The sequence below is a fragment of the Corythoichthys intestinalis genome, chromosome 16, assembly GCF_030265065.1.
Source record: "Corythoichthys intestinalis isolate RoL2023-P3 chromosome 16, ASM3026506v1, whole genome shotgun sequence".
NCBI lineage: Eukaryota > Metazoa > Chordata > Actinopteri > Syngnathiformes > Syngnathidae > Corythoichthys > Corythoichthys intestinalis.
In genome coordinates, this window is record NC_080410.1 from 8980179 (window position 1) to 9052267 (window position 72089).

The following is a 72089-nucleotide window of genomic DNA, read 5'->3' on the forward strand; positions in this document are numbered from 1 at the left end:
TCACAGTGTAATGTGAAACCCATACATACAAACCAACCCATACATCCATATTTTGTATATTAATCAGATTTTGTTGCACTGCATACTTCGAACTGCTCACCCCAAATGATTGTCAGTACTTACAGTAGATGGCGCCAAACCTTTTTCTAAAAGAGGAAAAGAAAGAAGTTATGGAAGAACTTTATTTTTTAAGCTTGTAATCAAGTATCAAAACTCACTTAAGTCAAATAAAGCAAACTGTAGTAAACAGATGTTTGCATAGATAAACTGCAATGGTCGCCACATTATTCACGATGCTCTATTAACAACTTATAAAATGAGGTTGCCAGATTGGGGGCCCCCTAGTGGTCAGGGACACTAAGCAGCTGCATAGTCTGCGTATAGGCTGGGCCGGCCTTGCACAATGCCAATATCCTGACAGGAATCCTCTTCAACAGCTCTCAGTCGCTCTCCGTTTTTATTTTCTATTGCAGTTAGGCTTGAAAAGCTAAAAATGATCAGACAGGGGGACTTTAACAATGTCTTTAACCACGTCAGCACCGAGCATCTCGCTGACAATGGCTTTGCAGACAGGTAGTATTAATGTCCCTGTCACAGTGTGGGACTTTTTGAATTTAGCAACAAGTTCAGCAACAAGCTAACTGTCTATGAGGGATTTCTCATTTATCTTTGTAGTTTATCTGAAAAAGTTGCCTGTTTCTCTGTGTTTTGACAAAGGCGAACAAAATAGTCCATCGACATGTTTTGAAGCAACAGGTGTTTCGTTTGGTGATGACGTTTAAGCTTGCTTGGCACCATGGCGCTGTTTGGATAGCTGCTCGTGCCACATGAACTGCTTAGATTTCTAGCCATCAGCCTCCTTTCATTCCTCCACAATGTGTTGGAATAAAAGAGGTTGACTGTTGTCACATATGGATGGTCAAATATGGATAAAATGGAAAGGACATTTTTGTGTATATTGACACTCAACAAATCTAATCAGATGATGTAAAGTAGATGTGCTGGGGTCCACACTGTCGCAAGGTGGCTGATGGCTAGAAATCCGAGCCGTTTTCGAACACGACATAAGCAATACCTCGCTTATTTGCACACGACCTAGAACTTTTTACCTACGCCTTCCTTCCTACTGCAAAAAAATGCGTTATTCGTTAATTTCTCGCGGCACACCTGACGATCTCTCACGGCACACTGATGCGCCGCGGCACACGGGTTGAAAAACACTGGTCTAGCGTCCCCAACAGAAGGATGACGTCGGCAGGGTCATGGTTTCATCTGATTTAGAATTCAACCCAATGAGGGGGAATTATTCAGAACGAGGAAAATGTGATGAAGAGAGCCGCAAAATGTCATTGTTTCAGTCTCTCTTCTCCAATATTTTTACAGGATATTCTTTTTATCGAGGTATTTTCCCCCAATTGCTACATAAATGGTATGGTCATGACAAATAACAGTCTTGTGCTGAATGGAATATGAAATCATAAAAATGCATTTTATCAGTACGCCATGGCAAAATTACTCCATAATGGTCAAAACTGTCGACTTCACCTTTACTGTCGCACCTCCCGAACGATATTTTATGCCACCGTAGTGAGTCAGGTTTTAGTCATTTCCCTTCCCCGGCGACAAGCCGCCGGTCGTTGGCCAAGTGGCATTTTCGGTGGACAATCAGCCACAAAATGCAATCCACCTCCAATACAAAATAGCTGTTTACTCACGTCATCTTAAGTCCAATGGTCCCACAGTAGTAGGGTTAGTTTTGGCCAATTTCCGCGGTGAAGGGGAACCTTTTGAAACCCAAAAAGGCTCTCGCTTCTCTCCCTGGTGCAGCAACAATTTTCTGCAGAATGGCGTGTTGCAAAAAATAAACAAATTAATTTGCAAAATCAGCTGAATCCGCAGGTCCATCTGCATGCTATTAAGCAATGCTGTATTGGGAGATGCTGACCCGGGTGATGTCACATTCGCATCCATCCTAAACCCGAGACTGAAGCCGTAAGTCACTCATTTTCATGGCGCAGGATTAAAAAATTGAATATACAAAACGATCGCTTCCACACACATCGAAGCAGTCCATTTCATTCAGGAGCATAAAACACTGCGTGAAATATGAAATAATCCTGCTTTTTGGTGTAATATGAACTTTAAATGCTGAATCAGTTTTTAATGTACATGTGTAGAACATAAACCAAGCTGTTCTCATATATGCAAAAATAGGACTCTGAACCCTATGTACATTTTCACAACAACACTGTTTCTTCTCAAAGATCATATCCAAGACTTACTAAAAAGAATGGTTAATCTATAAATATTTGTAAAACCTTTTGAGAAACATTGTGGGTCATTTTTCTTATAGGGTGACATTTTTGTCCCCAGTATGAATTAAGTTGGACCAATACTCATTGAACTTATTATTTTGTGTATTATCAATTGCCATCTATTATAAAATCATGGGTACAGGCTCCTAAATTCTTTTTTTATTTTATTTTATTTACTTGTGGTAAGTGGTTGTTGTGGAATTTTGTAAAACATGAATGGTAGTCACTGAAATATGATTTCATATTATTTGCCTCAAAAAGAGTGACACACCAAAAATAAGAAAGTGGTGGCTCCTGTGCCATGGTTAATGGAGAGGCTCACCATAGAAGGGTATGCTGATTTTTGAATACTCGGCTATTGACTCTTGGATTGATATTTATTGAGATTTTTGTGTTTTAAAATTAAATGTAATTCCATGACACAGACATAGGCAGCAGATTGCCTTGCACAGAGGAGACTTTAAAGGCCACTGTACACTCTCCTGAAGCGTGTCCACACCAAACCCTTACAAACAGAACAGCCTGGATACGGTCCCATAACCTCTTGCAGCAAATGCACCTGCAGTTACATGACTCTGCCAAAAGACAGCATATTTAATTTTACAGGATTTTATGAACCTTATTAACTATGTTACACTAATAATTGAAACAAATATGCAAAAACATTCCTAATTCAAGTTTATGTTGTCATTTAAATCCAAAACATTACAGCATATCATTGGTTTGAGTGGTTCACCATTTCACCAACAGATGCAAAAGCATAGCAAAGACAACATGTTCAAATTCCATCACATCACTACACTTCTTATATGTTATGGTTAACATAATATCTTCTACTTTTTTTGTATTATTAGTATAGACATTAGTATATAGTCAGCAATTGTCTCGACTATACATACACAGCAAATACAGTGTATCACAAAAGTGAGTACACCCCTCGCATTTTTGCAGATATTTAAGTATATTTTTTTCATGGGAAAACACTGACAAAATGACACTTTGACTCAATGAAAAGTAGTCTGTGTGCAGTTTATATAATAGAGTTAATTTATTTTCCCCTCAAAATAACTAAAAATATAGCCATTAATATCTGAACCCCTGGCAACAAAAGTGAGTACACCCCTTAGAAACTACGTACATCCCTAAATGTCCAAATTGAGTACTGCTTGTCATTTTCCCTCCAAAATGTCATGTGACTCGTTACAGGAGTGCTGTCAGCATTGCTACAGAGAATGAAGAGGTGGGGGGTCAGCCTGTTAGTGCTCAGACCATACGCCGCACTCTACATCAAATTGGTGTGCATGGCTGTCACCCCAGGAGGAAGCCTCTTCTAAAGACGGTACACAAGAAAACCCAGACTATAGGACATGGTTCCAGTAATCCATGTGCTTTGTTGACATGTCTTCAGCAAACTGTTTGCGAGCAAACTGTTGGAAGATATACTGGTACTTAAATATCTGCAGAAATGCGAGGGGTGTACTCACTTTTGTGATACACTCTATGTACAACTTTTATTTGTTAATAATCTTTAAAAAAAAAAAAAAAAAAAGTGTGGTCCCAGCAAGACAAAGCCCCCCACCCCTTTTATTTTGTATTTAATCATGTTTCACACAAAGTGTTGCTCATGACAAACATATACACAAGGCATTAAAAAAGAAAAGAGGTAACGCAGATGTGGGGAGCCATCTGCCATTGGTTCAAGCATAAAAGGGTAAATAATGGCAAGTACTTCCTTGTATTTTAAAAGTTGGAAAATTTTCAACAACAAAAATTTCTAGTCATTTGTTTTTCAGATTTTAATAGCTTTGATGACCAGGATACAGTACACAAATTAAAGATATCTTCTCATGAACACAAGGGGGCATCGGTTACTAAAGATTTTCTTCCTCTGCTATAGTTGTGTAAAACAGATCATGATCATTTTCATGGAGATGCTCACCCAGATTTGATGCAAATAAACCTTTGTCGGAGCTGTAGGCAAATCGGGTAATACTTGTCCAACTTGAAATGCAAATTGAACAAATATGACTCTGCCTCACCACCATTAGTTTATGCTTCAAAATGTTTGCAGAATGTAATTCATCAGACAATCCAGTGAGATTTACTCCAGAAACAAATATTGCATTCCGAGAGGACGTTATAGCAATATTTTAATCTGCATGTGTGTTGAAGTGGTGGGGGATAATGGCATTTAAATTGCCTGTACATTGTATTTTTATATGAGTGTACAGCGCAATTGTCTTCTCGGGTATTAGTTGTACATCCAAGGATTTATGCTGATATACTGTATGCCCATTAGTTAACATCTACTTGCGTTTTCTAAGCACCAGATACATGAGGCCACTGATTAGAGTCATTGGGAAGCTGACCCAGGCCAAAATATAGGAGGATCCGTACGAGCCCTCGTGGAGACTGATATGGTGGAAGGACTTGTTCTGAGCTGTGTAAATGGAGGCTGCTATCATCACGCACACAGCTGGAGGGAGAAAAAAAATAAAGAGTGGGAATTAGTTTATATCACATTTGTTATGTCAATGTCAACATCATCATGTATCGGTTTTAGCCGTAATTGTGAGTATGCTTTACAACAACAAAATCAAGAAGCACAAACGTTTTTAGAAAAACGTTTTTCAAAAACCTCTCCATACATTTTGAGTGGCCCATTTCATTTTCAATTGCACATTAATCGCCCAGAAAAACATTTTATTCACTACTATTGATTTTCAACTCTGGCCTGCAAATAATTTCCATTGGTGGTCATTATTTTTGAAACAAAACAAAAAAAAAAATCTTCCACTAGCAGCCCCAAAATCGTCAGAAAGTGACGCAAAATCTACAGAAAGTACTCATTAGTGTTGAAAAGTTGTGCTTTGCCACATTTTTGGTATGTTGTGCTGTGTTAACCCTCTAAGGTCTGGGGATGCGCTGGCGGGTCCTGTGAGTACGCCGTCGTAAAAGCCTTGTAAATTGGTGATTACATCACCCACGCGCTTGCGGTACTCCTCATTCGAAAGTGCAGAAGTGGAGATTCACCCTCGTTTTTACTTGAAGTCAATAGACCACGTAAAACGGGATATAATGCCCTTTGAGTTTTATTGCCCTGATAAAGAAGCATTAAAACACTACATGGACCAGACTTGTAATTTTTAAAAGATAAATGTGAGTTTGTATATTGTGACTAAATATGGCCATCTAGTGTATTTGTTGAGCTAAACATAATGTTTGAATAGTTTGACCAAAGTCTGAGTATTATTTTGTATAGCTATTTTGATTGGGAATGCCAGTTCTCTTTGCATTGAGCGCTTTTCTTTTTGTGAACATTATTTTTTTTTAGTAAAAGGAATATTATTTTTGTTGTGCTTTCAGTAAATCACAGGTGTCAAACCGATTCCAGAAAGGGCCAAGTCGGTGCAGGTTTGCTTTCCAACCAATGAAGAGGACACCTTTTCACCAATCAGATCTTTTACATGTGAAATCAGTAACTTTGTCAGGTGCTGCTAGTTTCAGCAGGAAGTTCATTGGTTAAACTCTCTGTGCGGTATCAGTTGGAACAAAATCCAGCACCCACTTGGCCCTTTCTGGAATCGGTTTGACACCTGTGCAGTAAATGATACTGTAGCGACTTAACTGTTCGGCCCAAATGCATGATGGGAAGTTGGGTAACCATGACTGTCAGTGGTGACTGCAAATTGTATATCTTCTCTGTTTTGTGTTCAATACAGGGTGTTAAGAAAAAGATCATCTGTCACTTTTCCCCACGGCGTTCGCTACAATAGATATAATTGTTGTGGAAGAGATGCCAAAGCTTTTGCCAATAAATAACGCGGCCACAATGAATGCCTGTTTCCACTCCACTCGCTTGTCTCTGCCTCTTAGCTCTCAATATACATAAAACGGCGCCATTGTAGTCTATTTGCGGCAATGCGTGAGTGGGTCGTTCCGCGCATGCGTTAAATATTTTAACGTGATTAATTAAAAAAATTAATTACTGCCCGTTAACGCAATAAATTTGACAGCCCTAGTTTATTTCCATATTTTTGTCATTTCTTGTCCTTTTTCCTACCAGAAAGCACTGGGGAGAACTACATATCCCATGATTATATTCTGACGTCACACCGAAAATGATGACTGTTACAAATGAAGTCGATGGCGTGTGTTGAGAGAGAAGGAAGAGAAGAAGGCTTGCGTATAAATGACCGTGATTAGGAGTAATGCGCGTTTGCACGAGCGACTTTAAATTTTGCTTCATTTTAACAACTTGATGACTCAGATGTGTCATCTTCTTTGGATAAGCCGGAGAGTGACAACGGTTAAAAAAATATGTGTGTTCGAGAAGCTTGGATATCATTTTGAGGCCCAGAATAGAATAGGTGAGGGGAAAAAAAACAAACCTCACCAGAAAATTACCTCCACACATTTTTTGTGTTGGATGGCATAATTTTATATTATATTTTCACTATTTTCCATGGAGTCTATAGCAGCAAAAAAAAAAAAAAACGCCTCTGACCATACCTGGTGTTTCTGTTGAATCATCAAATATCACATTATTTGGTCTCATTTTTTTCTGTTGAATGTTCATCCTAACAAGTTGAATAAATATGATCAAGCTTCAAAACAGTTCGTTGAGCATGTTCGGTTGTCAATAAGACATCAATATATCAAATTTTGCCAAGCAAATTTCAGATTCTTTTGTCTCCATGAGCCCAAAATAATGATATAATTGGTCATCAGAGTGAAGAAAACAACCGTTTTGGAAGGTTATGTTGTCCTGAAAAAAAGGGACCCAGCTAGGCCATTGTGATCAATTATTTCCTTGAAATATAAAGGCACATCAAAGGCACGCAAAACTGATCGTATGTTACAATTTTCTAACAATGTCTTTGTTTTTTTGTTCACTTACAAGCTAACAGCTGAATAATGGCTGTAAAGACAAATCTCTCTCCTTGCTTGAGCCTGAAGAGCTGGAGAATGAAGACGAAGAAACTGATGCAGCACAAAATGGTGGCCAGGATCATGGTGGCCTGGACCGTCTGCAGGTAGGCTAAGGGCAGTAAGGAACCAAAAACGGTTTGTAAATTTCTCATTACATACACACGCACTAAATGCATACAGAGCAGTTTTCAACCTGCATCAGGAGTGTGGCTCCTTGCAATAGGAAAGCAAGTGTTGTTGCAAGTGTACCAGAGGTCCGAGTAGAGTACATCCCGTCCTGGTGGTGACACCAACCACCACGCCTGTAACACAGCAGTGAGTGTCAAATCAAAACAATCATTTATGCAATGATTTTTTCAAATTATGGTTTCTAAATCACTTATAGTGAAGTGGACATCCCTTCAATTTGGTGCAGGCAATGTGGGTTGACTTCCCATTCGGTATCAGTGTGAATGTGATTGTGATTGGTTGTTTGTCGCCATGTGCGTTATTATTGACTAGCGAGCAGTCAAAAGTTTCAAAGAGTACTGAAGTATCGATACTGAAATGTTACTTTCAGATATGATATTGCAAAAGTATCAATATTCTGTTATTGATTTGTTTTTGTACAAAAACAGGTCACCAGAAATTTCTTGTAAAAAAAAAATAGGAAAGAAAGAAATTTCTTGTCATAGGGTAAATTTAATTTTGCAAAACTCTTGATAGTAATTAGGGTTGCCGACTCCCTGGGAAAAAAATCAGAGAGACGTCATTGGTAGAGCCGGCTGGCCTGATAACCGTCACCCTTCAATTATTATTTTGTATGTTAAAAGTTTTTTTTAATTATTATTATTATAATTACAATATTATAATAATTTTACTCAAAGCTGAATTAATTGTGGACGTATTTGAGTGATATAAGCACGTGAAAAACAATAATTATCAGCAATGTATTTTTAATACAAAAAAATACTAGAATAAAATTAACCAATAGTATATGTCATTCTAAATTTCTCTATAATTTAACCTTATAGGTCATGGGTCTGCAAGTGAGGTCCTCGAGAGCTGCTATCCAGCTTGTTTTCCATGTCTCCCTTCTTGAACACACCTGAATCAAATGATCAGCTCATCAGCAAGCTCTGCAGGAGCCTGATAACGATCTTGATTATTTGATTCAGGTTTGTTAAGGGAGGGAGACATGGAAAAAGAGCTGGAAACCGGCTCTCGAGGGCCGGACTTGCAGACCCCTGATATAGGTTCTGAGTCTTTTCTGTGTGTGTGTAAGCGTTTTTGGCTGTCTTTAAGTACTTTCCTAAATGTGCAAACAAGCTCCAATGTTTTTTTTCTTTCTTTTTTTCTTTCTTTTAATCAATTTAGATGCGTTTGAAGTTCCCTCAGAAATAACGCTTTCGCAAATGATCACGCCAAATATAATGTGGAAATGCAAACGAAATTGCCAGAATACAAAAATCTAATTTGAATAGTCAAAATAAAGTACACAGAGAAGAACAAGAAAACAAATTTTGACCATACTTTTTAATCGCGCTTCACTCAAACCTCTTTTCTCCCACCCTGTCATGTTTTCTTCAGTTTTCCTCATGGCAGTTGCAGTACCTCCTCGACCAATGAGATGAGCGGGATTGTCATTGTTCTGTCAGCTCATTGGTCAGAAAGCAGGATAGGCGGGGGAATGCGTTCCCCTACATATTCTTGTAAAGCGCCATAACAGTATTTGTTCGTTCTACAAATAAAACACTATTTTCAATAATATGGGACAAAGCGTGTCCCTTGTAGGCTTAATATGGGATGCGTACTTTTGTTTTGAATACAGGATGATTCCGTTTTTAAAGGGATGGTTGGCAACCCTAATAGTAATAGCTAACCCTCTTCGTAACACTAACATCAACCACGCCCCTGTCCTCCTGGCAAGTGGTCTACAGCGTTCTATATTCACAACACTGACTGACCTTAAAGGGATCCTCTGTTTTTAAGCCAAGTAATTCTTAAAAGATACATGTTAGTATGAGTTATAATAAATTGATATTAAAACCCCTCTTAAAGTTTTTGTTTTAATAAAGTTTGTAAAATTATTTTAAGTGATAGGTCGCCATTCTTGTTACGTCGCAGTGCGTGACGTCACTGGTCCCGTTGCAGAAATCCCAGCGCGTCACTCGTTAGCTTTCCCAACATATCGTCAGTTCTAATCTTCCTATTTGAACCAGATCTGAAAAGTGAAGAGCAGGACAGCACTGTTGGTCGTTCACAAGACGAGCTTCAGCGAAAAATGCGTGCAGCAAATACCTGGTAAGACAAAAGCTGGGCAAAACTGGTGATGCGAGAGAGTCCTGTTGGGAAGTCCGGTTGGGAGCGAGAGTGTATGCTGTCCGGTTTTATTAGCAGATATTCAAGGTAAGCATATTGCGTTTTCAAACTTATCCCAATATAATTATATAGATTGTTAGCATCCAGAGCTGTCGTGTGCTTACAGTACAGGCCAAAGAGCACACCTTGTGTAATCCATGTCTTATACATTGTAACGCGTGGTAGCTAGGATACATGTATAAAAGTACCAAAAAGGGGAGAAGCTTCCACTTATGCACATTTATTCACAAAAAATAATATTTCCACCTTGACCACTTTTCACTCGGGAGCTCAGCAGTACGCAAACACGCGTTCTCTGACTAACTCTTAACATTGTTGTAAGGTCCACGTCAGAGTCACTGTCGTCACTGTAGCGTGCCATAGTGCTTTAATTATTTAGTATGATTTGGGGAAAACTCCCACGAAGAATAGTCAACAAAAAAGATAGCAATAGTAATCCAAATCTGCGTTTTTTTTTTTTACTCACTCGAAGATCCAGGAATTAGACCGATACCATGGCAATGTCGCAGCCGCGATCAGGCCGTCGATTCCACAAAATAGACTGATCCGAAAAGCCGCTGTGGGACCGACGAATCAAAAAAATGGACAGATCCGAAACCAATATTGCAGACGCGTCGGATCCAGAAAATAGACGGATCCCTTACCTGACTGAGGATCCAGGAAAAATGTTCGGGCGCTAGTTGTAACGCGTGGTGGGTAGGATGCGTGCATACAGGGACCAAAAAGGGGGAGAAGCTTCCACTTGTGCACATTTATTCAGTAAAAATAATATTTCCACCTTGACCACTCACTTCACTCCCCTTGTTTCCATTTGATTGGAAATTGCATCCAAAAGCAGCACATCGTGGCATTTTACTTTGCGAGTTTAGGCAGCAATAAGCAATAGTTGAACACGCAAGATACCAATGACGTCATCACTGCGAGCCCGCAAACCATGGCGCCAACTAACGGTCAAAATATGGACTAAATATTATAAAATATTGCCATTGAGTTAACATTTTATGTGTTTCTAACAACATATTTTAGTACAAGAGAACAATTGTGGTTTATTAGAGCCTACATTTAAGTTAGAGGATCACTTTAACAACGCCTCCGTTAACAAGGCGTCAAAATAAAGTTATTCAGCAAATGGTTTTTGAGCACCAGAATATAGTGGATATTGGGAAAGTGCAAATCTGCGAGATGTTTATGAAAATTATTACTCGTGTGTTATCATTTACAGTTTGTTGTAATATTTTTTAGGAACATGATCGTTAGCGCTTTGTTGTTACATATGTACACGCCCCTCACACACCCCGGTCTTGCAAGCCGCAGAGATTGGATATATTTGCATTTTCCTCGTTGAACATTTAGCGGCATCAATGACAGCTAGACTTCAAACTGATTGGACGTTTACTCGTAATGAACTCAGTTAGAGAGGTTTTGATTTCATATTTAAGATTCACATGATTGGACGTCTATCATCGTCAAAGGCACCGAAAAAGTTCATTTAAAAAATAACACTTAATTTTTTTTTTTTTAATGCGGTATTGAAAATGGTATCAAGTTATGCGTTTATTTGTTTTTTCAGTATCGTGACAGCAGTAGTCCAGAGTGGATGGATGGGTGTTTTGGAATTGTAGTTTGTGTTATTAAGCCAATAATAAAGAATAACATATCGTATATATAATAACATGTGTACATGTCTTCTGCTAGCACCTTGAATAAATGGCCCTGAGCTCTACAATGGAGTGGTACTTACGTTGTGTATGGTTGCAACAAAGAGGAGAACGGCTGCAGCCAAATGGAAAAGGATGATGAGGACTAAGATGATCAACATGTCTGCCCCCTCTCTTTGGCTAACTAGGTGATAGTGGCAGATAGTTGGCGGGACGCTTTTGTAACACTCGGTCCGACTGGTGGCGTTTTCCTCCGTTTATGCTGGAGGTCAAGTTTGTAGACTGGCAGTCAAGCTCGATCGAACCCTTACATTAAAGAAGTCTGGAACAACAAACATGCAACACAAACAAAACATGGTTAATCTTTTGATTGCATCACAGGTGACATAGAATATTATGTTCACATGAGTTCAGAATACAAGTTGATAATAATAATAATAATTAGTGTTGTCTAGATCACATATTTTTGCACCCGAATTCGACCCCATTAGAGCAAGAGAGAGGGAGTTTGCTGCTAGAATGAACCAATAACTTTACAAAGCGTCGAGAGTTAGATTGTTGTTGTTTTTTTTGTTAGATCCAGTGTGCCTCCATCAGAGGTTAGTAAATGAAGCAGACTGTATTGTTTGTTGATGAGACGTTACTACTTAGCAAAGAGCGCGAAGCTAGTTAGTGATTGTGCCAATCGGTTAATCAGGTTCTTAAGTGTCTGTTTGTATTGTGTTTTGGAGAAGCATATTAGCACTTGTGTTATTGTTAGATATTAAATTTGTCTCATTTCTTTTTATTACGAAACCACACACATAAACCCATTCATATAACAGTATTGCGCCTCCTTTCGACACAAGCTCCCATTTAAACTGTAAATTGTCATACAAGAGAGAGCGCTTTGAAATTGGATTTGAATTTTATTTATGAACAACTGTTTGATAAAGAAAACTGATTCATTACAGTCTGCCTCCTCCTTACTGGATTTTGTTATTTAATTTGTTCCAAGAAAATAAATAAGTCATTGACACAATTTATATCAGCGCTTTGCCCACAAGATAAAAAATTTCAATCAGCAGTACTTTTTTAAAAATTTGAATGCAGAGGACTTTTGTCTTATTTTTTCTACTGAGATTTTTTTTTAATGTTTTATACTCAGAACCTTTATTAAAAACAGTACAGTCTTAGACTACAGTTAGGTCAGGAAGCAATAATAAAACATTATTTTTGATGGAAATGGTCATCCATTTTGTCTTCATTGGTACTTACAACATGCCTAAAACAACTTCAATTTAAATTCTGAAGGTAATATAAAAAAGTTTATCCGACTAATCATTTAATTAATTGGCCACTTAATCGATTATAAAAATAATCGTTAGTTGCAGCCCCACTGTGACCGAGTATACAAGTGCAGAGGTACAAAAAGTATGTGCCTATTTTCTCATCTATTTTTTACCTGTTTTGAGAGCATCCGCTTTTATGTGGTCTGCGTGAGTGGAGTGACTGATGTCATATCAATCACATGACAGCTGCGCTTGTTTTTTGTGTTTAATTATTTTCCCCATTATCAGAGGTTTAACAAATATGTGATTTGCATACTTAATTACTTTGTGCAACCATCTTTCACATGATTCGTTTATACTATGTGTTGACTATTGCTTTAATTTTGATATACAAAACAATTGAAATAAAAGAAACACAAATGTTCACCTCCTGAAGGTTTAATGGCTTGGTGAAAAATTCTCAGTATATTCAACCCCTGTATGGTGTTCTGTGAGACCTGTTTTTCCCATTACAGACAACAGAGGTCAGGGCCCGAACACCCTACAAGGGTTAATAATTTTGTACATGCAGGAAATCGTATTTATACGCACATCTATCTTCCAATAAGCTATGTGAAAGTATTTACCGAATTTTTTTATGTGAGTTAAACACGCCCACCTCCATACTAATCTAGCTTCCACCTTTAAAGTAATTAAGTCTTAAAGTCTGGCGTTGAAGATCTATTCAAAATGCACAGTTGAAGTGTTTAAACGTCTGTGAACAATTACAAACGCAGCTTTCTATATAGAACTCTAGGAATTACAGGGTTGATGAGGAACTGAGTGAAATATGTGCAGGGGCCTGAGTCTCTCTTCAATGCATATAAATTATAATTTGAGTAAGCCTGTTGTGTTATTGTGAACGACTTTACACAAAGGCATTAGGATTTCAGTGTTTAAAAAAAAACAAGAGGGTACCTTTCATTCAAACCATAAAATAATGTAACAGGATACTAGCAAATAACACATTAAGGTAAATGGTTGTAAAGCTTGGTTGGATTGTGACTAATGGTGTTTTGGCCATCTGAAATTCGACAGCCATACCAGCCGATCTACCATTTGTCCCCTGCAGCTGACATGTTTTCAACTGACTCACATGAATTTGAGCATATTTCCCCTATTTTGTTCTCTCTGTAATGCCTGCCTCTACTCAGGTTACACTCTAAGGTGGCTTTATATGCTTTGAAAATTAAATGCTAAAACTCCTCACTGAACCTAAAACCAGCCTGAAGCCTTTGTTGCTGCTTAAATGTTTCCAATAACCCGCCTCAGGAAATCTGTCAAGCCAAATCTTTCCTGACCTATTTTCAATAATTTCTTATAACACATTTCATTTTCTTGGCCTTTTGACATATTGTGAGATGCTGACTTACAGTGCTGGCCCATAGTATTGGCACCCCTGCAAATCTGTCAGATCATGCTCAATTTCTCCCAGAAAATGATTGTGATTACAAATGTTTTGGTAGTAATATCTTCATTTATTTTGCTTGCAATGAAAAAAAAAAAAATCATTTCAGACAAAACTCCAATAATGGGCCGGACAAATATATTGGCACCTTCAGACTAATACTTGCTAGCACAACCTTTAGACAAAACAACTGGTAACAACAGCTTCCGGTATCCATCAATTAGTTTCTTATAATGCTCTGCTGGAATTTTAGACCATTCTTCTTTGGCCAACTGCTCCAGGTCTCTGAGATTTGAAGGGTGCCTTATCCAAACTGCCATTTTCAGATCTCTCCACAGGTGGTCTATGGGATTCAGGTGTGGACTCAGTGCTGCCCACTTTAGAAGTCTCTAGTGCTTTCTCTCAAACCATTTTCTAGTGCTTTTGGAAGTGTGTTGTGGGTCATTGTCCTGCTGGAAGACCCATGACCTCCAAGGGAGACCCAGCTTTCTCACACTGGGCCCAACATTATGCTGCAAAATTTGTTGGTAGTCTTCAGACTTCATATGCCATGCACACGGTCAAGCAGTCCAGTGCCAGAGGCAGCAAAGCAACCCCAAAACATCAGGGAATCTCCACCATGTTTGACTGTGGGGACCGTGTTTTCTTCAAAGGCCTGTTTATTTATTTTTTTTTTTTTGTAAACTCTATATTGATGCCTTTTCCCAAAAAGCTCTACTTTTGTCTCACCTGACCAAAGAACATTTTTCCAAAACGTTTTTGGCTTTCTCCGGTAAGTTTTGGCAAACTCCAGCCTAGCTTTTTTATGTCTCTGGGTCAGAAGTGGGGGTCTTCCTGGGTATCTTCCTGAGTCCCTTTTCATTCAGACGCCAACGGATAGTACAGGTTGACACTTTTGTAGCCTTGAAGTGCAGGACAGCTTGAACTTGCTTGGATGCTACTCGAGGTTCTTTATCCACCATCCGCACAATCTTTCGTTGATATCTCTCGTCAATTTTTCTTTTCTGTCCATGTTCAGGGAGGTTAGACACAGCCACGGGCTTTACACTTATTGATGACACTACGCACGATAGACCCAGGAACATTCATGTCTTTGGAGATGGACTTGTAGCTTTGAAATTGCCCATGCTTCCTCACAATTTTGGTTCTCAAGTCCTCAGACAGTTTTTTGGTCTTTTTTTGGTTTTTTTTTTTTGGGGGGGGGGTCTTTCTTTTACCCATGCTCAATGTGGTACACACAAGGACACAGGACAATGGTTGAGTCAACTTTAATCCATTTTAACTGGCTGCAAGTGTTATTTATTATTTTAGTTATTGCCACCACGTGTTATGTGTCACAGGTAAGTAACAGGTGCTGTTAATTACACAAATTGAGAAGAATCACGTGATTTTTCAAAGGGTGCCAATACTTTTGCCTGGCCCATTTTTGGAGTTTTGTGTGAAATGAAAAATTTTTTTTTTCCATTTTCTTTTGTCTTTTTTCGTTGCAAGCGGAAAAAATGAAGATATTACGACCAGAGCATTTGTAATTGCAATCATTTTCTGGGAGAAATTGAGCATTATCTGACAGAATTGCAGGGGTGCCAAGACATTTGGTTAGCGCTGTATTTTACTTTCTCATGTAATTTTGATTATTTCATTCTTACAGGTTTTATTGCTACTTTTGTGACCATCATTTGTTTTTTGTTAGTCTTTACTACTTTTGTCACGATACTAAAATTTTCTATACCACACAAATAAAAAACACAGAACTATTATCATTATTTTAATAAACTCTTTCAGTGCAATTTAATTAATTTAATTTAATTTAATAAAATAATCATGTGGCTCTTAAAAATTAAAACTTTTTAAATGAGTTTATCACTAGTTGATATCCAATCCATTTGAACTGGGATAGTTGCAGAGAGTAAACTGTTGTGCTACTCCCAACCCACTCACTTCAAATGAATGGGACGTCTAGCGCTGTGACTAGCAGCCAATGTGTTAAAAAGTAAAATGTGTTCTTTCACTGGCCAAAATGCACCGTGCCACTAATTAGCTTATCACTAGTATATATCCAATCCATATGAACTAACATTCGCTGTCAGCCTTCCTACTTCAAACTGACTGGACGTCTAGCGCCTTCAATGGTAGTCAATCAGTTAACAAAGAAACATTACTATCAATAGCAATATCAAATTTGCCCACGGACAAAAAATATCTGGTGTCTTGTGGTCATGCAAAAACAAAAAAAAAGTACTTTGGCAATAAAATATTGTGTCTAGATACAATGCTCCAGTGTCATTACTTTGATACTTTTGACAACCCAAGTAATTACTGACTTTGTGAGCTCCATGTAAACCGCTCTGCCTTTGCTTTTTTTTTTTTTTTTTAATACATCGCTTTGAACAGTCCTCTGTCTGTACTGTGGTTTAAAGTTAAAGTTAAAAAAATGTATTAGCTGGGAATCACAATTAACAAAACACAAGACTATAATACACGCACACATGATTTAAATTTTGGTAGCTGCCACCCAAAGCGAACATTAAAAGAAGCCGAGTTGGCAGAAACACAGTTCTACACACACACGCATATACGCACACACACAAGCAAGCCAGGCAGACAGCAAAGGAATTGGCCCATTCTGCCAAAATGGAATTGTAGTAAAAACAGACTCCTTCTGCCGACAGGAAACAGGCCGCAATTTGTGGGAGCACATGTGGCTGTGAAAGTGCTGCCAGGAGATGGACTGACCCTGTTTGAGGTGGCAAGGGCAGGAAAACAGAGGGTTTATCATGAAATGTTGGTGCTATTCGGCTCTGAATTACGTGACTCCAGGTTCAGGGTTTAGACAGGAATGTAAACACCAACAGCTTTTTCTGAATGCAACATGATCACACAATAAACTGAGACAAAATCTTCATAAATAACCACTAAAATTGTTTGCGGGAACTTAGTGTATAGACCCTACCCACCGACGTCACAAAATCAGGTGCTCGCTGTATGGTTCCGCCCACTTGTCCGTCATTTTGTGTCTGTATTATCAATGGTCTCAATTGATCGAGCAATTTATAATGCATTTCATGGAAGACCCGGTGCTTTCGGATGCCGTAAACTCACTTGATGCGTTGCATAAAAGGCGTTATGTGGAAAAGCTTCAGTTTATCCATTCGCCAGATCCATATTTGATGCCTAAATCGATGTTTTTCGACCCACTGTCTCCGCCGTATTTGCCTGACATCTGCTAGCTACCCTGAACTGTACAACTATCTTGTCCACACAAAATCAGCCTATTCTCATGAAAGTTGTAAAACTTTAAGAGCTTGGAGGCTTATAAATACTTCGTTGCTGGTTGGGTGAAACAGGTCCTCGTCCACGAAAATTCGGCAGGAATCTATGTTGTGCTTGGAAAGGTGAGTTACGAAATTATCAATTCAAAATCTTTTGTTATTGCTAACATCCACTGTCAAGTCTAATGTATTTCATGTCGTTTGTCAATGGAGTTAGGGCTTTTAATGTTTATATGGTTTAGCGATAGCACTCTCACTACATACATACGTGTATGTTGTCGGCGATTAGCCTAGCAATGATCTTAATTGTGGTTGTCAGCCCAAAACCCTCTAAATATATATTAAATGCATCTTACCAGATATAAAATGACTACTACATAATCTGTGGTAATCGTTTGGAGCCCAGTTTTCTCGTCGAATTGCAGCAGCCCATCTCGATCTCTTCTCTCCGGGTCTCTCGGAATCCGGTAGAACTTCAAGTCTCTCCGTCTTCTCCGTCTATCTTCTCTGTTATTGCAACCGACCGCCACACACGCCTTCACCATTTTGATTATTAATGTTAACGAGCAGAAAAACACGTCGTAAATAGGAGGAATGTACGTAGCCGTAACAGGGAAACATGATGTGTTGACGGACAATTGGGCGGCACCAGTCAGGAGGAAGGAGTTGTGACGTCACGTGGGTAGGGTCTATACGTATGTACTGTCGGGGTGTGACACTATGGTGATATATCACAATACTTTGTATCCCAATAAGGGTATTTACATGCTACCACCAAGAATCGATATACTGTATCATTTTAAAAAGACATCACTGTTTAATAAATGAACCAACAGGTTGCTCCCAAAATGTTCCACTACACCAGGGGTCAGGAACCTACGGCTCGCGAGCCAGATCTGGCTCTTTTGACGGCTGCATCTGGCTCACAGACAAATCTTTAATTATTTAAAAAAAAAAAAAAAGTTATACTCGCTATACTCCTTTGCGCACTGCGCGAAACAGCGACGGTCACTGGTCATATACTGGTGTTGCGCAGTTAGACGTGATTTTTGCGGCGTAACTTTTTTAATGCGCCGACAACACTCCCGCACTATGCACTAGATATCATTAAATAGCAACCTAGATGTGCTACGTTAGATCCCCCCAAGTCCCATGCCATTGGCTGCGTGAGCCCAGGGTGATCATGGGACACGTAGTCCAAATACTACAACCGACGAGTAAAAAGCCGGTTCGCAGTAATTTTAGTGGGAAAGTGGCAAAAATACATGTCGTTGTGTCTATCTATCTATTTTAGGGCTGTCAAACGATTAAAAATTTTAATAGAGTTAATTACAGCTTAAAAATTAATTAATCGGAATTAATCAGAACTCAAACCAGCTATAAAACATGCCATATTTTTCTGTAAATTATTGTTGGAATGGAAAGACACAAGACGGATATATACATTCAACATACTGTACATAAGTACTGTATTTGTTTATAAATCAACAAGTAGGCATTAACATTAACACTCTATTAAAGCGATCCATGGATAGAAAGACTTGTATTTCTTAAAAGATAAATGTTAGTACAAATTATAGAAATTTTAAATTAAAACCCCTCTGAATGTTTTCGTTTTAATAAAATTTTTACAATTTTCAATCAAAAATGAACTAGTAGCTCGCCATTGTTGATGTCAACAATTACACAATGATAAAGGTGCATAAAATTAGTCGCACCCAAGTGCCAGCAGAGGGCGACAAAACACAAAAAAACACAAGTAACAAGTGGCCATGGCACTGTGCTGTCATTTTAATATGTTTGAGCGGGGTGTGTGCGTTAATTGCGTCAAATATTTTAACTTAATTTAAAAAATTAATTACCGCCCGTTAACGCCATAATTTTGACAGCCCTAATCTATTTATTTATCTATCAATCACATAGGCAATGCAGATGAGGCAGAGACAGTGTTCAAGTGGGGTTGCCGTATTTCGCTGTCGAAAATAGCGGCCGATGTGCGCATAAGCGTGAGATCAGGAAGTAAACTTTCCTCGTTTTCAGTTGCGTTTTCTAATTTTAAAAATCCTTTTTAGAAGACGGCAAAAAGAAAAAAAGACGAGTATCGTACTTTTCAGCAGGATATAAGGACATAAATGCAGCATGTAAGCTATTTATCGCAGTTCAACGTGAATGCAAGGTTTTGACTATGAAAGGGACAACAAGAGGGGAGCATTTACTCAAGTCCTTCACTATGTTCGATAAAGAAAAAAACTCTACCGATGGATAAACTTGTTTCGGTGTGCACTGATGATGGTCTGTGCATAAGTTTCTCAACGCCTGCATGAAGCTTAACCCCACCAAGTATCAACCAGACTACAAAGCCATCAGCAAAACCATGCAGCACCAGAAGTCACATTACAGTAATGGTAAGAAATACTCACCATTGATTAGCAACAGCATAACTATGTTATTCAAAAGAATTCAGAGACCTATTGTACCGTATTTTTCAGACTATAAGTCGCAGTTTTTTTTTCATAGTTTGGCATGGGGTGCGACTTATGGCGGAAAACACAGACAAGACTGAAAAAGCAGTTTCTGCTCTTGCACTCCTCTTTAAAAGAAACTGCAGTATTTTAAGCCAAAACAACTGTTGTGTTTGAAAGAACAATATGTCTATATGCTGCCATAGTAGATTCGTGGCTCTATAAGCCCAAAAACTATTTTTAATTTGTCCGTTTTACCCTGAAAACCCCCGTTTACAGACATCGCGCAACCGCTTTTGTTTCAACCTAGCCATAATAAGAAGGTAAGTAATTATAATTATATTTATTATTCAAAATGTCTGTCATTTTTAGCTTAGAATAGTTAATTGATGTCTAATATTTAGTTAAAAAAAAAAGAAACGACTAAGAAAAATTATTCACTCGCATATTTTTAACTTTTAAACAAATTATGTCACAATGAAAAATTTGGCGTCTGTAAAAAAGTCAAGGCTATCTACCTCATAACCATCGCTTAATTGTATTTTTTTGTTGTTGTCACTTATACATTTTCCCCGTATGTTATATAATAAATAATCGATCCAAACAAAAAAAAAAAAAAAAAGAAAAAGGACGTTTAAAAGGGTAACTATATGAAAAACAAAATCTCAACCACTCCTTGTCGTCTGTGATTTCTGCATCGCGACCATGGTTATATCACCATGTTTCACCCGTAAAATCAATAAAAAATCTGGCTGTGGCCATTCACAGCTGTGTCTTGACCCTCGGTGATACATGCTACAAGTAGTTTTTGGATCGAAACAAGGTAAGTACGCGATAATGTCTCGTTAAAATCGTGGCGTCTTTAATTCTGCTCTCGCGTGCTCTCGCCTTCAGTGAGGGTTTTGCTGTTTAATTTTTTTTTATTTTTTTATTTTTTAAATGCCCTCCAGTTCAAAATTTTTCTTCCTTCAGAAAATTGAGATTTTAAGCTTTCCAATGATGCATCACACATACATATAGGACAATTTTGAAATTTAGCCAAATTGGGGGGTCTCAGAGCGGAACTTCAAGTCGCCTGAGAGTTTTCCGCCTTATAGTCTGAAGCGACTAATGTGTGAAATTATTAACACATTATTATATCATTTCACATGTTATTTTGGTGTTTTGGAGTGACACTGATGGTTTGGTAAATTTGTTAGCATGTTCTTTATGCTATAGTTATCTGAATAACTCTTAATAGCTATGTCACATTAACATACCGGCGACGTTCACATTTCTTTGTTCATGCATCATGTAACGTTATCATACTGTACACTTATTCAGCATGTTGTCCTCGATTGTATTTTTATTTTAAATTGCCTTTCAAGATGACATTAGATTTTATCAAGTAAATTTCCCCCAAAAATGCGACTTATAGTCCGGTTTCGACTCATATGTTTTTTTTCCCTCTCCTCTGAGCATTTTTGAGCTGGTACGACTTATTCTCAGGTGCGACTTATAGTCCAAAAATACGGTACTTTAAAGGTGTTGAAATTACACAAAATGCCCACATTACTTGTATTTTTAGTTTCAAACATATTGTATGACTCTCACGGAATTACATTTAAAAATATGTGGTGTTCTTGGCGCTCTCAGCCAAAAAGGTTCCCGACCCCTGCACTAGACATTTTCCATTTGAATAGTTTCGATGTAAACTAAGTAGCTGCCATTGACAGCGATAGACGATCAATTCATGTTGACTGGGAGGGGGTGAATTAACATTCATTCATTCCTATTTTTTGCACATAGTACAGTCGATCCATGTTCTCCTTTGCATTGCTAACTACAAGCACGATAATACATTTTAAAATAGTTAATTCCGCTCTTGTGTGAGCAGATTTACTACTGAACAGTGGGATAATTCCCATATGTTAAGTCGGTGGAACGGAATCATGGCAACTGATAACATAATATTGTGTTTTCTTAAAGATGTAAACAAAATTGGGCAATGTTGAAATGGAAATGCTGTATCTTCGCATTCAGCACATAAAAACATCGTAGCCACTAAAAGCTTTGTAAACTATGCATGTAAAATCTTATTCCAGGGCTGTCAACAGACTTGCAGGGGCCCGAGGACAAGAGACCATTTTAGGGCAACCCCCACCCAACCCCACCCCTGCCACCTGCTTGTCACGACAACATACGGAGTACTTTTAACGCTTAACACAGTTTAATTTAACATATCGTAATTTGATGTGACACAATATAAACAAACAATTTCCATCTCTTGTTCCATGTAGGCTACAATACAATACAACTGAGACTGACGGGGGTTATCAAGCCCTCAAACAGTGATGGGCCTAGATTTTTTGACAGCAAAGTCATTTATAACATCAGTGAAATCCAATTTTTGAACAAGCTAACGCTCAATGGAGAGCATGGCTAGGTTGTTAAGCCTGCCCTGTAATATGGTGGAGCGTAAGTAGTTTTTTTATTAATTTCATTTTACTGAGGGCTCGCTCTCCTCCAGCTACAGTCATTGGCAAAGACAAGAAAATGTGAAGCGGTGTGCAGAGATCAATATAAATACTTTGTAGACCCATGCTATAGATGTAAAACCCAAGATAAAATCTAGCCGCCGGACCAGAGTCTGTTCAGCCTCGCGCACCTGCTCCCCACAGACTAACATATATCCCTGATCTCCCATCACCTTCTCTTCCTCGGCTCAACGCGAGCAGCATGTCTTGTCATACCGTAGCTCAATAGGCTACAAGCGGCCGGTGACAGACTCGAATTGGGCTTTGGTCATGGTGATCGTGAATGTAAACATTCAATGTTAGCAGCTGTTGTTCACTTACTGACATCACCGTCCACAGCCAACTCTAGCCCTAATTCTCTGGCTTCTTGTCCCCCTTTCAAAAACTTTATCATTTTTTTCTCGTTCACCTCTATGATATTCATCTCTTTTTCTTTTTTCTTTTCTTTTCTGCGCACTGGATTTATGACGACTCGCCATGTTTAGAGTTTATAACAATGACAGATTTTAATTTCCCGCTTCAAGGCACGTACGTAGTGCAGCCTTGAGTGCGGCAGATCGGGGTCAAACCATTCTCTGCTAAGACAGAGGGGGTGGGAGGGGCGTTCTGCAAAAAAAGAGAATCATTTATATTTGAAATATTTAATATGTTAAAGTTTTTAAGTATATATCGAGGAGAACATAATATTTAATCAGACAATGATTTAAATAAAAAAGAAATACAGTATGTGAATGTAAAATAAAAATAAATTAAGGGTCATTCAGGGGCCTCTATGGTCCTGAGGCCCGGGACAACATACCCGGTGCCCCCATCCAAAGCCCTACACCCCCCGCTGTCAATGGGCTTGCTACAAACCCTCACCTCTCGACAATGTATGTCAAAACCAATGGCAGCAAGAAAATATATTGCTCATTTGTCCCTCCCAGTCGATATGGAATGGACATCTAGTGCTGTTATTGGCAGCCAAATCCAGATAAATATTTATACTAGTTGGCCCTCCGAAGGAAACCATAACTAAAATTGGGCCAACGACAAAGACGAGTTTGACACCCCTGCCATAGCATCTGCTTCCGTTGTGGGATGATGGCAGCCACCTCAACTGACACACAGACAAAGAGAAACTAAATACAACCATTCCTCCTTTCCACTCACCCTTATAATAGGAAGCTGGAGGACTCTACGCAAGTGTGTGTATGTGTGTGCGTGCGTATTTGTCGAGGGGATGAGAGATTGAGAGAGAAAGAAAGAGAGAGTGAGAGAGACTGTTGGAAAATGCTGACATTTAATGTCCTTTTCTTTCATAAAACACAAAGCCACAGACTTAACTGGGCCTCTGGATCTCACTCCCCTGTCTCCCTCTCACTGTTCCGCTCTCCAAACTCTTCTCTTGCTGGCTTTGAAAAAAAGCCTGAAAACTGATGAAGAGAAGAGGAAGTGGTCATGAACTCTCCAATGGAGCCCTGTGGTTGCAAATTAAGTTATACAAAATCTTCCCGCGAAACCACATACTAGAAAAACTACTTGTAGAAGCAAGCATTTTGTTTGCCACGCAATTTTTTCAATTATTTGGTGAAAAATTCTACAAAAATTACAACACTTTTTCCACTCACTTTATTTTTCAAGTGACATTGAACTGACCTGTCACTAATGTTAAATGTATCAAGTAGTGCTGCAACCTAAATCTATGCAAACAGATGGCTGCCAGGAGTAGGGGTGTGACAAAATATCAAAATGGTGATGTATCCCGATATTTTGTATCCCAAATGGTTATCGATATGCACCCACCAAGAATGGATATATCGTTTTAAAAAGGTGTCATTGTTTGAAAATACGGAAACAACAAGTGGCTACCAAAATCCATTACAACTGGGAGGGGCGAATGAATGTTCATTCATCCAAAAGCAGAGCAGTCGCAGCCCGTCTTTTCGATTTTTGGGGCGTTTACTGGTCACTTTTTGTTCATTTTAGGGTATTTACGGATCACTTCCTGTTGAGTTTGAGTCACTGCCTATTCATTTGGGGAGATGCCTGGTTCACTTCCTGTTCTGTAACCCAAAATCAACAGGAAGCGACCCATGAATGCCCCAAACTCAACCTGAAGAGACCCTGAAATGCTCCATAATCAACAGGGAATGACTGAAAATCACAAATTACCTGAAATGCCCCCAAATTAAACTCATTGGTTGCCACTGACCTCCATAGACGTCCAATCCATTTGAACTGGGAGGGTGGCAATCCTCCCACTTCAAACGGACCCACTTCAAACGGATTGGACGTTTATTAGTGATAAACTCATTCCAATTCACAGCAGAAGCTTGTTTTTCTGTTTGTTAGTTGTTTTGTAGAATATCGTAGAATGATTTCCTAACCAATGTATCGATAATTGTTGTATCACCCATACTATCTGCCCTTTTTTTTTTTTTTTTTTAGCTTTTAACCAAGAATCGAGACTGTTTTACGTCCATATCTATAAAGAATTCAGGGATTTAAGCATTTATTCACAATTTTCAACGAAAAAATTTCTTTGTCTGTGATTCCACTCGGTCAGCTTTGACGGCCTCGCCAACAATGCAGGCCCCGCGCTCCGCGTCCCGTCAATTATATTATGAAGTCTATGGTATCGCCATGTCGTGAGATCATCGTTATCGTGAGCTTTGTATTGTAAATTGTATCGTATGGTGAGGTACCACGAGGTCCTCACCCCTAGTCAGGAGCATACATATTTTTCTATCTAATTATCTACTAATACATTACTAGTGAGTAGTGGTTTTGACTTTTAAATAGGGCTGTCCCAAACGAAATTTTCTCCTGATTAGTCAGCCGACTATTTTTACAATTAGTCGACTAATCTACAATTTTATCGCCATTGTTGATGTCAATAATTACACAATGCTCATGGTGCTGAAACCCACAAAATCAGTCGCACCCAAGCACCAGCAGAGGGCAACAAAACACCAAAAAATACAAGTAACAAGTGGACATTACACTGTGCTGTTTGAGCGGGGCATGTGCGTTAAATGTGTCAAATATTTCAACGTGATTAATTTTAAAAATTAATTACCGCCCGTTAACGAGATCATTTTGATAGCCCTAATAAAAATCTAATACTGACACCAGATGCAATGACAGAAAGTGCTTTTTTTGCAGAGTGTAAAGCTTACGGTTAGTGGTTTAGCGAACATACTTCGGGTGATCATTTCAAAATAAAAGCACGGCATGTTCCTCATATAAATAACGATTCCTGGAGTTAATCCCACATACTTCAGAATTCAGATTCTACACTAAGAAGTGCTTTAAAATGACACCCTTTTTAAAAATTATGATTGGGAATTAATATAATTATTATAATACTATTATATATAGTAGTATACTATAATAATAATGCTAGACTTTTTTTTATAAGAATTGTTTTGAATAATGTTGGAAAGGCGAAGTCAGTGTTCTGAATCTATTTACATTCCATTTTTTTGCTCTAGTAAATTATATCAACTAAGCCTTGCACAATATATCGTTTGAACATCGCCATCGCAATGTGCGCATGCGGAATAGTCACATCGCAGGACGTGCAAATTTTTTTCTTTTTTTCAACATTTAAACTTTTGTTTTACTTTATGAATGCAGCAAGTGTGCATATCCTGGATTAAACTGAGTTATAAAAATTAGGGCCGATGGCGGCATTTTTCAAAGCATCGGAATTTAAAGACAACATACATTCATGTTTTTCTGCTTCATGCTCATACGGCACCAAAGTGTCTCACTCTCCCTCCTGCTAGGCAGCGCGATCAAACTGTTTTTCTTAGTCAACAGTGCAGCTGTCCTGAACGGAGCTATTCAAGTTATTTGGTTAAAATTGTGTCGTTTTAATATCGCAATATAATATCGCAAGCTCCCCAAAAATCGCAGTCGTTTGGGACAGCCCTACCGGAACATATTTCCTCCACACCCTTCTCACCTTTTTAACCCCTGACCCATTTTCATGCTTGCATATAGCATTGTTTATTTAGTATTAGGCCGTGTTCACACTTGGCACTTTTTTCCAGAAAAAAGCGCTGCCTCCTGCCCCTACTGAGCGCTTTCTGAGCGCCTTTTGAGCGAGTATTCTAAACGGGATTCTGTCTTAAACGTCACCATACATAACAGTTAGTAACGTTGGTCAACCAAATAGGCTAACGTAGTCCATCGTTAGCATTTTAATTCATGTATTAAATGTGTTTAATAAAATGCTACTCGTATTGGCTTTGATATTTGAAGAAGAGGAGGAGGCTCCTGAACCAGCAAGGCGCCGTTAATGGATGCATGACATCCTCTGCATAAGGGAGTTGCAGGGGCTTTCAATAACCTGGTCCGGGATCATTTGTGACTCATGTCATATAACTGTGTATTGTGAAATGGCAATGGCCAGTTATCCGACTGAGACTAATGCCCCACAAACCACCTGAAAGCAGGGCACAAACATGGGTACAATGCCAAATTAATTCTAATTCCCTGATACTTGAGCCACCAACTTGTGTGCCCGCGTGCGGGGCAAAATTTTGGTCACTCCTAACAAAATCTCACTCCAAGGTTTTTCTAAAAGTTGGCAGCTCTGACACACCCGCACTAATGTATGCACACACGCACTCGGCGATAGAACGAAGCCGTGAAAACTACCGTCCTCATTTTTATTTTAGGGCTGTCAAAATTAACACGTTAACGGGCGGTAATTAATTTTTTAAATTAATCACGTTAAAATATTTAAGGCAATTAACGCATGCGCGGAACGACCCACTCAAGCATTGCCGCAAACAGACTACAATGGCGCCGTTTGAAGTATATTGAGAGCTAAGGGCAGAGACAAGCAAGTGGAGTGGACACAGGTGTTACCGGCTCCCGCCAAGGGGGCCGCTGTTATTTTCAATGTGACCGGTATTGTCAGACTAAGCAGTGAGGAAGAAAGTGGTCAAGCGAGAGAGTAGAAAAAGTGCGCAGTTAGCGCAGGCTCAAGTGCTGCGTCCCCCACATGGTTTTGTTTTGTTAATAAAAGTACCCACAAAAAGCCATCCAACGCCTCTCAGTGTTTATATGTACGCCGCTGTCTTCCTCAGGAGGAAATCGGACAAACCGAGCCAACCAACAACGAGCCAACATGAATCGCCGGTCCATAGCACCGCCAATTATCAAGAAGGGCGAATTGGTAACGCAGGCATTTATTGGAGCTGCGCTAGTTAATGGAATAAGCGGTGGCATCTATTCCACAACTGTTATCACTATTGTGGGAAGCGACATGGGGAAGAATAACTGGAGATGATCTTTTTCTTAACACCATGTATTGTATTCAACGCAGAGAAGATATACCATTTGCAGCAACCACTGTGACTCATGGTTGCTCAAATTCCCATCATGCATTTGGGCAGTTAAGAACATTTAAGTCGCTACAGTATCATTTACTGAAAGCACAACAAAAATAATATTCCTATCTCTCAAAAATGAAATAATGTTCACAAAAATAAAAGCGCTCATTGCAAAGAGATCTGGCATTCACAATCAAAATAGCTCTGCAAAATAATACTCTATTCAAACATTAAGTTTAGCTCAACATATACACTAGATGGCAATATTTAGTCACAATATACAAACTATCAAAATTTCTATAACTTGTACTCACATTTATCTTTTAAGAATTACAAGTCAAATACAAATACAGTACTTATGTACAGTATGTTGAATGTATATATCCGTCTTATTTTTCCATTCCAACAATAATTTACAGAAAAATATGGCATATTTTAGAGATGGTTTGAATTGCGATTAATTGCGATTAATTACGATTAATTAATTTTTAAGCTGTGATTAACTCGATTAAAAATTTTAATCGTTTGACCTATTTTATTTACGTGCGAAAAACGGACTCATGGACTGGCTTAGCAACTTCAATAAAACATGTAGTTAGTTAGTTAAATTGACTTACGATCTGCCAGTTTGTTGTCTCCTGTCGTCTTCCCAAAATTACAACTGGGCGACGGCGCTTTAGGTGTTCATTTACTGACGGCGCTTTAGGAGCCTATGTGCAGCCTGGTATGCAAGCTTAGCATTGAAGAGACAAGACACAACAGTGGACCCGCCTTTGTTTCGTTGAAATAAGTCAATGCTTTGGCCACTCTGGTGCGCTTTTTTGGCTTTATGCAGCTTTTTTTGCTTGCATACCGAGCGTTTGACATTTTCAACTTTCCACGCATATATTTTTTTACCACTTCATTAACTGTCGACGGGATGTTGTGTTCGTCGACGCATTTACATCATCGATGACGTCGATTACGTCGACTTGTCGGGACAGCTCTACTTTTAAGAATGCTGTAAGTTAGTATAATACCATTAAAAATCAATTAATTAATATTGATATTGGAAGAATTGTGTTGTCTGTGTTCTATGTGAATTACATATGCTGCTATTTTCAATTGTTTTGTATGCATTACTCACGTATGGTTGGCAGGGGAAGCCTATTGGCTAACTATTGAGTGGGGATGGGGACATTTTGAAGCCGATTGGTAGTACTACCATGGCATATGGAATACAATTGTAATGTGGCAAGTAACCACAAATTGGGCGCCACCTGTTGGAAAAAATGTGTGTTGCAGAATCAAGTCTATTCATGGCAATAATGACGAAAGACATGCAAAATGACGATAGAAGGTTTTATATAATTTTGGCGATATATGTCATCTTATCGTACATATTGTAGCTACACTAAAGGATTATTGCCTTTAGTAGTAAGTAGTGAAATGAAATTTGTTTTTCCACTCTCAACCCTTCCATGAATTCTTCTATTGATACTGATTGGTAAACTGTGGTGTCGTCATGGCGAACTAGAAAAGGGGCTTCTCCAAACAGTTTACACACGAAAAAAAAACATTGATTAAATGATATTTTGTTTACAGTGTGTATCTGTGCACGTAAGCGTGGACAGGTTAGTGGAGGTGGTGAGTGTTTACACACAGCAACCTTAGGGCAAGGTCTATTTTTAGTGAAAACACAAAAGGCATACCTTCCCTTTCATTGAATCAATACAAAGCATAGTACATTTGCAAACATACTGTATTTTGTTAAGCCTGATTAGACTGTTTAGCAGGCTCGCACTACTAAGGATGGAAACAGATGCATTCAAGACTACTTATATCATTACTGCTCATGTGTTACCATCAGTCACAGTCCAAAACTGTGGGAGGTTGTAGTACTGAATTATAAAATAAATTTTTAGAAAAAGAAAGGAAAAAGAATCCGAAATGGTGATTTTGAAGGTGAGGACAGTTTTTTGCCAGGTGTTAAAGTGGATATAATTAAAAGTTTCTATGACAAATTAAGCCAAAGCTTCCTGATAGACTCCAGAATACAACTGACCCGTTTAAGGATTAACCGTACAGAAAATAGATGGACGCACAGCTGAGACTTGGTAAAATAGTATAATTCATATACATGGCCATATGCCAATGGACAGGTTGTATGTAAAGTATTTTAAGGCATGTTGTCTCCAGCTGGGCAGCAGGAAATTTGACGAAATCCCTCTGTTGGCAATAAAGTAAGCAACTCAGTCAGGCTAAAGTGAAATGATCCTGGAATTATGGGAAACATTACAACTCTTTATGACGAAACTTGGATTTCAGACAAAGGCCATATACTTTGTATGGGAAATGGCTGGCTTCACTTGTTCAGATCTTGCACTACCCTTGGAAGAAATGGCATATATTTTGGCATTTTTAATGTTTAATCATTGGCGGTACTATATGTACAAATAACTTTGACTGGGAGAGGCCGATGAATGTTCGTTCATTGAATGAATTCATGAATTGGATGTCTATCATTGTGAAAGGCAGGCATTGAGATTGGGTCACTTCCTTGTTACCGGTAATTTTTGTGTATTTATGGGTCAGTTCCTGCGGTTTTCTGGTCACTGCCAGTACATTTTGAGTATTCCCAGGTCACTTCCTGTTCATTGATCACTTCCTGTTGATTATGGGGCATTTCAAGGCAATTCTTGTTGATTTTGGGTCACTTTCTGTTGGTTTTTGGGCAGTTGCTGGTCACTTTATTATTCTGGGGCATTCACGGGTAATTTCCAATTCAGTGTGGGCCACTGGTCCTGTTATTTTATTTATTTTTAAATTTTAAAAAAAATGACCGCCAATGGAGAAACACTGAAAGAGTAAACATTTTATTTTATTCTTTTTATGTTGTATCGAAACTGGGATAGAGTATTGTTTCGGCATGTCCACATCGCATATTGTTGCACCCGAGTCCGTGTCACCAGGTTTTGAGTATCTGCTGATACAGACTCCAGATCCAATACCGAAATAAAAAGGTTTTTTTGTTTGTTTTTATTTGACCAAAAGCTCCCAACATGTTACAGTATTTTACTTTTTACAGTACATATTCTTCCTCTTTTCCCAGGAGTATAAAACGTATAAATTTTTGTATCTCATGGCAATGCCATTATATTTCTGGATTACTTTGTTACTTTTTAGCTCTTAAAAAGTAAAAAACAAATCAATTAGGCCTGCATGATATTGGTAAAAATTAGCATTGCGATATACTGTATATTGCCAAGCACTTTTTGCATTAGTTACACTGGTGCTTTCTTCTTAAAACTCATTTGCTCCCAAAAACGTATAAATACGTTCTATTTTTAATTGCTTCAGTGTCCCAAAAACGTATTTATACGTCTTTCGCGTTTTTTTCCAGTCGGCATGTATCGGTTCCCATGTATCTTGGATAGAAAACACAAAGCTCAAAACCCATTTTAAAGCAATAAAACTGGCCACTGGAGGGCAGTAGCGCATTTGGTAAGACCCCCCCAACCCTATTCAACCACTACAGCGTAGTTGTGACCGTGCTGCCCGCCTAGCAGAGCCCGCTCCGCAGGCTTGCCGCTCGCGTCCCCCGCACCCTCCAGTTTCCCGCACGGAAATGCGCACGGCCAAACCAGTTACCCCCCAGGAATACAAGTTCCCCAGCCGAACGAGGCAGTGGTCACCACAAAAGAAAGACTAAAAAAAAATCCATCTTAACAAGAAAGGCGGCATTGAGGGAAAAGTTTAACCCGCTGTTGCGTCCACCAAGCGTCATCTCTCAGTTAGGTATGTGTGAATAAATTGTTACTTTGCTATCAAAAGCTCTATTTGTCTGGTTGTTCATGTTATTTTGTAAAAGGAAAACGTTATTCAGCTGTTTGGGATGTAACTAAAGCAAAACATAGTTGTGTTAAAGTCAAAGTTATGTTTGAAATGTATGTGTTTACAAAAAGCTCATTTTCTCGATTTTTTCATCAGAAATTGGAAAATTGCTCAAACTAAGCTATTTTCTAATGCTGATTTCTAAAGAATGGAAAAAGATATGAACTTACTTTTTTTCTGCTGAAGGAAGAGAGTTTAATTTTTCTTTTGGTGGGTTCCATGTTTATATAGCAACAGAACAGAATTTTCTGCGGGCCTTGCAAAATCAGTCAAAATCCAGTTAAACGGCCAGGAGCGAAGGGCCTTGCTCCGGTGAAAATGGCTGGGAGTGAATGAGACATGTAGACACACCCATATTTTTCATTGCATCACTTTTGACGCCATAGTTTTAATCATCGTCCATAACATTCATATAATTCATCCCCGATTGGCACCGGTCATGTATCGAAACGACCGGAATTTTCACTCGACGCAGGTAATTTTTCAAACGGCACCGAAAAAATTTCCGTTCGCCTGTAAACGCCGATTTTTCTGAACAAAAAAAAAAGTTCCAAAATGTATGTAGTCCAACGATTTTTGACCAAAACACTTAACTTGGACATAAAAAATTCCGGGATGGCAAGGGGCATAAAAGTACAGAAATTGGAAAAAATTTATGGTTCCCCGGAAATTTGCCAAAAACTTTCACATTCATTTTTTATGGGAAATTTCCCATTCACTTCCAATGGAAGTTCCAATGGAATTTACATTGCATCGATGCCATTGCCGGCCATGTATGTCAAATCTATTGATGCTAATGTACTTGGATTCCATTGTCACCTATGTAACTCGATGCCATTGACGGCCATGGACGTCCAAAATTTTTCCAATTCATTTTCAATGGGAAAAAAGCAATGTCCCCGGATCAACAGGAAATGACCAGATATAAATAGGAAATGTCCCCCAAACTTCCCCGATTCCATTGACACTTATGAAGGGTGCTACCATTGACGGCAATGGATGTCCAAATTTCCCATTTATTTCTAATGGCATTTACTTTGTTTAATGCCATTGACGAGCATATTTGTCCATTCTATTAATACCAATGTACTTGGATTCCATTGGCGCCTATGTAAGTCGATGCCACTAACGGCCATGGACATCCAAATTTTTTCCCATTCATTTTGAATGGCAAAAAAAAAAAAAACAATGTCCCCAAATCAACAGGAAATGACAAGATATCAATAGGACGTGTCCGCCAAATGTCCACCATTCCATTGACGCTTATGGAGGGTGCTGCCAATGACGGCGACGGATGTCCAAATTTCCCATTTATTTCCAATGGCATTTACTTTGTTTGATGGCATTTACTTTGTTTGATGTCATTGACGGGCATGTTTGTCCATTCTATTTTTAGCCCTGGACGGGGCTAAGATCTGTATCCCCACACAGCAAAGACCCAGAGTAATTTCTCAAGAAACTGCAGTTTCTAGTTCATGAGTGAGTTCATTCACGCTTTGACACCCACGCTGCCGAGAACAGCCTCTAGACAACGAAGATTAACTAAAAGATGATTAACATACTGTATTTGTGCCTTTGATCATAGAGCTAAAGAGCCTTCACTCACCAGATCAAAGTTACAAACATTTCAGTCATCGTTAACTTTAATTAGCAAATTCCAGCTGCACTGCTGACCAAGAAAAGCAGCAGGAGTGAGAGGCTGTACAAGCATGAAGCAGAAAAACATAAATATATTTTTTAAGTTAAAAACCCGATTATTTTCACCCGATTCCGATTCTCTGAAAAATGGAGCGCACAGCCCAATTTCCAGTCATGTGATTGCCGCGAACAGCCCAATTTCCCGTCACTTATTTTCTTTTTTTATAATTCATATCAAGTTCAAAGTTTTCGTATTGTGGCTGCAGGAGTTCACGATTCAAAGGCTGACAAAATAAAAGCTGTAACTTCAATAGTTGGCGTATTGGTGGTACACTGAATAGTGCGTTAACACACACCCACCATGCCCATTGATATTTTTCATGAAGAGTTAAAAGACTTCCTTCTGACATTGGAATTCAGTTTTGTTGGACGCTGACATTTTTTAATATGTGTTTGAGTCAACACATGTGTTGTGTTCACAGACATTCCTAAAGTGACAGCCATGAGTAATGGCCCCCACATGGCGTAGAGGCGGGGGCACAAAAAAAATCTCTCCATCTTTTCTTGGTATCCATGTGTTGCACACTTAACTGTATTTTCAAGAGCAATTTTTATCAGTCAGCACCTTTCAAAAACCTTGTTCTAGCTTAGTATCAAATATCACACACCTTCCTGCTTGTGCTGACAGCAAATGTTGGAAAAACTAACACCGGCTTGCTGGCAAACATGAGGCAGTCTGTCAGTCTGTCAATATGCAAAATCCTAAAGTTTGAAATGGCCTTCTTGAGTAAAGCTCTACTATAGTATAGGGATGTGACAATATATCACTTTGGTCATATACCGCAATACTTTGCATCCCAATAGGATATTAAATCCCAATAGCCAAATAGGTTATTGATATGCTCATGCCAAGAATCGATATACAGTGATCCCTAGTTTTTCGCGGTTAATCGTTGAACACCAACAAAAATCTGCGATGTAGAGGCGGAGCTTATTTACACGAACACACATTTTTTTTTGTGCGTGTGTGCTCAATGTATTTATTCAAATTTAACAGCACTGGAAAGAGATACACACAAGACATGCCCCCCTTTTTTTCCCAAAGTATAATAAAAAAAATATATATATATATATATATATATATATATATCAGGGGTCACGTTAACCGAATATTTTCCGTCGTTGACCGATTTTTTAAAACGGTGACGGAAAAAACTGAAGTCCATCCGTCATTTTGACCGGTTGCAATTCACACCCCAGACCACAGGGTGGCGAGTGAGCATATTAATTAGCTATTGTCTCTCTTGATGCATGACGTCATTGGCCTTACTCTGAAAAAATGTCAAGGCAACTGAGTGTCCGAAGTTTCTTCAAAAAGCCCCAAAACAACAACAAGCGGGCACGCAATTCAAGTCCATGCGCACCAGGAGGAAAGTGTGAGACTACGTTCAGGCCACAGCAGGTGAACTGTTAATTTCATTGTTCCATATGCTACATATGGTAGGCTACCTACCTACTGGGGCCTCAGTGACGTTTCTTATTATCACTATATGATTATACAACTTTAACATTTGTCAATAATACGCTCTGTGTGTAGTATCATCCATCGCTTTTCCTTTTTAAATGGGCACTTATAAGCGAACGCAAGAAGTAACAACGGGAACATTTTTAAACAGGCATTTCACAGGAGAGCATTTCGACTCTTCGGCCAATCATATAGCGAGAGCGAGTGGATAGTGAGGGGACCGCGCGCGGCTCTTAAGTGTCTCTGTCACGTGACTGTCGTAGCGTAGTCGTAGACTGTAGGCGCTTGAACCTACACCGGTAACGCGCTCGGCCAAATGGACACACAAGTATGGAAGGTGAATTATGCCAAACAAAGGGTTACCACAATGTCATTATCATCATTTTAAAAATTTTAGTGACGGGTAAAAATAGATTATGACCAGATTTTTATGACCCTGTCAGTCAAAATGACAGACAAAGAAAAAGTCTAGCGCAACCTCTGATATATATATATATATATATATATATATATATATATATATATATATATATATATATATATATATATATATAAATAATGTGTATATTTTAATAAATGGTTTATAAGCACTGCAAATGTAATAATTACGATATGAAAGAAAACTGATTTGTACATTGATACATGCATATATCTTAACATTTTTAAATAAAATACTGTATTTTTTTTAATTGAAAAAAATCTGCAATGGACTGAGAACTCAAAGTTTGAAGCCCGAAGTAGCGAGTGATCACCAAATTGTTTTAAAAAGATGTCGCTGTTCAATAAAGCAACCAACAGGTTGCCACTAACTTTTTTCACAAGACCAATTTTTTTTCACTCGAATAGTGTCCATTATCTCACTGGCTGCCGTTGACGGCGCTAGGCGACCAGGTCAAAATGAGTTGGAGGTCAAGCACCTTCAATGGCACTCAGACATGTGCATTCAAAGCTCGTCCTCCAAGTTTAAATGAATTGGACATCTATAGTTGTCAATGGCAGGCAATGAGTTAAGAAAGACACTAATTTGCTTAAAAGAGTGTTGTAATAATACAGTGGTGGAATGTACTTAAGTACATTTTAGTGTATCTGTACTTTACTTGAGTACAAATATGAATCGGTACTTTTTACTTTTACATCACTACATTTTACAGCAGGCATTTGTACTTTTTAATCCACCTTTTCAAATTGTCGCCTGCGTTACACGTTACTTTTGTTTGTTTTCTTTTTTTCTCATTGTGAATTGATATTTTTGTTTTCATGCCTCTCACGCAATCAATAAGCCCCGTGCAACTATGCCGTAACTGAGCCCCAGCGGCAGCAATAGGAGTACAAGCAAGATTAGGCAGGTGAACCAGATATTGACCTATAAAAATCACCACACTCTTGTACAGGATGTGGCGGTATGCACCTGATAGTTGCTTGAAATCTAATCATTACGTTTTGGAGTTTTTAAACTTGTTAAGGTACTGTTTGCAGTGCAGTCAATTTTATTTCTTGTTTTTTTCTAGTTTGCACAGTTTTAAATACAACTGAGCAGTCATTGAATTTTCAGTTTCTTTGAATATTGACTCAGATCTCTGTATGTATATATGTATTTATACATAAGTGCAGTATTTAAAAAATATCTAGATATTTGAATAATATATGCGTATATTACATTTTTTTCATCTGGAGAAAATACTCTTATTTTTTACTTGTAAAGTTAATTTTAAAGCAAGTATTTTTGTAATTTTACTTTTTTTACTTTATTTTTTTTTTCTTAGATTCTTGTACTTTTCTTAAGTCATTTTTTGCACCTGTATCTGTACTTTCACAAAGGGAGTACTTCATCCACCCCTGAAATAATATAGTGTTGCTGTATTTATTTACAGACATGTTACACTGAAACTTGTCTGTGAGGAAGACAAAGGTTTTTGACATATTGTCTGCGGCAGTGCAAAAATTAAACATTGGTTATTCTTCCATTCGGTAAGTTTTTCTCTTTAACAGTTGTACCGTAGAATATTGTAGATTGATATCCTGACCCATGTATCAATAACTGTTGTATCGACATATTGTGAGATAATCGTTATCGGGAACCTTAATATTGTAAATTGTATTGGGAGGTACCGAGAAGCTCCCTCCCCGTTAGTGTTGTTATTTCAAGGGCGTAGGTTTGGTCTCAACATTGGTGAGGACGATATAACAGCATAACCTGCATGTACACTTTTTGGTGGGGACGTGACATTAATAAAAGCAAACAGTTTGGGTGACCATGAAATGTCAGGGCAACATTTCTCAAGAATATGAACCTAATTAATTGATAGGCTAAATGATCAATGCAAAATGAATCTGTATTGACTTACAGTAGCTGTCATTGGTTCAGGTGCTATACAGTTTGATTCAAACCTTTGTTTCAAAAACTACTAAAGAAACATTTTGAAACTTTCCAAAATAAATATTTGGATTTTATTAGCAAATTTAAATTGCAGTATTTGAACATAACTTCAATTACTTTAACATACACAATATATGGCAGAAAACACAGACAAGGCTGAAAAAGCCGTTTCTGCTCTTGCACCCCTCTTTAAAATAAACTGCTGTATTTTAAGTCAAAAGAACTGTTGTGTTTGATAGAACAATATGTCTATATACTGCCATAGCAGATTCATGGCATAATAAGCCTCCAAACTATTTTTAATTTGTCCGTTTTACCCTGGAAACCCCTGTTTACAGACGCCGTGCAAACGCTTTTGTTTCAACCTAGCCATAAAAAGAAAGTAATCGTATTTATTATTCGAAATGTCTGTCATTTATAGCTTAGAATCATTAATTGATGTCTAGTATTTAGTTTAAAAAAACAAATGACTTTAAAAAGTTATTCACTCGCATATTTTAAACTTTTAAACAAATTACATCCCAATGAAAAAATTGGCGTCTGTAAAAAAGTCACGGATATCTCCCTCATAACTATCACTTAAATGTATTTTTTTTCCGTTACTGTCGTATTTTCCCCAATATTTTAGGTGATAAATAATCGATCCAAACAAAGAAAAATTGGAGAAAAAAAAAGTTTAAAAGGGTAAATATATGAAAATGAAAATCTCGATTACTCCTTGATGTCTGCGATTTCTGCATCGCAACCCTTGTTATATTACCATGTTTCACCCATAAAATCCCCCCAAAATCCGGCTGTGGCCATTCACAGCTGTGTCTTGACACTCGGTGATACATGCTTCATGGACGGTTTGCATCGAAAAGAAGTAAGTACGCCAAAATATCTCGTTAAAATCATGGCGTCTTTGATTATGTTCTCGCGTGCTCTCAACTCCAGTTAAGGTTTTGCTGTTTAAAAAAATGTTTGTTTTTTAAATGCCCTTTTCTTCCCCCAGAAAATTGAGATTTTAAGCTTTCCAATGATGTACCACACATGCATATTGGACAATTTTGAAAGTTGGCTAAATTGGGGGTCTCAGAGCGGAACTTCAAGTCACCTGAGTGTTTTCCGCCATATACAAACTTTTATCCGGGCATGCAAAAAAAAAAAAAAAAAAAAATCTTAGGACTACTCAACATTGTCTGTCTAAATAAAAAAGTTAAATATCACTGATAAAATTTCTTTGTCAGGGAATAACGAAAAAAAAAATAAAAATGGAGCCTTTCTTCTCGTAAAACACTACTGCTTTTGTCCACAAACACAGCCAAACTCAACAAAAAAATGAACGCTCCTTTGGGTTGCTCTCTGACCACATAAATAAAATACAAGTGAAAATTGACTGACACACACAGACTTTGGTCCTCTCCTTCGAGGCAGCTTCTTGCTCACATTTTTCTGGTTCTATAGTTTCCAGCAGAGGTCACTACATTTCTCACAGTTTAATTAACGAGGGCACTTCTCTCTAAGCAGCTTCCTACTTGAGGTATGCTAACTCTGATACAGGTCGGACTTCCAGTACAAAAATTAGTGGTGGGTTCCCCATTTCCACAACATTGACGTCTTTTTACATTACTTACAGTAGCTGCTGCTGCTGCTGTTGCTGGTCTAAAAAAAAACTTATACTAATATCCCTCCTCTTCGAAGGGGGCAGAGAGTCCGCATGACATTATTGTGTCGGGGCTGTGCTTGTATGTGGGGGTGGGTCCAAGTCATCAGCCAATCAAACGTGCATTTTAGGGCTAAAAAATGGACCGGCACATTTAGCAAGTGAAAAGGGGTAAATGTAATCTGAACATAAGGAAAATAATTCACTCAACAATAGTAGGGTCAAATCTATCCTTAAAACATACAGTATGTGAAGACAATCTAAATTACCTATATAACTGAACTCATAATATAATGCAAATAAGGTTGCTTAAAAATTGGTGGGGACAATTTGAGTATCCTGAAAAGTTGGTCGTGTTATACCCTACAGTCCCTATGCAAACCCTTGTGTTATTTACAGTTGTTATTTATTAGAGGGCACAGTCTCGTCAAAACTATATCATTCATAAACGCATGGGAAATGTGAGCAAAGTCTTAAACAATATTCAAAAGCAATGCCGCAAAACTCACAAAAAAAATGCAAACTGAAAAGACAAGCTAAACTGGAAGAAAACAGAATGCCACGTGCATTATTTGCATGTAGAGTTGCCATATGGAAGATGAAAAATGAAGCTCGGGATGTTTCCAAACGATATAAAACGATTCAAATAAGATGGCGATTATATATGTCAAATTAACGCGTGGTGTGATCTCGTTTTCTGATATGGAAGTTGCATTTTGCCGCAAATATGAATCCATTCATTGGGTAAATTCAGCAAAAAATGAACCAGAAGCACACGAACGTGCACAAGTGTTCGACTACGCCCCTTTGGTCAGAAACTTGGAAGAAGTTGAAACCCAGATAAGATGTGCGTAAAATACGCTCAAGAAAATAAAATACACAATAAAGAAAACTAAAAACCGTACACAGTTAAACAATCAACATACAGTGCAGTTCTTTCAAGTATATCATGGCGACATATACAGTAAATTCAAACTACACGCATTTTACTCACCGAGTTTGGCGAATGTGGAATTAAACAATAAATTTTGTGCGCACCGCAGCTCCAGATGAGACAGCGTTTACGATTAGAAATAAATATTAAAAGCTGAAAATATTACAAGAAAAAGTCTCCAGGCGCGAGAGAGCTACAAAAACGCCACCAACTTACTCGGCTTCCCCAAAAAGTAAAAGTTGGAGGAGATGCACATTTGCTCTGTTGCTCCGCTGCTGTCGTGGGATTGGCTCTGGGTGTGGCTTCAGGGAGCGTGCATGCGAGTGCGCGTGCGTGCGTGTGTGTATGTGCGTGGAGGGGGGGGGTGGTACACGCAAAAAGTGTGGTGCAAGCGGAAGGTGGGTAGAAAATCATGGAGAACTGAAAGGGCGTTTAATGGTCGGTTTCATGTGGTAAACAGTTAACAGAGGCTGAGAAGAGGAAATTATATATTAGTACTTATAAAAAATAGCATATTGTGATAAAGTTCATTATTTTCTGTAATGTACTGTTAAACATAGGACATATATATATATATATATATATATATATATATATATATTAGATTCATTACACACAACTGAAGTAGTTCAAGCCTTTTACTGTTTTAATATTGATGGTTTTGGCAAAAAAGTCAAGAAAAACCAAATTTGCATATTTCATCCGACCAATTCAAAAAATTGTTTTTTAATACAAAAAAAGTCAACCTTCAATTCATTATATCAGCTATGCACTCAATACTTGGTCAGGAATCCTTTTGCAGAAATGACTGCTTCAATGCGGCGTGGCATGGAGGCAATCAGCCTGTGGCACTGCTGAGGTGTTATGAAGGCCCAGGATGCTTCAATAGTGGCCTTAAAGAGCATACGACAGGAGAAAAAAAGTCTTAAATGGCATTATTATGTGAATTAGAATCATATTTTGAGACGATTCGACTATATACAACAATTTAGCAAAGCGCAGATGACGAGAAATTAGTCTTTTAATCTGCCGGTTAGCCACGCCTACCATTATAGGGCTTTAGCGTCCCTAACAGGTGGATGACGTCAGCGGTAGACTGGGCTCATCGGTTTTACTATTCAGCCCATTTAGGGGGAATTGTTCAGAACGAGGAAAACGCGACGAAGAGAGCCGCAAAATGTCATTGTTTCAGTCTCTCTAGTCCAATATTTTTACAGGATATTCTTTTTATCCAAGTATTTTTCCCCAATAGCTAAATAAATGGCTTGAGAAGGACCAGTCAGCCCGTCGAGGGGGAACTATTCACAACGAGGAAAACGCGACGAAGAGAGCTGCAAAATGTCATTGTTTCTGTCTCTTTACTTCAATATTTTTACAGGATATTCTTTTTATCCAATTTTTTTCCCCAATTGCTAAATAAATGGCATGGTCATGACAAATAACAGTCTTGTGCTAAATGGAATATGAAATAATAAAAATGCATTTATTCAGGACGACATGGCAAAATTACTTCATAATGGTCAAAACTGTCGACTTCACCTTTACTGTCGCACCTCCCGAACGATATTTTATGACACCTAAATCGGACATATGTCATTTCCCTTCCCCGGCTTCGGAGAAAGTAAACAAACCAAAAGACGTGACAGCTAGCCGACATGCTAACCCGAACCGAGTGATGTTTCAAAGTCTTCGAAGCGGAAAATCACATACAACGAGCCTGGATTTATTGACATGACGACTGGGTTGCCGATTGTCTTTGTGGTACGGCAAACCGCAGGCGGAGAGTAATTTACAGTTCGTTCCCCGGAGGAGGGTGGCTGCAGTTGTTGTGCAGCTAACGTGCTGCTAATGTGCATGAGTAGAGCTTTTTACATGCCTATCAATGATCAAACGTAAGTAGTCCTTTATTTAAAGAAAGTTTGTAGTGTTTACTTTGTAATCGCTGTATTCATATTTGACATAATACAAAACAAGATGTTTACTCACTTCCTCGTAAGTCCAATGGTCCAACAGTAAATATCCACGGTGAATGGGAACCTTTGAAACTCCAAAAAGGCACATACGCCTCTACCTCATACAGAATGATTTTTCTGCAGCCGTTTGGCTGGCATAATGCGAAAAATAAACGTATTAATCCGCAAAATCAGCTGAATCCTCCGTCCTCATACACAACAGTACGCTGTATATTGAAGAGGACGTCTTCTACCGTACACGTCACAGCGCCCTCCTCCTCAATGCAAGACTGAAGCCGGAAGTCACTCATTTTCATGGCACGGGATTCAAAAAAACTAAATAAATATAGCGATCGCTTCCACACACATCCAAGCGGTCCAAATCATTCAGGAGCATAAAATACCGCGTGTATTATGAAATAAACATGCTTTTTCGTGTCACATGCACTTTAAGCTCATCCACAGTGTTGGGTCTGGTGTCCCTCAACTTCCTCTTCACAGTATCCCACCGATTCTCTGTTGGTTTCAGGTCAGGAGAGTTGGCAGGCCAATTGAGCAGAGTAATGCCATGGTCAGTAAACCATTTACCAGTGGTTTTGGCACTGTGAGCAGGTGCCAGGTCGTGCTGAAAAATGAAATCGTCATCTCCATTAAGCTTTTCAGCAGATGGAAGCAGGAAGTGCTCCAAAATCTCCTGATAGCTAGCTGCATTGACCCTGCCCTTGATAAAACACAGTAGACCAACACCTGCAGCTGACATGGCACCCCAGACCATCACTGACTGTGGGTACTTGACACTGGTGTTAGGGATCGCGGGACTGGGGGGAGGATCCCCACGCAGACAAAGGGGAAGCAGAGTAGGTTGATATCACGTTTATTTAGCACAAGGTTTTTTTTTCTCTCAGGCGGAAAGGAGGATTGTTGCGGTGAGCACCATTGATGCCAACGTGAGATGCCGGCGGTTGTCTGGTTTGGCGGTTCACCGGGGAAGCGGAGGTATCCGACGAGGGGTGCACTGATCAGGTCCTGAAGGCAAGGAAAAGAGGTCGTGAGACGGGTGTCAAAAGCAATATGTATAATAGGAGTGCGAGAACAACTGACTGGAAAACACGACAAAATTATCGGGCGATGTGGTGGTGCGTCCGCTGGGCTTTTAAAGCTGTCGATGGTAATTGCCCACAGCTGTGGCCGCTCCACGCATCTGACATGAGACCTGTAATCAGGCAAAATTCCCTCACCTGAGGCAGGGCTCAGGAAGGAGGAGCGGAGGCCCTAACAACTGGACTTCAAGCATTTTGGCATTTCCTTCTAACCAGTCTTCCTCCAAACTCTGGCTCCTTGATTTCCAAATGACATGCAAAATTTGCTTTCATCTGAAAAAAGTACTTTGGACCCCTGAGCAACAGTCCAGCGCTGCTTCTCTGTAGTGCAGGTCAGGCGCTTCTGCCGCTGCTTCAGTTTCAAAAGTGGCTTGACCGGGGGAATGCGGCTCCTGTAGCCAATTTCATGCACACACCTGTGCACGGTGGCTCTGGATGTTTCTACTACAGACTCAATCCACTGTTTCTACAGGTCCCCCAAGGTCTGGAATCGGTCCTTCCCCACAATCTTTCTCAGGGTGCGGTCACTTCTTCTGGTTGTGCAGCGTTTCCTGCCACACTTTTTCCTTCCCACAGTTTTCCCACTGATGTGCCTTGATACAGCACTCTGGGAACAGCCTATTCGCTCAGAAATTTCTTTCTGTGTCTTAGCCTCTTGCTTGAGGGTGTCAATGATGGCCTTCTGGACAGCAGTCAGGTCGGCAGTCTTGCCCATGATTGCAGTTTTGAGTAATGAACCAGGCTGGGAGTTTTTAAAAGCCTCAGGAATCTTTCGCAGGGGTTTTGGGTTAATTTGTTGATTCAGATGATTAGGTTAGTAGCTTCTTTAGAGTACATTTTCATGAGATGCAATTTTTTTGAGAGAGGGATTTTTGGGTTTTCTTGATTTTTTTTTTTTGCCAAAATCATCAATATTAAAACGATAAAAGGCTCGAACTACTTCAGTTGTGTGTAATGAATCTAAAATATATGAAAGTCTAATATTTATCAGTTCATTACAGAAAATAATTAACTTTATTACAATATGCTAATTTTTTTAGAAGGACTAGTAAAAAAAGATTGTTGCAGTCAAAGAAAATGCTGGATGGAAATGCTGCAAAAGAGCCGTAATTATAATTAAGAGCATTCATAGACTTCATAAGCAATTGACATGACACGGGAAACGGGGCCGATTCGTAGGGGGCCTATTTTCAAAAACTTCAAATTCAAATATTTACAAAACCAAACCTGCTACCGACCTAAAACCAAAACAGGCACCTACCTTAGCCATATATGAGTCTCCATGAGCAGCGGCATCAAAAAATTCAAAGTCATTCCCTTATAAAATCCCGATTAATTATTTTTAATATAAGTATAACACAACTTAAAATGGCTATAAAAGTCTCAGATTTTACACTAGATGCACAAAAATCACCAAATGCAGAGATAATCACCTATATTTTCAGGATCAATAGCAATATTTAACATATCATATAAGTTTTTGACCAAAATAGCAACTTTTTTTTTTTTTTTTACCGCAAGTTTTCAACAGCTAATAAATCACTCAGTTTAACATCAAAAACTTATACCTAAGGAAAACATGCAGAATCAATTATAAATAATATGTATATAGATTATTAATAAATTCTAAATGCAATCACAACTTATTATAGAATAGAATAGCCTTTTATTATCATTATACACTATATACTGTTAGCGAATGAGGCGAGCGGCCGCCTGGCGTAACATGAGCTTTTCTGCCAAAAAGTCTTGTAAATAAATGCTTAAATCCCCGAATTCTTCATAGATATGGATGTAAAACAGTCTCAATTCTTGGTTAAAAGCAAAGAAACCGTGCAGTTAGCGTGTATTTTAGGTATATTGACGAAGTACAATGGTACTATGTTAGCAAATGAGGCTAGCGGCCGCCTGGAGTAAACAGAGCTTTTGTGGCAAAAATTCTTGTGAATAAATGCTTAAATCCCTGAATTCTTTATAAATATGGACTTAAACAGTCTCGATTCTTGGTTAGAAGTAAACTATGAGGCTAGTCAGTTACAAAAATTAGCTGCCTCCATATGTAAACAAAGAAGAAAATTCCGGCGAATAAATGCTTCAATCACGCATGCATGGTACGAAAAATATAATATTTACCTTGAATCCTCAAGCAAATCACTCCTGAGAAAATCCTTCCTGTTTGTATGTGGTACAGCTTTCGTAGTTAAATCCAGTTGTAAGTAAATCCAAGCTTAATCCTTACATGAGCGTGTGCCGTCTTCGGCTATTACTAAATGAAGCTCGGCTCCCTCTGATAAGAAAAAAAAAATGATATTTTTTTATGGATCAAATATATACATTTATGAAGCAACCTCTGTACTGCAAACCTTTTTTTGTGTCAAGCTAACAATTACTAAGTAAATGGTGTTACACTTATATAGCACTTTTCCACCTTGCAAGGCGCTCAAAGCGCTTTACACTATCTCACCATCCACCTACTGGTGACGCAGCACCAGGAGGTTCAGTGTCTTGCTCAAGGACACTTAGACGTGTTCATCAGGGCGGAGAATCAAACCCACAACCTCTGGGTTGGGGGACAATTACTCTACCACTGAGCCACGCCACCCCCACAAGTGCTAATGTTTTAAATGTATTTTACGGTTTTGGTTCAATACATATATTAATACAATCAATAAACCCGTGCGGTTGGGACAGCGTCCCATCCCTGTGTGTTGAGCTAACCAAAATAAACCATTTTTTTCACCGCTGGCGATCTTAAGCCAGGAGTTCTGCATCCTCCAGAGTAACTCCATGGTGTTGGAGGTTGTGCACAAAGACATCAAGCTATCGAAAGCGAGGCCTGCCTCATGGTCGTTTCCAGCCAGCGACCTTTGGGTTGAACTGCAGAATGGCCTATCTGGGATGGTCGGGAGGAAGGCGGAGAACATGATATAACCAGCGGATGCAGCACTGTGCAGCCAGAATACATACTTTTAAGCAATGATGCCTTTTACTGTTGTATGAGTAATCATTTTCTTCTCTGTTTGAGTTTGAATCCTGTTCTTCTGCATGCGTTATTTCATGGCTTGGGAATTTTTTTCTTGAGTTACACCTTCCTGTACTGCACAGGGTGAGGCACACTTACAGAAACAGTTTGGTCATCATTAACAAAAAGGCCTGGTCTTTGTGGAAAAGTGTCATAAAGCATAACATGACAATAAAGTGGACTTAGTATTTATCAATTTACCTGCAGGTGTGTGGAAAACTAGTGTTTACTCTCCGACACACCCATCTCTAGAGGCATATCAGCTGTGGGGTGGAGCAAGTGTGCCATTAAGAGCTGTCATATGCAAATAATCGACTGAAAAATCAACACTGAAATAAAAACCTAGACAATAGTCCAAATTGTCTTACTAGTTTAATACGTGAACAAAAGTATGCATTGTGATGAAACTGGATTCATGTGTGGAGTCATAAGGACATCGTTAGCCAGGGCAGACATTGGGCAAAGAAGAGTGTATTGTCAAGGCTTGTCGTGCTGCGAATAACTCTTTACATTTCTGGGCGACCTCTACGTATGCTGCTATGTAGTAATGAATGTGAGTCATTCTGCTTGTTGTAGACTGTCAGAAAAAAAGTTTTTGAGATAAATGTCATACCTCCGTGAACTTGGCCCCTCATCAAATGCAAATTTATATAAAAGAGATGTACAGTAAATCATTTGTGCTACGTTTGTGCTTGTTTGTGCTGTAAAAAGTTTCATTTGAGCTGCTAACGTTTTTAAGAAATTTACAATTCTTTTGTAGGTCAACCAACCAGCCCCCCATTTTGATTAAAAATGGTGTCAGTCATTTATGGTTTGTTTGTGCTGTGAAAAGTTTCGTTTGTGCTGCTATCGTATTTGAGATGTTGAGATGTTAATTTTGAGTGACAACGTCCCGCAGCCCCCCATTTATTGCAAAATGAACCCATTGTGTCAGTGCCTTTTTTTATGCTACGTTTGTGCTCATTTGTGCTGTAAAACATTCGTTTGTGTTACTATCGTTTTAATAGATATTGAGGTATTTATGTGATGACGTCAATCGCGGCCCCTCCATTGCGGCTCACGGAGCATACCAACTCTCTCAGTAACAGAGTGGTGTCCCACCAACTAGCGCAAACGTAGATCAAACAAAGTTCCTTTTGCAGTAAATGGGTGGCTGCGAGTAACTTCATCACTCCAAATAAATATATCAAGCCCCCCATTTACTGCAAAATGGACTTTGTGCTACGTTTGCGCTACATGTTGGGACACCCCACTTTTTTGAGAGGGTTGGTACGCACCGTCACCCGCGATAGTTGGATACAGAAAAGACTCATACAGTGGGGCAAATAAGTATTTAGTCGACCACCAAATTGTGCAAGTTCTCCTACTTGAAAAGATTAGAGAGGCCTGTAATTGTCAACATGGGTAAACCTCAACCATGAGAGACAGAATGTGAAAAAAAACAGAAAATCACATTGTATGATTTTTTTAAGAATTTCTTTCCAAATTAGAGTAGAAAATAAGTATTTGGTCACATACAAACAAGCAAGATTTCTAGACACCTGTCCACAATCTCAGTCAGTCACACTCCAAACTCCAATATGGCCAAGAGCAAAGAGCTGTCGAAGGACACCAGAGGCAAAATTGTAGACCTGCACCAGGCTGGGAAGACTGAATCTGCAATAGGTAAAACGCTTCGTGTATAGAAATCAACTGTGGGAGCAATCATTAGAAAATGGAGGACACACAAGACCACTGATAATCTCCCTCGATCTAGGGCTCCAGGCAATATCTTACCCAGTGGCGTCAAAATGATAACAAGAACAGTGAGCAAAAATCCCAGAACCACACAGGGGGACCTAGTAAATGGTGTTACACTTATATAGCGCTTTTCCACCTTTCAAGGCGCTCAAAGCGCTTTACACTATCGCGCCATTCACCTACCGGTGACGCAGCACCAGGAGCAACATGGGGTTCAGTATCTTGCTCAAGGATACTTAGGCGAGTTCATCAGGGCGAAGAATCGAACCCACAACCTCTGGGTTGGGGGACGACTACTCTAACACTGAGCCACGCCACCCCTGGGCCACGCCACCCCCTAGTGAATGACCTACAGAGAGCTGGGACCACAGTAACAAAGGCTACTATCAGTTGCCACGTTTACATGGAGCCAAATATTCCAATTACAATCGGAATACAGTATTTGTTCAAACCGAATAAATGTGTTCCATATAAACACCTGATTCGGAATGAACAGGCCCAAACCGAATGGAATTTCATTCCGATACACAGGGGTGGAATATTCCTTTTCCCAAACCGATTAGAAGTAAAATTATATCATGTAAACAGGGAAGCGGAATGGTGTCTGGTTGCGTTCTTTCTGCACATGCTCCGTACTGACGTGGTGACGTCACTTGGTGACGTAAGTAACGTCACTTGCAACATGGCTTCCAAGCACAGCGCACCTAATTGGAGTCCGGCGGAAAGATTGTATTTAATTCAAACTTTAAAAGAATTGAATATAATTGCTCGCTTAGATGGGCGTAAAACGAGGAACAGTGAACTATTTTAAAAAGTTCACGAGAGGTTACACGAAGCCGGAATAGACCGGAGCGTTGACCAGATCAGAAATCGGTGGAAAACGCTGACAACCGGCTACTACAAGGCAAAAGAGCAAAATAGCAGAAGCGGATACGACCCCACAAACACAACAAGTGGGTTAAAGTTAAAACAGCAGCACTCTGACGATCGATCTCCATGTTTTGCAACGTGACGCTTTGTTTTGATTAATCTGCGCATGTCAGACGGCAGCTGTCAAACGTCCTTTCGGAATAAAGGCAGACACATGTAAACGATGGATCGGAATAGATAAAGTGACATGTAAACAGCTGATCTGAAATTTCCATTCGGAATGATTTGAATCGGTATGAATAAAGGCCCAAGTACACTGCATGCGTGATCGTTGCGGTTCCGGTCCGGTTCAGTGTTGCCTGCGTGTCACGCAGTCCGTCAAAAACAGGCAAATCATACCGGCTGCTGCACGGCTGCGGTCCGCCAACTCCGTCCCCTCGTGAGCTCTCGCGTGATCGCGCGCGATAATGTGCCATTTAAATCAACGACAAACACACGGAGTCTGTAGTATGTACTCATCAGAGAAGCAGAGAGAGAACACATTTTTTTCCTTGCATATTGATAATGTAACGTTTGCTAAGCGGAAGTTTGGCCGCGAAAACAACACACGAGCTTCAACGCCTTTTTCCTCTTTTTCTTTATTAACTTCCCGCCACCTCACCAATGCAAAAACAACAACTACAGTGGGGAGAACAAGTATTTGATACACTGCCAATGGGTTTTCCCATTGTCAGTGTATCAAATACTTGTTCTCCCCACTGTATTTACACTGACGCTATCTAGTCCACCAATCGGAGCGTCGCGCTGGTGCACCGGCACACCAATGACAGCCCCGCTTTGGTAAATAAATTAACCCACCGATGACAGCCCCGGCGACGCTACAATATTTTAGTTGTGTCTGTCTCTTAATTCCAGATTGACTGCATCATGTTGAGATCAGGGCTCCATGTGTGGAGGGAAGGGGGGCTATTATGCCCTTGGTTGTGTCGGTGCGTTTATATCTTTGTGCACATTTAAAATTTATGGCACATAACATCTCATAGAGCTGTTATAAACAACTGATAAATAATCTGTCATATTTATAAAATGGATAGCGAATTATATTCGACACGAACTAAAAAACAGCGTACTTGGAATTGGTGTCTCAACACTGCAGATTCATGTGGCCAGCGCAAACTGTTGTTTTTTCTATGAAGAGTCAAGTGAAATGTAGGAAAGAAAGAGAAATGTCTTGAATAGACCACCAGGTCGAAACTTGTGGGTGTCTCTTTTTTCTCTTTCGTCTCTTTTTTCTCTTTCGTACTTTTCCCCCTCGACTCTGTATACAAATCGAGATTGTTTGTGCGCGGGGGCACGAGAATTTCTGCAGTGGAACCACTTCCAGATACGCTCTTTTTTTTTTTTTTTTTTTTGCTTAGCACGTCGTGTTTGATATCATTGCCAGAAAAACACACATAATAGGACACTTTGCAGTTTCGCTTTTAATGGTGTCCTTATAGTAACGATCTGCTGCATCATAAATGATTTTGTGGGTTTCCACCTCCATGATGAAGCGCTCATCATCCATCTTCGCTCGTGTTTAAAGCGTGATTAGGCACCTGGGTTGTTACGTCCAGGCCCAGCTCCGCCCATTTTGCCGGATGCGTGTCCGGCAAAAATAGAAAATAGCCTATACCATCCGGCGGGCATGCGGCACGCCGGAGGTGGTTCGCAGTCAAGCCGGAGCACTGACGCAGCCGGTATACGTTGAACAATAGGATATAATGGGAACGGATGGACTCCGGCGCTATTTTTTACCGGACTCGGACCGGAAACGCAACGATCACGCATGCGGTGTACTTGGGCCTTAAAGGTCAGCATGTAAACGTGGCTAGTAACTGTTAGGTCCTCTTCCCCTTCCTTCTGAGACCTGCCCACCTCCAGCAGGTGTGCATGTTTTTAGTTGATTACAGGTCAGACGAGTGGAGCGGCCACAGCTGAGGGCAATGAACATCAGCCAGCTTTAAAGGCCAAGCAGACGCTCCACCTCGTCGACCGATCAACTCGTGTGGTTTCGCCGTCAGTTGCTTCTCGCATTCTTTATATGATATCACTGATTCCCGGCTCACGACTACTTTGCTCTCGCCCCAGGTCCTGTCCTCTGCGCGCTCCTTGTCGGATTCTACGCCTGCCTCCTTCCGAGCTTCCACGCCTGCCTCCTCCCAAGCTCCCACGTCTCACGCCGGCTCAATTACCCCACACGAAGCAACCTCCACCCGCCACGCTATCTCTGGTGTCTGCAAATAAATATTACTCACCGCAACCACCGTGTGTTTGCATTTAGATCCCTCCTCGTCGCACACCCTAACAGTTTGATCGGGCCATAATGGATCTCGCAGACAAACCCGCCGGCTCGCCCTCGTCACTCCGAGACCACCACCAAGCCATTGACTTCCTCTTCCATAAGGTAACGGACATTTCCCACTCACTCCAGGCCATACAAGCACAACTCTCCCCGCCTCCCCTTCACCACGCCGCCGCCTCGCCAAGCCACGTTCCCGTAACTAACCTAGTGTCATCAGCTGCAGACCGGGAGCCGCACGTTCCCGCACCGGCGCCTTACGATGGAAACCTCGGTACGTGTCGGGCTTTTTTTGGTCCAATGCAGCCTTGTTTTCGAGCTACAGCCGTCCATGTATCAAGGGGACCGTACAAAGATTGCTTACCTCATTGGTTGCCTTCGCGGAGCGGCTTTGGACTGGGCCTCTTCAATGTGGGAGCTGAGTTCTTCCGTGTGTGTGTCGTACTCCCGCTTCACGAAGGAAATGCGCAAAATCTTCGATCATCCAGTCCGTGGCAAAGAGGCAGCCAAGCGGCTAATGTCAATTCGCCAGGGGCCTCGGAGCATCGCCGAATTCTCGGTGGAGTTCCGGACGTTGGCCGCGGAAAGCCGGTTTAATGACGCAGCGCTCCAAGAAGTGTTCACCCGCGCCTTGAACGAATCCCTCAAGGATGAATTGGCCAGGCAGGACGAGCCCAGTTCTTTGGAAAACCTGGTCCTTTTGGCAATAAATATTGACAATCGCTTACGCGAGCGAGAAAGACAACGCAGAGAAGAGCCGGGCGCCACACGCAAAGTCTTCCCTGCCCTTCCACTACCACCGCCACTTCCTGCCCAGGCAGCTGACGCTGTGCAGGCGAGGTCGCCCCCTTCTGACAAAACCGAGCCATTGCAGTTGGGCCGCACCAGGCTGTCCCAGGAGGAGCACACACGCAGGTATAAGGCTCAGTTATGCATTTACTGTGGTCAGGGAGGGCACTTTATTCGTGGTTGTCCGGTGCGTCCAGGAAACGGCTCGCCAATAGAGGAGGGACTATTGGGGAGCCACATGTCTCACAATTCTTCATGCCGACTCCAGCTCACAGCCACCCTCTCCAGCAAGGGCCAGTCTCGCACAGTCACTACCCTAGTCGATTGTGGTTCGGACGAGAATTTTATTGATGAAGGCCTGGCGAACCAGTTGGGGCTGTGCACGCACCCACTTCCTGCCCCGTTAAGGACCACAGCACTGGACGGACAGCCCCTGTTTAATGTGAACCGACAGACTGAGGCCATCGACGTCATCCTGTCAGGCAACGACCGAGAGGTGAGCTCCTTTTTGGTTTTTAGTAGTCCTCGAACACCGCTGGTCCTTGGTCTCCCATGGCTTAAAACTCATAACCCCTCCATAGACTGGACACACCCTAAGGTAACTGCATGGAGTGACTACTGCCATACTCACTGTCTTAAATCTGCTCTAGTGCTGTCCGGTCCGGTCCGGGAACTGGGGCCGCCCGACCTGTCTGCGGTGCCAGAGTGCTACCATGACCTTGGGCGGGTATTTAGTAAGGATCACGCACTGTCGCTTCCTCCCCACTGTCCTTACGACTGCGCCATCAACCTTCTTTCTGGAGCGACTCTCCCCAAAGGTCGTCTTTATAACATCTCTCTTCCAGAGAGGGAGGCGATGAAGTCGTACATCACAGAGTCCCTAGCCTCAGGTATTATTCGCCCGTCCTCCTCCCCCGTTGGTGCGGGGTTCTTTTTTGTGGGTAAAAAAGATGGAGGCCTAAGACCCTGCATAGACTTCCGTGGCCTGAATGAGATCACCATTAAAAACAAATACCCTCTTCCACCGATGGATTCTGTGTTCACCCCCCTCCAGGGCGCTACGATTTTCATGAAGCTAGACCTACGTAGTGCCTACCACCTCGTCCGTGTTAAGGAGGGCGATGAGTGGAAGACTGGCTTCAACACACCCATCGGCCATTATGAATATTTGGTTATGCCATTTGGGCTCACCAATGCCCCTGCTGTCTTCCAGAATTTGGTTAATGATGTACTCGGTGACATGATTAATAAGTTTGTGGTGGTCTACTTGGACGATATCCTGGTGTTCTCTCCCACACCACACGAGCATGAGAACCATGTTCGTCTAGTGCTCCAGCGGCTCCTCGAGAACAGACTGTATGTAAAGGCTGGAAAATGTGAGTTTCATGTTCCAGAAACTGCCTTTCTTGGCTACATTGTGGGGCGTGGGAAGCTACGGATGGACCCGGCAAAAGTGACTGCTGTTCTGGACTGGACTCGCCCCTCTGACAGGGAGCAACTACAACGCTTTCTCGGTTTCGCCAACTTTTATAGGAGATTCATTCGCAATTACAGCCGGATCGCAGCACCCCTCACGGCCCTCACCTCCACCGCAAAACCGTTCCTCTGGTCCGACGCTGCAGACGCCGCTTTCAGCGACCTCAAGAGTCGATTCACCTCAGATCCGGTGCTGGTCCACCCCGACCAGTCACGGCAGTTCATTGTGGAGGTTGATGCCTCAGAGTCGGGGGTGGGCGCGGTGCTCTCCCAACGCCAGCCCGCTGATGGCAAAATCCACCCATGTGCGTTTTTCTCCCGCAGGCTCTCACCCGCTGAACGCAATTACAGTATCGGGGACAGAGAGCTCCTAGCAGTAAAACTGGCTCTGGAAGAATGGCGTCACCACCTGGAAGGCACACCACAGCCATTCCTCGTGCTCACTGACCATAAGAACCTGGAGTACCTCAAGGTGGCTAGGAGACTGAATCCACGATAGGCCAGGTGGGCTTTGTTTTTCTGCCGTTTTGACTTTGTGCTTTCTTACATCCCAGGCTCCAAAAACACAAAGCCCGACACCCTGTCGCGTCAATTCCAAACCATTGAACCTAAGGAGGAACCCGTGCCGATTCTTCCTCAAACCCGCTTCCTGGCCTCCGTGGAATGGGAGATCGAGCGCAAAGTAAAGGATTCCCATGGTGAGCACCCAGATCCTCGAGCCGGTCCCCAGTCTAACCTGTTTGTGCCCCAGGGTCTCCGTTCCCAGGTCTTGGAGTGGGCTCACTCATCCCGGCTGTTCTGCCACCCCGGCATCCATAAGACATTGGCTGTACTACACCAGCGGTTCTGGTGGCCCTCCATGCCAGAAGATACTAGATCCTATGTCCTAGCCTGTACAGTATGTGCGCGTAGCAAAACGTCAACCAAGCCCAGCTCTGGACTCCTTCGCCCACTACCTGACCCAAGCCGACCCTGGTCCCACATAGCCCTGGATTTCGTCACTGGTTTGCCTCCCTCCAAAGGAAACACTGTAATTCTCACTATTGTGGATAGGTTCTCCAAAGCCGCTCATTTCATTCCCCTTCGTAAACTTCCATCAGCCACGGAAACTACAACCCTGCTCACTAACCATGTCTTCCGTTTGCATGGCATCCCGTCAGATATAGTCTCCGACAGGGGACCCCAGTTTACTTCCCAGGTCTGGAGGGCTTTCTGTGCGGCCCTGGGCGTTGGAGTGAGCCTCTCCTCCGGTTACCACCCCCAGACGAATGGACAGTGTGAGCGTACAAACCAACAGCTCGAAGCAGCCCTCCGCTGCACCACTCAAGCTCACCCCAACACCTGGAGTGATCAACTGCCCTGGATTGAATATGCGCACAACTCCCTGCAGAATGCCTCTTCAGGTATGTCACCATTCCTGTGTTCCTTGGGTTACCAACCCCCATTATTCCCATCCCAAGAAAGTGACATCGCCGTCCCGTCTGTTCAAGACCACATCGACCGTTGCTCCGGAATCTGGGAACAAGCACGCGCCGCGCTCCTCCGTGCCTCCGGGAGATCCCGTGCCCAGTCTGACCGTCACCGCTCGCCCGCGCCGGCTTACACTGTCGGCCAAAAGGTATGGCTCTTGTCAAAGTCCTTGCCTTTGAAGACTGAGTCAGTGAAGCTTTCCCCGCGGTTCGTTGGGCCCTTCGAAATCACCAAAATAGTGAACCCCGCCGCTGTGCGTCTCCGGCTCCCGGCGCATTACAGGGTCCACCCCACGTTCCACGTGTCCCTCATCAAACCGGTGTCCTCTAGTCCCTTGGCCCCCCCTATTCCGCCCCCTCCGCCCTCTCTGTCGGTCGACGGGGATCCGGCCTACCGGGTGGAGCGGCTTCTGGATGTCCGCCGCTGTGGCCGTGGGCTCCAGTACCTTGTTGACTGGGAGGGCTATGGCCCGGAGGAGCGGTCCTGGATCCCTGCCCGGTGGGTGCTGTCGCGGGCGCTCATCCGGGACTTCCATCGCACCCATCCTGGGCGTCTCCGTCGGGCGCCTGGTGGCGCCCGTAGGGGGAGAGGTCCTGTTAGGTCCTCTTCCCCTTCCTTCTGAGACCAGCCCACCTCCAGCAGGTGTGCATGTTTTTAGTTGATTACAGGTCAGACGAGTGGAGCGGCCACAGCTGAGGGCAATGAACATCAGCCAGCTTTAAAGGCCAAGCAGACGCTCCACCTCGTCGACCGATCAACTCGTCTGGTTTCGCCGTCAGTTGCTTCTCGCATTCTTTATATGATATCATTGATTCCCGGCTCACGACTACTTTGCTCTCGCCCCAGGTCCTGTCCTCTGCGCACTCCTTGTCGGATTCTACGCCTGCCTCCTTCCGAGCTTCCACGCCTACCTCCTCCCAAGCTCCCACGTCTCACGCCGGCTCAGTTACCCTACACGAAGCAACCCCCACCCACCACGCTATCTCTGGTGTCTGCAAATAAATATTACTCACCGCAACCACCGTGTGTTTGCATTTAGATCCCTCCTCGTCGCACACCCTAATAGTAACACAATGCGCCGCCAGGGACTCAAATCCTGCACTGCCAGACGTGTCCCCCTGCTGAAGCCAGTACACATCCAGGCCCGTCTGTGGTTCGCTAGAGAGCATTTGGATGATCCAGAAGAGGACTGGGAGAATGTGTTATGGTCAGATGTACCCAAAATAGAACTTTTTGGTAGAAACACAGGTTCTCGTGTTTGGAGGAGAAAGAATACTGTGTAACACTTTATAATAAATATCCGTTTTACTAGTTAATAGATCATTAGTAAACTGTTAATAAACGATTTATTGTTGATTTGTGAAGTATTTGTTAACAGTTTGTTAAGCATTTGCAGGCTGTTCCAATATGTTTGACCCCATTCTAAATGCCCATGCTAGTTGATGGATCTTAATAAAACTATATACACTTTATGTTGAAGGTCATATGTTTTATTGGTTAAATATACAAAGAAAAGACCAAATATTTGTTGGTTCTATGGCAGATTTTCATAAATGTGCAACATGAGCGCTGCCTGCAAAATGCCTTTTCTTATGAAGTGAACGGCATTTCTTAACCTGAAAAGATAGAAATGCCAAATGTTACACACAAAAACTTAAACTTTTCTACACAAACTGTGTTTCAGGTTAAGAACACCCTGTAAATGCTTAACAAACTGTTAACAAATACTTCACAAATCAACAATAAATCATTTATCAACAGTTTACTAATGATCTATTAACTAGTAAAACGGATAGTTATCATAAAGTGTTACCGAATACTGAATTGCATCCGAAGAACACCATACCCACTGTGAAGCATGGAGGTGGAAACATCATGCTTTGGGGCTGTTTTTCTGCAAAGGGACCAGGACGACTGATCTGTGTAAAGGAAAAAATGAATGGGGCCATGTATCGAGAGATTTTGAGTTAAAAACTCATTCCATCAGCAAGGGCATTGAAGATGAGACGTGGCTGGGTCTTTCAGCATGACAATGATTCCAAAAACACAGCCAGGGCAACAAAGGAGTGGCTTCGTAAGAAGCATTTCAAGGTCCTGGATTGGCCTAGCCAGTCTCCAGATCTTAACTCCATAGAAAATCTGTGGAGGGAGTTGAAAGTCCATGTTGCCCAATGAGAGCCCCAAAACATCACTGCTCTAGAGGAGATCTGCATGGAGGAATGGGCCAAAATACCAGCAACAGTGTGTGAAAAGTTTGTGAAGAGTTACAGAAAACATTTGGCCTCCGTTATTGCCGACAAAGGGTACATAACAAAGTATTGAGATGAACTTTTGGTATTGACCAGATACACACAAATTGCACATTCTGTCTCTCATGGTTGAGGTTTACCCATGTTGACAATTACAGGCTTCTCTATGATTTTCAAGTGGGAGAACCTGCAAAATTAGTGGTTGACTAAATACTTATTTGCCCCACTGTATCTTAATATCAGTAAAACGATAGCTGCATAAACACTTTTTTTTTTCTACAGCACAAACGTAGCAGAGACAAATGGCACCATTTCAGGTCCATTTTGCAATAAAGGGCTGCATGACGTTGTCACTCAAAATGAATATCTCAATATCTCAAAAACAAATGCAGCACAAACAAAAAATTTTACAGCAAAAACTACCACAAACGATTGACACAATTTTTAGCCATTTTTAACCAAAATGGGGGTCTGGTTGACCTCATATTGACCTATAAAAGAATTGTTAATATCTCAAAAATAATAGCAGCATAAACGGGAAAAAAAAAAAAAATCAGCACAAATATAGCAGAAACGAATGGCACCTTTTCAGTTTCATTTTAGAATAAACGGAAGACTGCATGATGTCATAACTCAAAAAAAAAAAAAATCTGCACAAATGACATAATTTTTCCATGAATTTCCATCTGATGGGGTTGAGGATGAGGTGTTACTTCATGTAGATTTTTGGTCACTTTCTATTCATTTTGGGGCATTTTCGGGTCACTTTCTTGTTCACTCGCTGGTTACCATTGACGGCGATAGACGTCCAATCAATTTGGACTGGGATGTTTGAATGAACGAATTCACAGTCAGTCCTCTGAATTTGATGTCTCCCATTATCAAAGACGGGCATCAGTTAAAGGTACAATACAGATTTTTTTGTGTTAATTTAGAATACTTTTCTACCCCATGCATCATGCTTCATCATTGCCATGATGAATACACAGAGCCCAGATATTTTAACTGAGACTGCCCCCAAAAGCCCCTTTTCTTCCCTTCAATAGTGTTTGGGTCGAACGAATATGCGCCTTTGCACATCCACGTGTGTACCCGCGGTAGTAGTGCTGTTTCATCGAGCCTCCGCCTATTCGCCACATGGCAAAAAAACTTTTCTAACCCAATTTTCTTACCCACTTAAGACTCGCTACTAACATTAAACAATCTCGTTTTCTGTTTTTACGTTCATGGTGGTGATTAGATGGACCAAATCCTCGTTGCTTTGTGTTCGTGTTCGTACAAGCATGCGCGCCATGCTTGTAAAACAGAGTAAAACAGTAGTAAAACAGAGACTCCATATTGCACCTTTAATTTTGGGTCACTTTTTTGTTAATTTTAGTGTACTTACCGAATGTACTTCATGCACATTTTGGATGATATCCTGTTCTTTTTCTATATTTTTCCAACTGGAAATGAATGGGGCCGATGTTTTGTCAAAATTTGGGTGCAACTGTACACTTTTGTGTGTCTTGATTTCCTGAATTTCCTTTGTGTAAATTATGTAAATAGGAAAATAAATTGTAGGAGAAGATACATTTTAATTTGAAAATGTCAATGTTTTTGTCATTGGAAATTAATGGGTCTTCTTTTGTCAAAAAGCCCGATCATAGAACATTTGAATCATGAAAAAATACAATGTTGTCTTTGTTTTGATTGAAGCGCAGGACAGAGCTCCAAAGGTACCAGACAATTTACTCCATTTTGGACAGTTTTCTGTTCATTTAGATTTTGTTTTGGAAGAACTTCAGATCTTAAGTGTGTTATTCTAACTACAACCGATAGTGAGTAAGACATTATGTGTTTTTTCCTTAAAATTTAACAGACAAAGTTTCAATAATGCTCTGCAAATTCTTGTCAAAAGTAGATGAAAATGTTTTAAAAGATTTTATATTTGTAATAATACTTGGTCTATTTAGTGTATTTTTCTCCTAAATGTTTTTTTTTTCTTTTTTTTTTTTTTTACAATCAAGTTTCTTTAGTGGAAACAGCAGGCAAACAACGACTTGGGAAGATGGTATTTGCCTTGACAGATGTGACTGGAGTCTTTTTAAATGAATGTTGCTGTGTAATAACAGCAGGTAACCATGGACAAAAATTTACTCTCAGAATGTTTAAATCTTAGTAATAGTAATAGTAGTAGTGTGTACTTATTACTCACAAACGTGCATAACCCGTTAAAATGTATGGTTAGGAACAGTCGCACAGGAAAGTTCAAATAGAATTTTTGTGTCTGCCAATGATTACAACGAAATACATTGTTTATATTGTCCTTCTCATAAAGACGTTGACACAGACACACGTGAAAACGATTAGGTCAGAAACACTAGTGAGTTTGGTCAATTTGCAAGAAAAAAAAAAAGGACAATTATGTGTAGCTGAACTCTGGTTTAGGCTTGTCAGAGTGGAGTTCTCATTTTGTCGTTGCCTAAGTAGCCGTGCTGAGTCCACAAATATGCAAGTTAGATATAATGGTGTCTCTAAATTGATTGTGACTGTGAGTTGGAAGGGTTTTCTGTGTATCAGCCCTGTGACTGAAAGATAATAAGTCTCAGTTAGGACCCCTCGTCACCCTGAATTTTGATGACAGTAATTTTAGATAAACTCAACCTACATTTTCAGGGAAGTCATCATTAACACTGACAAAGACGACACTAAAACCAATAATCACAATATAATTACAAAGAATCTGTTTTATACCTGTTTGGCTTTACATTTGTCTTGTTTACCCTTTCACGCAAATTATGATTTTTTTTTTTTTCATTTATTTATTTAACCCGTACAGGGCACTCATTTGCCCCTCCCATTCTAAATGGATTGGACGTCTACCGCCATCAGTGGCACTAAATATGTGCATTCACAGCCAGTCTTCCCCGTTTAAATGAATTGGACGTCTATTGCCACCAATGGCATGCAATGAGTTAATCATTAAGAAAATTAATCTACTCTAGCGCGTTATTTGAGGATGTAACAGATGTGTGATGTGTATTTCTGTTTTTATTCGTTTTAATTTCATTAATTTAGTTTTATCAAAATCAAATCAAATTTATTTCTATTCTAGTCCTTTACAAAAATCTGAAAGGCCCTCAAAGTGCTTTTCAACAAAGACAAACATGGTTCATGATAGATAAAAGGAAGGAAAGTACTATATTATGACATTAAGAAAAACAAAACACTGCATCACGATAAAAGTCAAAACAAGTAAAACGATAAAACAGATAAAATCCGAAAACATTAAAATATAATAAATAAAACTGGGCTATTCTCGTCAGGGAAAAAAATGAGTCTAAAAAAATGTGTCTTTAACTGAGATTTAAAAAGGCCTTGATTGGTAATGGTGGTTTCAGGGGGTAGGTTATGACACAACCTGGGGACAGCAACTGCAAAAGATCGGTCCCCCCACTGTATAAGTTTTGACCTTGGAACTTCAAAAGAAGCTGGCCCATAGAACGAAGAGCCCTGCCAAAGTTACGGAGGGTTAAAATTTCCAATAAATAAGAAGGAGGCTGGCCATTGATCGAATTAAAACCAAACAGTAAAAGTTTTAAATCAATCCTAAAATGGACTGGAAGCCAGTGGAGCGATGATAGAATGGAGGTAATATGTTCACGTCTAGGTGTACCGGTTAAAAACAAGCAGCAGCATTTTGAACAAGTTGAAGACTTGGGAAGACCAACATAAAGTGCATTGCAGTAGTCCAGCCTTGAACCTATAAAAAACGTGAATTGCTTTATCAAGGTCGTGGCGACTAAGAAAAGGCTTCACTTTGGCCAAAAGACGGAGCTGGGAAAAACTTGCTGTTACAGCAGAACTAATCTGTTTTCCAAAGATGAGCCGGTTATCGAATATTACTCCGAGATTTTTAACGTCTGTCTTAAAAAGGGGAGTCATGGCATCAGTGTTGGGCTCAAGAGTATTCATCATGGAAGGTGTGCCAAAAGTAATGTATTCAGTTTTGCTCTCATTAAGATGTAAGACATTTCGTGCTGGCCACTGCTTCATATCGTATATGCACTCCATCAATTTAGTGAGAGCAGTTTGTTCGTTGGGTCTCAGCAGACCCGTGCCGTCCATAAGGCTAGCTAGGCAAATGCCTAGGGGCATTGCAGCGTGCAAAAGTACATCAAGAAAAATGTTCAAATAATATTTGATGATAGCAGTATTCAAAAAAATTATACAAGACAATAAAACAAAAGAACAACAAAATATTGTAATAAGTCTTTAAATAATAATGAAATCATTTTTGTAGTGTGCCTTCTGCCCCTGTGTTGCGATAATTTCACCACAGACTTTAGTCTCCCAAATTGTGCTTTTCAAATCAAATTTGCCTTGCCTAAAGTGCCAAGGTTAATTAAATAAATATGCAATTAATAATTTCACAGTTATGTGGTATGGGGGACTAAAGGTGCCATGGATTTAAATGAAAACATTTGTTATTAAATGTGTCATTGATTCATTAAAATGGCAAAAAAATATTCAATTTTTTTTTTTTTGCTAATATATATTATTTAATTCCTTATTATGGGCTAGTCCTGTGTAGTTGCAGTGCTTCAAGAATTTATTTTCTTTTAAATACGCCTGTCAAGGATAGTGGCCAGATCCAGTAGACAGGTACAGTAGGCTGCAAGAATTTAGGCGCTATTATGGTTATGTCATGCTGGTTTCACAATCAACAACTATTTGACTAATATAATGTTACATTCCACTTTCTTCTCTTTGTAGATGCTCTTCTGAAATATTTTACTTCCACCTCTGTACATCCCTGGCCATCTTTTACAGCCAACTTATCCACATCAGCACCTAGTCCAGTACCTTCCCGCACACAAACTGCCTCTGGAGAAAGAAGTGAACCTTCCAAAACAGCTGTCATATGATAGGGCAATAGATGCGTTTCCATCAGTAAAGACACGGCCAGTAAGGTTATAGGTCAAGGTAAAAAAATTAAAATAAAAAGTAAAGTTGCATTTTAAAGTTTTCTGTGTGTCTTAATGTAGGTTTGTGCGGGTGGGTGTTAATCATATTGTAATAGCAAATGTAATTTATTTTATTTATTTATGTTTTTGAAGTGTTTTTGATTGGTGTTTTTGAATAGTTATTAGAGCATTTTGCTTCTAATTTCTGCATTTGGTCATTGTTGTCTTTTTTATTATTTGGTCGTTGTTGTCTTTTTTATATAATAAATTACAAAGCGATAATATGCTTTTTCAGTGTAAGTGTTTAAATATGTGTGGTGAAAATAGCTATGGTAGCTATGGGGGGGGGCAACAAATTTGTTGCCTATGGTACCAAATTGGTCAGGAATGGCCATGGGTCGCAGAGGCAGATACAGCTGCAGGTCGTCAGCATAAAAATGAAAAGGGATATAATGTTTCTTTATAATTGGTGATTGAAAGTGCAAATAGCACAGGCCCTAAAATAGAGCCTTGTGGCACCCCGCAAGACAGAGAAGTTCGTGAGGAGGAAAATTCCCCAATCATTACCGAGAAGGTCCTATATTCCAGGTACGATTTAAACCATTGTAGAGCGTTACAACGGATACCTATGAAGTGCTCTAAGCGAGATACAAGGACTGTATGGTCGACTGTATCGAAGGCTGCTGTGAGGTCTAATAAAACAAGGATAGCTGTGTTTCCATTATCCACAGAAAGGGCAATGTCCGTTCTATGTCTGGATCTGAAGCCTGATTGAAACTTATCAAGGGTGGAGTTTGTCTCCAAGAATGTTTTCAATTGAATAAAAACAACTTTTTCTAAAACTTTAGAAAGGAAAGTCAAGTGGGAAACGGGTCTAAAATAGGACATCACAGAGGGGTCGAGATGGGTTTTTTAAAGAAGTGGTATGACTACAGCCTGTTTAAAGGCAGCTGGTACAGAACCAGAACTGAGAGAGGTATTTATATGTATTAACATTGTATTTAATTGTAATATTTAATTATAAACACAAGTTTTGAATAGCTGCCTACTGTAATGACTACTGTCCCTAAAAGGGTTAAAGTTAACCTAACGATATTTATTTATTATTATTACTACGTTATTATTATTATTATTATTGTTATTATTATTTTTTAAATATAGCAGTAATTGTAACGCTGTTCTGAGCTCTCAGTGTTCATTTTTCCAGTTTTATAATCATGCCTAGTAAATATAGACTGTATTTTTAGATTTATCTTTGTGCCCTCTTCTGAAAGAGTCAGAGGAACGGGGAGAGGAAGAGTTCTAGGAAGTAGTTTCACTGCCGGCATTGTTCCACAATCATATCTTTCACATGTTGACTCTGTTGTTATCATAATTATCAATGTGTATATATTTACATCTTCAATATTTTGCTCATTTTTCATTTCTTCAGTCTATATTTTCTCTGTGTGTTGATTTTCTGCTGTGCAGTTCAACGTGCCTCCTGCTGATTGCCTACAGTAGTAGGCCTCTCTATACACGCATTTGTACACATATGTAAATAAACACTCTGTGAGGAGCAGGAATAGCAGAGGTGGGGGCTGTTTCCTGTCTGCCTTTAGATAAGTATGCTTGAGAGTGTGCTTGTCTGGCACACTTCCAGATGTTAAAGCTGCTGGGGATGTGGTTTAATGGTCATGCAGGAGGCCGATAGTGCATGAAAAGAGAAGAGCGCAAGCATCAATTATCAATGACATAAACTTTCATAAGTATGTAGATTTTCTGAATATGTTCAATCCAAAAAGGTACTGAAACACCTTAAGAAAGAGTTTAGGCGTGTTCCTCTTTCGGTGTCCTTCTGTTCATCTATAACAATACCAGGTAAATGATATGTGTCAATAGTAACGTACAGTATGTGACACCTGATATAAGGCAGAGAGGTTGAACCTGTTAGTGAGAGTGATAGTAAGGTTTTGTTGCCTGAAGGGTGAAGAATGATGGGACTGCTTTGTTGTTTCAACAAACCTTGACCTCAGACCTGTGTGTGTGGGGGGGGGGTTGGTGTGTACGTGTGCATGCATCTGTGTGCCACCGAGTGAACAGAAATAGTCTGCAAGTCCGCCTAATCTTCCTTCCTTCGCACAAACAGTCACACACAAAAGGACGCACAGACAAAAGGCTTCCCTTCCTTACAACCAAGATCATTTTTACCATCAGCCAACTGCCGCCACACAGAGGCACGCATGCACGCACGTACACAGAATCAGAGCAGGGGTATTGCCTCCCATCCACCAACACATAACAGTTGACGCATCCAGTACATGCAGGCTCTCCAACCTCAACATTGTGATGGTGGTTTCTGGAACTGTGAAGTTTTCAGGAAGCCAGAGGTCAATTCAGGCTGGGTCTCCATACATGCGTAGAGTGGCTTAATGTTACCAACCATATACATTTGCGAGCGCTCATAGATTCCCGTCAATTGTTAAAAGATGGTGTTTAGCAACTGGGAATGGTTGTACAATAAATTAAACATACAATTTTATAATATCACATACATTTTCATTGCCCACACCAGAACATTACATAAGCTAATGGATGAATCAATGCTTTAATTGAAACATGCAAGAATAACAAGTAAAGAAAAGAAATAAAGATAGAAATTGTAGCTAATGTTAAATTTAAAAAAAGTAAAATAGAACAATGTGAAGAAGTAAACTTACTTGAACGTATTTACTCCTAGTCCTTTCTTAAAACCTAGTCTAAGTATTAATTTATAAGAGCATCATACATTAATAGTATTAACAAACTAGAAACTAAACTAGTACTAGCTGATTATTGATAGGAAAAATATACACCACCTTAAAATGTATGCTAAATGTTGATTCATGATGTTGAGTCATCATTGCAACTTTCATTCTTAGTGCTCATTGGAATAACATTATCAAAACGTGGCTTTTATAAAACCAATGAGCTTCAGTTTCAATAAAATATTTGTGTTTATAGTTTACCGCTCTGATAAGATCACCAAAAGGTTTAAGGGGAAAAAAAGCAGTTACAGTCCTGGCCAAAAGTATTGGCACCCCTGCAATTTTGTCAGATAATGCTCAATTTCCCCCAGAAAATGATTGCAATTACAAATGCTTTCGTAGTAATATCTTCATTTATTTTGCTTGCAATGAAAAAACACAAACGAGAATGAAAATAAATAAATAAATAATTATCATTTTACACAAAATTCCAAAAACGGGCCAGTATTGGCACTCTCAGCCTAATACTTGGTAACACAACCTTTAGACAAAATAACAGCGAACACCCACCTCCGGTATCCATCAATAAGTTTCTTAAAATACTCTGCTGGAATTTTAGACCATTCTTCTATGGCCAACTGCTCCAGGTCTCTGAGATTTGAAGGGTGCCTTCTCCAAACTGCCATTTTCAGACCTCTCCACAGGTGTTCTATGGAATTCAGGTCTGAACTCATTGCTGGCCACGTTAGAAGTCTCCGGTGCTATCTCTCAAACCATTTTCTAGTGCTTTTTGATGTGTGTTTTTTGGTCATTGTCCTGCTGGAAGACCCATTACCTCTGAGGGATACCCAGCTTTCTCACACTGGGACCTACATTATGCTGCAAAATTTGTTGGTAGTCTCCAGACTTCATAATGCCATGCAAACGGTCAAGCAGTCCAGTACCAGAGATAGCAAAGCAACCCCAAAACATCATGGAACCTCAGCCATGTTTGACTGTGGGGGCCGTGTTATTTTCTTTAAAGTCCTCGTTTTTTTCTTGTAAACTCTATGTTGATGCCTTTTCCCAAAAAGCTCTACTTTTGTCTCATCTGACCGGAGAACATATTTCCAAAACATTTTTGGCTTTCACAGGTATGTTTTTACGAATTCCAGTCTGGCTTTTTTATGTCTCTGGGTCAGAAGTGCGGTCTTCCTGGGTATCCTACAATAGAGTCCCTTTTCATTCAGACGCCAACGGATAGTATGGGTTGACACTGTTGTACCCTTGGACTGCAGGACAGCTTGAATTTGTTTAGATGTTAGTCGATGTTTTTTATCCACCATCTGCACAATCTTTTGTTGAAATCTCTCGTCAATTTTTCTTTTCCGTCCACATCTAGGGAGGTTAGCCACAGTGCCATGGGCTTTACACTTATTGATGACACTGCGCACGGTAAACACAGGAACATATAAGTCTTTGGAGATTGACTTGTAGCCTTGAGATTGCCCATGCTTTCTCACAAGTTTTCTTCTCAAGTCCTCAGACAGTTCTTTCTCCATGCTCAACAGGACAGTGGTTGAGTCAACTTTAATCCATTTTAACTGGCTGCAAGTGTGATTTAGTTATTACCACCACCTGAAATGTGCCACATGTAAGTAACAGATGCTGTTAATTACACAAATTAGAGAGGAATCAAATGATTTTTCATAGGGTGCCAATACATTTGTCCAGCCCATTTTTGGAAATGTGTGTAAAATGATGATTTTTTTCCCCCCATTCTCTTTTGTGTTTTTTCATCGCAAACAAAATAAATGAAGATATTACTACCAAAGCATTTGTCATTGCAATCATTTTCTGGGTGAAATTGAGCATTATCCGACAGAATTGCTGAGGTGCCAGTACTTTTGGCCAGAACTGTATAGTGTTCTATATGACTGAAATACTATAGAACTAAAATAATAAACAAATATTCAAATCAATGTCTTATACAATGACTGTTGATTTGGATTTCATTACATTGTTTAAGTGTACTAGTGGTTAAGTAAGCACAGGTGGGTAGTAAAACGTTACATTTACTCTGTTACATTTACTTGAGTAACATATTGAGGAAAATGTACATCAAAGAGTATTTTTACCATGCCATACTTTACTTACTTGAGTAGATTTGTGAGGAACAAACAATAGTCTTACTCCGTTACTTTGGACGACTACACTAGAGTCATTTCATTTTTCCTCTTTATGCTACATATTGACTTTATTTTTGCCAGAGATGCTGACAGCGGCTGTTTTATTTTAACCAATGATGCGTCTTAACAATAGCCACATGACACCATGATACCATTTAGAGGTAACAATGTTTTTTTCTCCACTAGAGGGCACTCATGCTGTGTTGTTCTGGCCTGATTTCAATATTTTTGTGTCATTTTTTGGCCTTACATGGTCATATAAGAGGTTGTAGTACAGTATAATAATAACAGTTCATATAGATGAAGTTGTGCTGAGACAAAAAAGTACCAATATTTGAAAAATCAATTCATGGTAAGCAGTTACTTACAATGTTACTCATTACTTGAGTATTCTTTTCAATGAACATTTTTTTACTTGTACTTTAGTAAATTTTTGGATGGCTACTTGTACTTAAGTAATATTTAGAAGTGACGCTATACTCTTGAGTAAAATCTTTGGTGACTTTCCCCACCTACGGAAGTAAGTATATGTTACATATGTAAAGATCTCGACTGGTAACAGTATTGTGAGTTGTGCTTTATGTGAGTTGTGCTTTATAAATTGTGAACATGAGTATGCATCACAAAAAAAGCTTTTATTGCAGAAAAGATTCCTGACCAAAACAACTGTGAGAAGCACATAATACCCCTTTCCGACCAAGCTGGTGTGCCAGAGTGGTTTGGAGCTAGCGGAAAGTTTCAAATTTCAACGAGTGCACCTCCCGTTACCAGTTTGTTGGCAGAGACACATCTCAAAAAAGCTACGTCATTATTTCATTTTATTGGTCAGCATGTGTTTACAAAGCAGTGCACAACTACAATTTACTGCCTCCTCGTCATAAAATGGCAGTTGAATGTTCTCACCAAGAACCTGTGGTCAACGCCCTTGGCTGCTGACAAATAAGAGCTGTCCCTCCATACCAGTAGAGTTATTAGTGTTAGTCTGGCAACTGTTTTTTAAGCAGCCAGTAGGTGCCTTCGTATTTACTCACAATGTTACTCATTACTTGATTACTCTTTTCAACATTTTTTTTTTACTTGTACTTGAGTAAAATTTTGGATGGCTACCTTTACTTGTACTTGAGTAATATTATTTCGAAGTAACACTCCTCTTACTTGAGTAAAATGTTTGGCTACTCTACCCACCTCTGGTTGCCAGCCCTCCCTGTTTGAATGGATAAGACATCTAGCACTGTCAATGTCAGCCAATAAGTTAGTGTCTGAACAAGCCACGATAGCAATGACTTTGCATTCAAGCGAATATGCAGTAATTTAGTATGAAAAGAACAAAAAATGTTTTTTTTTCCCTTTTTGTTTTTTTTCAATAAACTTGATCAGTTATGTTATCAGAATCAGTATCATGAGCCAAAAATGGTATCGTGCAACACTAGTTTTAAGTGAATTACAGTATGTCCATCAATCTTTGTACATGGCAAGTGAAGACAGCCTCTCTTACAGTGATGGAAAACATGCCCAAATACCTTTGTCACTCTTTCAGACACAGAAACATAAGTGTTGTAAGACACTAGAGTGTGTGGCAACAAGGTGAAGTTAAAAAACAGTTAAAATTATCTCAAAGGGCATGAACCCACAGGTGAGAATTTCACTAGCGTGAAAGAGGAATGGAACTAGAACGGTAGCTGGAGAAGGATGAGTGTCTCTAAATGCACTGATATGGAGAGCTATTCAAATGTTGCTTTTTCATATATGAATGTAACATAGACCCTTAAGAACTTTAAGCCTTTATAAGGCTATTGACAATTTTTATCATTTAAAAAAACTTAAATATTAACAATTAGAATTTTATATTTTTTCAAATATCAATCATTATTCTATGTTTAAATTATTTTTATATACAGAGATCCCTTTCCAATTGGCGCTTGGAAAATTGAACTTTCAATTGTTCGTGGATTTTTTAGGTAATGTATAAGGCTCCCTTTGACACATTGTGTCATTTTCATCATCTTCATCAAAGTGCACAGGTGGCTGTTCTTCATCATTATCATTATCATTGTCAGTCAAGGAAGAGCCGTTGAAGTCTAATGTAAGCATGCAGTCATTGACGGCAAAATATTTCCAATTTAAAATAGGAAGACTGGCTGTGAATGCTCATCTTTCAGTGCCATTAACGGCACTAGACATCCTATTCATATTGACTGGGAGGGGCGAATGAATTGGACGTCTAGTGCCTTAAATGGCAGCCAATGAGTTAAATGAGTGCGCTGTAAGGCTTTAAAGCAAATCATCATTATTTGTGTGTGAAAGAGTTAAATAGCACTGAATATGTGCAATCTTCAAAATATTTAAACCTAAGCGCACACAATTATTTTCAAATCTTTTCAAGAACTGCAGAACACACTGTTAACCCTCTGGTGCATAGTGGTCACTACAGTGGACAGCGACTGAAACGTACCGTTCTCTTTAATACATTAGTTTCTATAGTTCTGGGGTCCTCAATCAGCGGACCGCTGTCCATGACCGGACCACGACACTCCTCTGCGGGGTGAGAAAAAAAAAAAACATTTAAAAGCGTTAATATACTGTATAAAAATGAAAATCTCGGCCACTCCTTGATGTCTGCGATTTCTGCATCGTGACTTTTGTTATATTACCACGTTTCACCCATAAAATCCCCCCAAAATACGGCTGTGGCCACTCACAGCTGTGTCTTGACACTCGGTGATACATGCTACATGGAGTTTTTGATTCGAAAAGAGGCAAGTATGCGATAAAATCTCGTTCAAATCATGGCATCTTTAATTATGCTCTCGTGTGCTCTCACCTCCAGTTAGGGTTTTGCTGTTTAAAATGTTTTTTGTTTTTTTTTTAAATGCCCTCCTGTTTTAATTTTTTCTTCTCCCAGAAAATTGAGATTTTAAGCTTTCCAATGATGTATCACACATGCATGTTGGATAATTTTGAAATTTGGCCAAATTGGGGGTGTCCGAGCGGAACGTCATCTGAGTGTTTTCCACCATATATATGTATATGTAGTAACATCTAGGGAAAAATTATATCTGTTTGGAATATGAAATATTCGTGCATAATATATAGAAATGTATGATTAACCATGTGTCCAATGATCCCCCGGTATATTTTTCAGCACATGTTCAATAACTGTGTCACTGTTTCTATGATTTTTTTGGTTATAGGTTAGTAGTAGTACAGTATGTAATTGTTATATTTATATGCAGTTAATTTAAAATATATTTATATATTTTTTTGTGCAGATTAGCTGTAGTTTGCATTACTATATGCATTTGATCTTATTTTGCAGACTTCAAAAGCAGCAAAAAAATAAGGCAGTATATAGAATAGCCCAAGATATTCCATCCAGCTTCAGTGATGATGACTGCAATGACAGCAGTGATGATGAGTGGCTGCAAGACAACAACAGAGACATTAGTTCTTAGGTGTTTCTTTGTTTTGTTAATCAGGCCTATACATTAAGCCTATTGTGTTGAAATTCCCCCAAAAATTGTTGAAATGTTAATCAAAGCATAATAGAATAGTTAATTCATTTTTGATAGTAAATTCTCATTGTTTTATGTTGAGTGCGCAGATGCATGGACTCCACTGGATTGGCTATAAATGTAACTTCATTTTAAAAAATCATATTTTTGAAAATAAAGAAATTGAACGTTATTTTTATGTCGTCAGAAAAATAAAAACACATCGGAAAAAAATCTTGACCAAGGATTTCATAATTCATGCATAAGAGGGTCAAGGGCTCTTTGACAGTGTCTGACTGACTGTGGCTGTTGGGCAATGTACAGAGAAATAATCTTAAACCAAAAATCTGTTACAATTGAGCTAGTAAAAGTTGCCTCACAATTTGTGACATGGTCATGGAATGTGTAACATAGGTAAAAGACATTCGGACTACATTTTCTATCATTCTAAATGTAATTTAATTCATTCTCTACATTATAAAAACAAAAATAAGCTTTAATATCAAGCTTGTTAAACTAGCCCACATTGGAATGTACTGTGAATACCAAAGTGAATATTTTAAAATATGTTTTAAATTCCTTATTTTTATTGTTGACATAATCCAAATAAAATGAAGAGATTACATATTGCAATATAACACAGAAATTGCCCAAGTTCCTCTTTTTTCCCCTCAGTCACTCAGAGTGACTTCTCAACCAAGTCACTCTTTCCCCAGAAAATGTGCCCACAGAGTCCCCCTGTTCAGCCTTACAGATATAAAATGGACAATGTGAGTGTGTCTGCCTGCATACATGCATGTGTGTGGCATTGTTCCTAGTGTGATGACTGCTCGTGCAACCAAGGCTTAACTTTTTGCTGAGTAACCCTGTGACCAAAGTCTGTCCTGAGTCCAATAGGATGTGCGAGTGTGGCCCACTTGCTGAATTGACAGAATGTGTCTTCATTGACTTCATTGAGAGGTTATCAGCTCAACTAAACTATGCGACACTGAATATTTAAAGAATGGATTCATGATAACGTGGCTCTATGGTGTAAGATACAGTATAACAGTGTTTTTCCAACATTTTTTTTTTTTAGTCAAGGCACACTTAACTGCCAAAAAAAGGCAAGGGCACACCACCAGCAAAAAATATTTTAAAAAATATTTCTCTGTAGCCTATAGTTACAATATAAAGTAGTGTTGGCTTGCAACAATGCCATTGTCACCTTAACCTGATGCATCATGAAATAAAGTAATTATCTACCTACAAAGATGGGTAGAGTCGCCAATAATATTACTCAAGAAAGAGTAGCATTATTTCAAAATAATTTTCCAAAGTAAAAGTAGTTACCCAAAAAATGTACTTAAGTGCAAGTAAAAAAGTATCCGTTGAAAAGGAATACTGAAATAAAGATTAACTGCTTACAATGTAAGATTTTTTTTTAAATGGAAAAAAAGAAATTCCATCACAGCGTCATCTGTATGAAAAGTTATCATGATACTGTACTATAACATATTACATGACCAAATTAGGCCCAAAAAATGCACAGAAATCATCGAATTCCGACTGAAAAAAACAGAAAGAAACATCACGCGCCCAAAGAGCATAAGTTCCCTTTAGCGGAGAAAAATATTTCCCACCAGAAAATGAAAACGATCATATTGCCAGTATTCCATGGTCTATCAATGCTATATAAAAACTGCGGGAATGGTTGAAGTCCATGCTTTCGAGTAATGTTGACGGCAACGCTCTATATGAAAGATTTTGTTTTTTACAGCCCATTGAAGACTCCACGTAATTGAACAGGCCGGACTTCAGACTGCAAGCTTATTTGTGGTCATGTTATGTCTGATTGGTATAATGAAGTCATGTGATTATTGTTGCGACGTCTCATTGGAGGAACTAGTAGAGCAACTGTGGGCATCTCTCGAAAAATATAAAGTCAAATCTAATTTATAGAATGATGAGGAAAAATGTAACAGCTATAGTGTAGTCCAAAGTAGCAGCGTAAGTGTAGCGTTTCTTCTTCACAAATCTACTCCAGTAAAAGTAAAAAGTATAGCATGGTAAAAATACTCTTTGAAGTACATTTTTCTCCAAAAGTTACTCAAGTAAATGCTAGGACGTAGGTTTGGTCTCAATATTAGTCGGGACGATATTACCGTAATGCAGTGACGTGCGGTCAGGGGAGGCAGGTGAGGCAGAGTCTCA

The 72089-nt window shown here is 39.8% G+C and overlaps 1 protein-coding gene across 2 annotated transcripts; it reads right to left on the minus strand.

Moving 5' to 3' along the window:
- Positions 1-2693: 2693 nt before the first annotated feature.
- emp2 (epithelial membrane protein 2) lies at positions 2694-39854 on the minus strand. Of its 2 annotated transcripts, none has more exons than XM_057817674.1 (5): positions 39770-39854; positions 11350-11588; positions 7441-7549; positions 7216-7356; positions 2694-4791 (listed from the first exon to the last, which is right to left on the minus strand). In XM_057817674.1, exons 2-5 carry the CDS (start codon positions 11425-11427, stop codon positions 4622-4624), a joined length of 498 nt encoding a protein of 165 aa, XP_057673657.1. In that variant the 5' UTR covers positions 11428-11588; positions 39770-39854; the 3' UTR covers positions 2694-4621. The 2 variants fall into 2 exon arrangements, with proteins under 2 accessions (XP_057673657.1, XP_057673656.1); XM_057817673.1 differs by having other exon boundaries at positions 2695-4791; positions 39614-39830.
- Positions 39855-72089: the final 32235 nt, after the last annotated feature.

Coding starts and splice junctions, on each gene's coding strand:
- emp2 (XM_057817674.1), bottom strand. CDS start 11,427: ATGTTGATCATCTTAGTCCTCATCATCCTTTTCCATTTGGCTGCAGCC. Junction 7,357..7,440: donor GAGCCACACTCCTGATGCAG/GTTGAAAACTGC, acceptor TACTGCCCTTAG/CCTACCTGCAGACGGTCCAG. Junction 4,792..7,215: donor CATTATTCAGCTGTTAGCTT/GTAAGTGAACAA, acceptor TTCTCCCTCCAG/CTGTGTGCGTGATGATAGCA.